Raw genomic sequence first — 62029 nt, 5'->3', positions numbered from 1 at the left:
ACACACACACACACACACACACACACACACACACACACACACACACATATATATATATATATATATATGTATATATAAAATATCCCCCTTTGCAATTCAATAAATGCAAAACGTTGACGTTGTTTTGAATATTGGATTACATAAAACATTACCAAGTATAACATAAAAATAACATCGTATACATAATAATCTTTCTATAAGAACAATATCAAATATATATTAAAAAGTAATATAATTAAAATGTATACATTTTACGTATACATTATATGCAATGTAACAAACATACAAATAATAATGCGCGATCATTATTTTTATTCGTCGCTAATAATAATAGTGCAGAAATAATATTTACTGACCACCGAAAATGCTAGTAAAAATGTTTGATGGTATTATGATGAATTGGAAAAATACATTTATGTGTAATGTTGTAAAATATTTGGTGTGGATATAATCTCTCAAGATAGGAAATAAATTATCTATTATAATATGCATATATATATATATAATATTATATTGAGAGGACATGTACGTTATGCAAAATGCAACATATATTGTGCGCAAGTTTCTTTTTGAGATTTGTTTAAAAAGAGCGAAGGTACTTACTATCGAAAAAAACCAAATAGTCTTTCACGGATACGGTATCATTGTAAAACGATATTTTACACCCACCCGCGAATCGAAACGAAAAACGTAAAGGGGCCTATTTCCTTGTTGCCCCAGGACTACTCCCGAAGTTATAACTTAACACGGCGCCGCGCGTGTATAATATCACATACGCGGTTCGTGCAATTATTTGGTGTTATGATCACTCGCATAGCCTCGTAGTAATAATGTACGTATGTACCGATCCAAGTTGTTACGAGACCGCCGAAGCGGAATTTTATTACCGTACGGCGAGAGGGAAAAAGAGTTTCACGTAATGACGATTACAACGATATAACATAACACTACCTGTTACGATATTATTTCCGTCGAGCAATTAAATCGTATAACGTCGGGTAGTACATTGTGTTGATGTTCCGTCCGCTATCGCGATTAATTCTACTGAAACAGACGAACAATAATAATAATTTTCACGCGCGGTGCGGAGGTGACCGCGAAGATGTACGGAGAGCGCAGGTACACACACACACACACACACACGTTGTTATAATATTATTATAGTCGCGTCTGTAGTAGCGGCGGCGGAACCGCGGAACGCGCGCGCCACCGCCCAGAGACCGCGCCCATCGCGGGGGGCACCGCCTACCGTTTAACCGAAGCGGACGCGCGCACGGCCCCGGCCGTGGCCGTTACCACGGTTACCGGAACACGGTTGCGGCGTGGTCGGTGGTGGGGTTACGTGCGTGTCGAGTCGTCTGGCTGGCTGGTCGGCCGGGCTCGTCATCTCCGTCTCGTTAGTCGGCCGCAAAGCCTAAACGTCGAACGTATTAACGCGTGCAACGCACTCACCGGTCGCGCGCGCGATAGACGGCAAGTTTGAAAAAGATTCGTACGGTTCTACGTCGACGTTCGCAGACACATCGCGGTGAAAAGAAAAGTAGCGCACCGAAATTTCGTCGTCCGTCATAGTGCACGTATACGCACAAACGGTCCGGACGAGTTGTGATTTCGATTTGTTTTCCGTAAACTCGGTGGATTCGCGTGTTTCCCGTTAGATTTCCCGTTCGCCGTTACTCGTTTTTCGCAGCGGTCCGCGCACCACGCGATCTCTCACCGTCTCACCGCGTAACTGCGCGCGTCCGCGCCGTGCGTCGCGTTCACACAATGCTGCAGTCGTCGCGCTGCAGCATACGCGATTGAGTCGAATGAATGCGCAACAGCTGCAGTGATGTTGATCGGCAGCGGCACCGGCAACTTCGGGACCTTCAACGTGGACCATCCGGGCAGCGGCGGCGGCGGCGTCGGGCTGCTGCAGGGATCGCCTCATCATGCGAGTACGGCCAGCCAACCCCCGCAACACTCGCCGCCCGGTTCGTCGTCCGGAGGCGCGTCCGGCGGCATAGGCAGCGGCGGTAGCGGTGCGAGCATGACGCCGCTGTTGCCGTCGTTCGGGTTCACGCAGGAGCAGGTGGCTTGCGTGTGCGAAGTGCTCCAGCAGTCCGGTAACATCGAGCGGCTGGGCCGGTTTCTGTGGTCGTTGCCCAGCTGCGACAAGCTGCACAAGCACGAAAGCGTGCTCAAGGCCAAGGCGATCGTGGCGTTCCACCGGGGCAACTTCAAGGAGCTGTACCGGCTGCTGGAGAGCAACCAATTCTCCGCGCACAACCACCCCAAGCTCCAGGCGCTCTGGCTGAAGGCGCACTACGTGGAGGCCGAGAAGCTCCGCGGCCGTCCGCTAGGCGCCGTCGGCAAGTACCGCGTGCGCCGCAAGTTCCCGCTACCCCGGACCATATGGGACGGTGAGGAGACCAGCTACTGCTTCAAGGAAAAGTCCAGAATGGTGCTGCGCGAGTGGTATGCCAGCAACCCTTACCCTAGCCCTCGGGAAAAGCGCGAGTTGGCCGAAGCCACCGGACTCACCACTACTCAGGTGTCCAACTGGTTCAAGAACCGTAGGCAAAGGGACCGGGCGGCTGAGCAAAAAGACGGGTAAGTTTTCCATTCACGTAAACATTCGAATTGTAATATTAAATCGGACAACACAAGCGACCTATGCGTGTACTAATGGATCGTTTAACATACAATTATTTACGAACACGTTATTTGTAGTTTGCCCTATGTGTATGGTACATGTGAATTCTTATAAAAAAAAATTATTGCACCGTTTTATCCATCGTTGCATCCAAATGTTCCCTCTCCCATCATCCAAATAATTATAGTATTCTTAAGTATACTATAACCCGTTGAATTCTCGTGACACCGTTTCACATGATCACACATGTTATGTGACGCGTATATTAATATATGTGTCGAGCGCACCGGAGGACGAGTGTTACTGGAAAAATAACTCGGCCCGGTAATGCTCCCTGAACGCAACCGCGAAACCATAATCATAATAATATATAATTTGTATAATATACTTCTCAATGGGTTTGACACGGAATAAAATTATTTCTCGAAAAATGACATAATAATTGTGTTAGTAAAATACACTTTCTCGTTGATATACCATATATAACACTTGTTTCTCATATAATTGTTAATATTAATTTTACTATGTTTGCTTTTTGTGATTCGGCTTTTGATGAAACTAATCTGATTATCATATAAACTAAACCTTCGTTAAATTGGATAAATTATTTGATTTTAATATTTAATGGAATCTATAAGATAATACGAAATTTAATATCAAATTAATACTAATACTAAGCGACTAATCTTAAGAAAAAAATCTGTACAATTTCTCAGTTCAAATATTATTTATTACAAATATAATTTAGCTAAAAAAAGTATAATATTATACATGCTCCTTTAATGTTCAATTACTTTTTGGTTTACCCTTTTTTAATTTGGGTATTTATCTGAAAATACATTTTAATTAAAAAATATGGATTTATTATTGTCAAATATTATCTTATTATGTAATAATATATATTTATGTATTATCGAGTTTGTATTTGTACGATTACGAATTGGTAGATATATATATATATGGTTATCATATACGCTTCGAAAACTCATGCTAAAAATTCTTCTATATTAATAATGATTTTTACTTACTACTTAATTTATAAATTTAATGGATAAAGTAAGTTAGTAAGTTGTTTATAAGCTGAAAAAAAATTTTTTTTTACATGTTTTGATTATACCTATTATCTTATGCAGTAAAATGTTTTTCGAAAAATTATTATAATACGTAACACGTGAAAATCTAATATGATATATTATTAAATTCTATTTGTTATAAAAAAAAATTAATATTATTAAAATTAATTATTAAGACCTATCTGTATCAAGAACCTGCTCTTCTAGAGAACTTGTTTCTTTGAAAACTCACGTTGATGACTGGTAAAGCATTTTATAGCTACAGAGATAAAGTGATAAGCGAATGACCCTAATCAAAATGTACTGTTTTATTAAAAAATTTTTAAAGCCCACCACAATAGAACTCACTGTGAAATTTTATAAACAGGTAGACTCAATATAAGTATATTGTTGACTGTAGACGTTAATTCACCGATAATGACAACAAAAAAATATTCCTGTTACAAAGCGATAACTTAATTTAACAAGGCGTAAGCCAAGCGGGCTACTATAACCTACAGATGATAACGAATTCATTAATACGGATGTTGAACGTTAATGTATATACAAGTGAGTAGAACGATTATGAATTACACATGGCGGGCTGTATCATTAAATCCTGGGTGAACGATACATATGAATATGCTGTTATCCTTTTAACTGCACCCCACTGAGTATAGAACTACCCAGTTTTTCTTTGGTGCAACCGATTTATAAGAATTAGTTTGATAAATCACATTTATTATGTAATAACACAAAGGGGGGTTATTTGTGGCTCGTATTATGTTATTTTTATGTTCTCCAGATGATATCGAGAATTTTAGACATTCGTTTTGCAAGTTTTATTTTTCATTAAATGTATTTATTTTTTATTATTTATATATCTGTGTAGGTTTTCTGTCCATATGCGTTTTACTCATATCATGAATTTATATTTAGTTATGATCAATAAAAACTATCAACATGATCATGGTGACAATTTTAGACTTAACAAAATACTGCAACTTTATCTCTAAGATATATAAAATCAGAATTACAATTTAATGTATATATTCGGACATTTTATTTTATATAGTCATGATAATAGAATAAAAATAGTTTAGTGTGTAGTATGTGAGAGTGTAGTTTTTATTATTTAAATTTAATGGAATATGAATATTTTATAAAATTAATATTACAGCTATTATAATAGTATACACAAGTATAACTATAAAAATAATAAATAAATTCACTTAATGAATTCAAAAATATATAAAATATGTGAAGTAAAATAAAATACAATATCAAAAAATTTAATATTAAAAAACATTTGTATAATGCTAATGAATAATATGTAGGAGTATTTAAATATTTTAAATCTAGCGAAAAGTATAATATTGCTTATCAAACTGCCATACTTTTAAAAAATATTTATTTATTTAATTACTAAATATCTTTGCCCTTTGATAATTTAACTATCAGAACTCATAAAAATATTAATATGAAATGCAATAAGTATTTATTTACATTTTATAACACATTCACTAAATTTTTGAAATATGTATTTATTATATTATGACATATTTTCAAGATGTATAAAACATTTTAAAAACTGAATTTTAGGTAGAGCCAAAAAAAATGTACTGAATTATTATTATAAAAAATACAGTTTTGAAATTTTGCCAAGTAATAAATACTGACATAAAATAATCATATTTTTTACTTCAGTACTTAAAAAAAATATGTCATCATTAAAATTAAATTGGTTCTGTACTTAAAATAATATGAAAATCTCTAATGATAAAAATTTACTAATAGTATGAATGCTTTTATTCATGTTTTGATGATTATATTTCTTAACGAATTTTTTTTTTTTTTGGTAATTTTACGTATTTATTTAATAATTTTAATTTGATTTAGTAGTACCAAATTTTAAAAATCAAGACATTTTTACTTTTCAAAAAAGCATTTGTATCTTAATTTATAATACAACCAATTTCATGTTTTTTAGGTTTGAATAATTCTTGTCTGCTTTAGAGTATATGGGCAGTATATAAATGTTTATTATTGAATTTGGTAACATACGCATACTCCAGACAATAATATAATGAATTCCCGTTGTTGTTTATACGAGTACTAACGCTCTTTGCCGAAAAATGTGTTTATTTAGGATGTCCGAAAATATAAAACAAATAAAAATTAATAATGTGAAAATTCATTTACATTATTAAGATTCATGAAGATATTTATATTAGAATATATATATAAGTACCTAAAACATTTTTATTTTAATTTGTTCAGCTGGTAGTAAATTTGTAAATCTTAATGGAAATATCTCTATATATTGCAAAAAAATCAATAAATACATATAATTACATTTTCAATTTATTTGTAGTTCAATTTTTTTTATAAAAATCCAATTTGTGATTTTATAAAAAATAAACAAAGCACATATAATTATAATATTTTTGAAGCTATTATACATTTTTTAGTCAATAATATTGTTATTTATTTTACTTTTACTATAATTTTTTGTAATTTTTCTTTAAACATATATTAGATTATAATTTTACAATTATAATTATTTTTATAAGATAACTTATAAGTAATACCTATGCCTTAAATGTGTAAATATTTTAATAATTAGAAGCGAAAAATAGTCGAACAATTATAAATTATAAAGGTTGTCCCAACAAAAACGTACATTTTAAAAATATCGTAATTTTTTTGTTTTTGGGTTAAAAGCACTGTTCCAATGTTTTTCATGTTTTATAACATTCCCCATTTTCTATTGCAAAACATTTGTATTTTTAGCATTCGTCATCATGAAGAGATTCACTATTGAACACATTGCGTATACACAATGAAAACGCACTACAAGTGCAGATAGAGTGTCGCGGAAACGTTGCATAAGCTTCGGTAGATCTTCGGACAAAACAATGTGCCTTTGCGATCGACTGTAACTCGTTCAATAGATAAATTCGAAAAAACTGGCTCAGTTGTGGACAACAAAGCTATCCTTTAGAGGAACATTCGATTTCCAGCAAACGTTGCCATAGTGTAAGATAGTGCTCTAGTGAGCCCGCATAAGTCTGTTCGCTGTCATCCATAGCAACTGGGTATGTCACGAAGTGCATCCATCAAGATCCAGTTGACACAAGAATTGAAGCCAACAGATCATGGCAAGAGAAAATTATTTGCAGAATGGATTTTAAACCAACTTGACGCAGACTTCGCCAGCAGGATAATCTTCGGTGATGAGGATCACTTCCACCTCTCTGGATATGTTAATAAGTAAAACCATTGAATTTATTTATGTAAATAACCTGCGAGTCATCCAACAATTGATGGAAGAAATCAGGCGGGTAATTGGTGGAATCGGTAGAGAGATATGTGCGAAAATGATCACCAATTTTAACGATCGTCCTATTGCATGTAGGGATCGCGGAGGCAGACATTTGCTCAACATAATTTTTTATCATTAAATAGGAGTTGTTTATGGTTGCAATAATTCTTTTTTTTTTTTTGAAATGTCTATGGTTTTTTGCTGAGCTATTGCGTTTTTAAAATATGCGCTTCTGCTGGGACACCTATATATTAGGATACCTACTAGTTACGTTTTTATTAATTGAGTTTTAAGAATGTCTGACATTTGATATTGTAACAGTTACTACAGTCGAACTTGATTAACTCGAACTTCTTGAACTCGAAATCGTTGATACCTCAAACTTTTTTTCCGGTTCCTAGAATTTCATATTTAAACAATGCGATAAAATCTTGTTTGACTCGAATATTTTCGTTCTTAAAATGAAATTCCGAGTTTTATAATATTATAAAATTATGACACTTCTCTCATGTACCCATGTATACTAGATATGTATGTACAGATTAATTTGTTTATTAGATAAAATTAACAAGCAAATTAAACAGTATAGTACATCTGTTTAATAATGATATTTTATAACAATTTTATTAGTTGCCGCATGAAGTATGTTTTTATTAATAAAATATTTAATTTAAATAAGTATATAATAAATATAATAATAATATGTAATCGAAATATATAATTTTTTATTACGTATTATGTATTGCCATATAATAAAATCAATGTTTGTTTTCGTTTATCTGTTAACACTACTTCGGCACCATTGCAATCACTGATGAATATTAATCTATAAAGAAAAATATAATAGCACATAATTATAATAATAATATTGATTTATTTTCTTGAAACGGATCTAATATCTTGGTAAATAACAATATGTGATAAGCTGATAACAATATAAGTGAACATCGTCTTCACAAATGTAATCCGATATTTTATTTTACCGTAATATAAAATATATTCCTACATAAACGTAAATGGCAAGAATTTCGTTTCCAAGAAAAATTATTATGAAAATCATTTGTAAGTGAAATACTTGGATATAATTTATACATACGTGCATATAAGTCTATAAATAATATACAAATAATATACGTCAATAAATATGTGTAACATACTTGTTGGTATACATTTTTGTTAAACTTTTTTTCTGACTAGTTTTAAAATATATATAAATAAATTCATAATGGTATTAGTTATTTGAACACCACTAAATATAATATGAGTACTAAGCACACATAAATATTTTAATAGTTACGTCACTGTTAATCGTAAAAAAAGAACAAGTTCTATGTTGCTTTGTCAATGTTTTCACGAGATATTGACATTGAAGATATTATGGTCTTGTAGGGTTATCATTGCTAAAATACCGTTAATAAAACATTTATTGAGTTACTTAATAGTTTATACCACTGTTTCCAACAATAGCGTATCGTGTATATATATAGTTTATTGTGTGTATATAGTGGTAAGAGAAGTAGACTAGAGTAAGACTCGAGAAGTACAAAAATGTTTTAACTTAAGTAGTAAAAATAAATAAATACATTTTAATGATTTTAAAGATATAATCAAAATTATTTACAATTTATAAATATACATAATAGTTTAACTAAGTTAATTAATTAGTTAACTTTAGTTTTACTAAAACATTTAACATCAATCTTTATCCGAAGCCCGTTCGTTTTACCAGTAAATTGCTTTCTTACTATGTAATTAATAATTAATGCGTATACATAGATACATTGTTTTATTATATTTCAGTATTTATTTTTTTTAATAATTTCCATAATGAAACGTATTATAATTCACCAATGAAAGTTACACGCTAAAAATGCTAAAACACGCTAAAACTTTTATTATTTTTAACGCGTAGTATGGCATGAACTTCATGTCAAGGACTACACATGTTAAACATAAACAATTATAAATGATGAAATGTGTAACAGTTTTTTTTTTTTAATTTACTTTTTCACATTTACATACACATTTATTTATACGCATATTTTTTTACTATGCTGTATAATATTATTTAAAATATTACAATTTGAGTAAAATAATATACAATAACAAATTAACTAGATATATAAGTAATATCAGCTCTTATAAAATCAATGGAAAATAAACTTTTTAATTAAGAAAATCAGTTATTCAGAAAACATTTAATTTATTTTTAATCAATGGCATTAGTGAAATGATTTTTTGGTTGAGAATATTTAAATTAAAAAATATATAACTTGCACGAAAAAAGAATAGTAACCCAATACACAATTTCAGTTATTTGAAGCACGTGCTGGTTTAATACACGTGTTTATAAAATAATAATAAAAAAAAATCTGAAATATAGTTGTTCATTGTGGATAACCATATGATTTACCCGGAACTACTCATTATTATTTCAAACAATTTATTAGACGAGAACGAATTTTATAGAATCATATAAATCCCAATGGATTTACTTGAATTATTTATTGCATTTTTAAGATGAATATTATTCAACTCTTAAAATATTAAGATTTTCACTCACGATATATTTATAATTGTTATAATATCACATTGAATATGGTGCATACATATTATATTATGATGTAGTTCATTTTACAGAGTGTACGTTTATTGTTATGTTTAATAAACAAATGCTTTTAGGCAACGGTATTCAAATTCAATCTCAATGGATTTAATGATCGAATCGATGGACAAAATTGTCTCTTCGATTTTATACTTCTGCTTTATAGGTAGTACATTTGTTCACGGGGTTCGGATGGTTCCTAAAGTGTAAATAGTGCATTATTATAACGTTTTGCAATAGCTTTGTTTGCTTTCAAAATGTAAATATTATACAAATGTCACGTTATCTGTTTTACCATTATATACATACACATACATGGTATATGTATATAAATGCACAGACCACTTTTATATATACACATTAAAACTTGTATAAACATTTACGATTTTCCCTGTATAGCGTATTTTTACAGTTTTACCTACTCTAATGGGGTAGCAAATATTGGTCGAAGTAGAGCTATTACCTCGATTCAGGTATAGGTATATAAGGTACTTACCTATAAACATCTGCGCATATTGTTGACAGAACTGTAGTAATATACATATACAATATTAAAATATTAATATATATATATATATATATATATATATGTGTGTGTGTGTGTGTGTGTGTGTGTGTGTGTGTGTGTGTGTATAAGACTGTATAGTACTGAAATTTTTTCTCTCTACTTTTTGTACGAGAAGAATAATTTATCTACTTATCGCTTACCGTAGCTCAACACAATCATTTTCTGTTCGAGGTATAAAAATTAAATAAAACAGCCATACAACTTATAGCTTTTAATTAGGTATAATATTTTTGTTAATAAGTACAATTTAAATTGTTCAAGATTAAATTATATGGGCACATTGAGATGCAAGAAATATTTTGTTTCAGGTATTCGAAATCCAAATGGTTATGGTGTAATGATAAATCGTTGAGTATAATAATAAAACAAAATAAAATTAGGTAACTGTTAGCCGAAATAAAGTAGCTCAAAAAAAAAAATAAAATATAAAACTATGAAACGAGACTAAGTAGTATAAAGGTTAGCCTTCGAATTTGACAAGTACAATCTTGTTCGGTAGTGTACATTTCTTATTTTGCAAATATACTTATTTTTTATAATTAAATATAAGAAATATTGAACGAGTATCAATGAAATAAAGCAGTTACATCAGTTAATACAATCAAGTTGTTTTTATAAGTAATCAGATTTTTACTCGTGTAATTATTGTATTGCCGGACAAAATTATCTTGAAATTATATACACGTGTTGTTTTTTTATAATGAAAGAAATAGAGAGGGGGTGAGCAAGAGAGAGAGAGAGAGAGAGAGAGAGAGAGGAATCGTCTAACTGAATTAACCAACTTACAGTTTGCGACACAAAAAAAAAAAAAAAACCAAACCGTATGCCTACATGATGTAATAATAATAACAGTGCAATATCAGAAACTATTTTCGTACGTGTTTCAATAGCAAACGGCAGCACAGCTACTGATGAGGCGTTGTATTACAGTGTCCGGCTTATCCACAAACGAAGCCATGAGCCAATGCCTACTGCAGTGTGTATGTGTAATACGTGTATGATGCTATATGCTAAACGTCTGCACGTGGCATGCAAATTAGTAATGCAGAATGTAACACGGATTCGCGAGGTCGAAAATTTGACACATTGACCTCGAATTTTTTGGTTTATATTAATGCGCACTGTTGTAGCAGCAACTCGTGTTGTGCTTTTTATCGAAAGTTCAATTCGCCGACGAGAAAGATGAAATTTTTAAAAACCTACAGTTGTAATGTTTTGCGTGTAGTATATGTGTATGTATATATATATATATATATATATATATATATATATTTATACACACACACACACACGCACGAACAATCGTATATACATTTCGAAAAAAAACCTATAGACGATTGTTTGTTTGTTGGTCGAGATTTAATTGCCTAACAGCCAGATGGATATATACGCGATAAAAGAGCTGGCCGTTATTTTGGGAACACGAGGGGTCGACGTGGGCAGTTCGCCAGTAATATGAACCCATCGTTTTGGCTCATCTTCGGCACACACACGCTAGTCCGTGGCTAGAGCGATCCCTTACCCGCTCGCCGTTTGTAGTCTCTTTCGACCCGTGGTTCCTCTTGCCGCCTCGCACACGCATAGGTCTTTTAAGACACACACACAATCGTGGACGCGCGAGGTCTGTCGTAACCCACGGCCAATTGTCCCTGAGAAAATATTATTACGATAATAATACGACATGCAATTTTATCGTCTTGACTAGAAATCGCAAACTTAAGTTTAATGTCCATGTAAATACATTGTTATTACAGTCGACTTGAACTTTGAATTTTCCATCAATTCCTCGCATTTTTCAACGTCTCGGATTAAATTACAATTCTGTACAAACGTTTATTATGTGTAGGTAATTAACAGCGTGTTCGATGAAACTCAATTATTCTAATATTTTCCGTTTCTTCTATTGAAAATATATGTTCACATTTCATCTTCAACATTACTAAAGACTTGGTGATGTGTTCATAATATAATCATCTCATTAATCGATTATAAAACTCGACAGTAATGTAGTTTTAATATATTATTACAATTAGAACAATTTTAACACGCGAGCATATGTGCACTGCAATTCTCATACCGTGGCGAGTCTTGTTCAAATGAGGTTTTCAACACGTGCCAATTTATAATACGATCTTACTTTGACGTCTCGGATGTAATTGGATATAATTTATGAGTGACATGTTCACATAATATACATAAAAAGTAAAACCTTATAACACTGTTATGATTAACAATTCTGGTAACGATAAACACTGATAAACGTTATATTACCTATAGCGTTCATTATATATATATAAACTACGGTATCATATTATTATTAATTATTATCATATTATTATATGTATCAATTAAATATATTTTTTTTTTTTTTATAAGCCAATTATAATATTTAATTTATTAAAAGTATTCGCTAACTTCATTCGTCATCATACTATGAAAAATTAGGTGGAATTGTAATCTTTATTATTAATGTGGGTTTGATGAAATAATTATGATACCATGTCTTGTTTAGAAGTAATTTTAATTTAGATTTTCGTAAGGTGATTGGAACAAATTAAAATAAAATAAAAAGACAGATTCAATTTATTAATTTTATAGGGATTAAAAAAAAATTATAAAGAATGATGGAACGTTGAACAACGATGTGAATTATATTTATAATGGTAGGTAAATTTAATTCAAGCTCTAAGCAGATGTTGGGATTCGATATTGATAGGATAAAATCGAATTCTATTTCCGTTTAAATATTTTTATTTTACAAAAAATAAACTGTACGAGTTGAATATGGTTATCCGTTAGCTTGGATATAATGAAATAATAATATTAATGTAATAGCTATAATAATACAAATTAATATAGATAGTGTAAAGTCAATAATTGGCCAAATAATCAACAAAGTAAATTAGTAAATATACTAGCATCTATAAATAAAAACGCTCAACGATAAATTATTGTATCTAATGTGAGTATAGGCATTTCATGTTTTATATATGGTAATATATTATAAGTATGCCATTTTATGCGTTTTTATTGTAATCGCATATATTGTAATAAAGTAAATGAACATTTTATTTGTTTCGTTTAACCTTTTCATTTTCTGTTCGGAAATTATAAAATATAAAATATAATCGGTTTAAGTGCACTTTTTTTTCGGTCTTGTCGAATACGACGGATATATATAATACATTTCAATGGGTCTTTATGCCTAGAATCAAACCATATGCGGTGTTTATTCGTCGTTCTCAATTTGCGTAGTGCGAGTAAAAGGACAAAATTATAACATATTTTATAATATTGAACGTTATTTTAAATACTTTAGACGACCGTACAACTTTATGTACATAATGCAAAACTTAAAAAAAAAAAAATACTTTTACGAAAATAGATTTGCCGAAATGTTGAAAAACGTAATATTTACACTATACAAGAATCAAGTAACTTATAATGTTATATATTTATAGATACAACTGTACTCTTAGTTGCAGTTTTTTGAGTTTTAGAGTATAACGCGCTAATTTTTCTATCGTTCGTTATTATTTACAAAAATCGCATCTACTTCCGAGCATTCGTACATAAATGCAGTGAGCTTCGAAAATGTAGAGGTTAGACAATATAATAATATAATACGCCAACAATATTATTATCGCAATAAATTATTATTATTAAATCTTAAATTTAATTATTATTAAATCAATTAAATCGATTTTGAATCGTTAACTGCTTGTTATCATATTATGTCCTATACAAATAAGATTCTCTCTCTTGCTCTATGTACAATATTCAGTTTTTACAGAACTAACATAATACTTTGCACTACATAATTGTGTGGTTATAATGTTTGTTATTAATCATACGATCTAATATTCCGATTGACCACGGACCATTTTAATACTTTCGGGACTTGTTATTTTTTTCCGCCAAATACCGCACACGCACATAATACGACGACGGTGCGACACACGCACTCGCACATTTGTTGGAAATGTGGTGACGACGGGGACGATCGCACATGTGTTTTCTTCTTCTCGGTGTTCGGGCTGTCGCAGTCGCCTTCACGGCCTCTGCGTAGGGTTGTTCAACATATACACAGACGACTATATTATTATTACTATTATTATTATTATTATTATTATTATATATTATTAATGTACAAGTGTGCATTTGATATAAAAACCTGCACGTCTCCCGCACAGTGGATGCTGCCGTGCACGAACGGGGCGAAAATCATCGGCACAACGCGCGCCACATGTGCGGCAGTTGCCCATCTCGTGCGCTACATACCGAAAAAGAACATATTTTCAAATTTAACGCGTGCAACGTAATAAGATTTGAACGTTGTACGTATAACATTTGCCCCGATCGACAACATTGTCATTTAAATTTTGTGCGACGTACGTTAACGTTGATGCCATAAAAACCATATGTTTCACGGTTAATCGAAATCGACGACTACCGTCATGTATTACTGTATATACTGCAACGTGAACTTCTTCTTCTTCTTCTACTTCGTTATTCTCAAAATTCTTAGTCAATATAGTCTTCCACATCCTTACCTATTTCGCAAGACCGTTATCTTTCCAATCATCCTAGGTACACCTTTAATACATCAATACACATGTATAGTACATAAAGGGTTTGAATTCTCCAAACCGTAGTGGAAATTATACGATGCGTAGCCTTTGAAATGTAAAATCCAAAACCATATAATATGCACTTTTTAGACTTCCGTTCAGTGAAGCTTAAACACGCTGAACACGTGCTAATATATATGTTTATAAACAAAACAGAAAAACGATTAAAAACTGCTAAAATTCTGTTTATATTATTTACCGACTCAACGAGTAAGAGTTATGTGTGTATTCCAGTATTCCAGTTCGTTTTCGTGTATAAACAGTATTATATTTTGATTATTGTATTTTTACGTCTTTCAACAGCGTATGTAGGTATCGATTACACATTGATATTTGTTCTCTAATAATTGTATGTAATCACAGTTTTCGTACAAATCGTTAACGAATTGACTGTCGACTCGTGTTCATAAATCTTAAAAAAAAATTTTTAATTTAACTTTTAGAATATTTTAATAGTATTTTTATCTTTGGGACGTGAAAAAAAACATCGAATTATGATTTATTTGTCCTGTAAATCGTTTATTATATTTTAATATGTATATATTAATTAAGCATATCTATACTTTTATTGCTCGAAAGTTTCACTGTTAACTTTATGTTATATTAGTTAGATACCCAATATTTAAACTTTCAGAAAACTTGACTTAATTGCTTTTTTATAAAAAAATTTACGTTTGAAGTACGGCGATATTAATTATTTTCACAAATAAAACGAAATATTTGATAATTGCCATCTTCGCAGAAACTATTTTTTAGAAAATAATTTGGTGAAAAATATAAAATATTGTAAATATTGCTGTTTAATCGAATTGTCTACATTTCATAATATATAATAAAAGTATCATATATGTAGAACTATCTTGATAATTGAATTAGAAACTAAAACACTGAAATAAAAAATATTCTACAATTTTGATTCGTATTATCTAAAGAATATCCCGATTTTGTGGTTATTAACAATATAATAAATACACGAGTGCCGTTATCATCATAAAATAATCTAAATAGCTATAATACCCTTTTTGATACTTTTATGCTACATGTATGTTAATATTTAAAATAAATTGTCAACATACTGTAAAATATTTCATATCAAATAAACCTTTATTCGCAATATACTTAGGATGCACTTTTACGTACACACGTATAAGCCGCAATCGAAGAACCTCTTTTTCGTACATGTAATTTTATTTCTATTATTATTTACATACGATAGTGGTGAGTAGTTATATACTATATATAACACACATGCACACACTTATATATCATGTAATGTAGGCATAAATAGTGAAATCTAATATCCATTAATTATGTCGGACGACTATCATGGCGCTAGGTGCGTATAAATCTTTACATACATATTGTATAACTATATCTTTATCACTATAACCCTAACGTCAACACTTCAGTCAAGAAATTGGATTACGGTTTTTAAATTATAATAATATTAATGATTAAATGTATATCTACATCTTCTACATGTAAAATTCATTCGTATTATTGACAACTACAAATATAATAATTTATAATAAGTATATATTCTATTAACCTACTATAAATTCATTTAAATTTCAAAAAGATCACCGCCACCATGGAAATACAGTAGATTAAACACCCTTCAGTCGTATTATGTATAGCATCGAGGGACGACCCGTAGGGGACCGATTTTTCATTGTTATAAAATTATAACGTTAACTACCAATCGCATATGATAATATTTTCCCATAGCGCACCATATTGTTGAAATTGTTTTTTTTTAACTAATCCCTTGGCTCATTTAAAGTTAAATAACAGTTCTTAAACCGGTGTAATATCATAGTTAATAATTTCATTATTTATTCTAACACTAATTGGTAGTTTTGTTTTTATAATTTGCTCAATCAAGTGTAATATATTTATATATTATGTGATGTATATAGATAGCTAACTACAGTAGTAGTAATAATGATTTTAATATAAGTAGGTTTAAATAAAACGAAACACAAATGCATACAATTTATATACTACATACATATATTTAATATTCCAATATTTACTTAAATATTAATGTGTACATTTAATGTTGTAAAAGTCCTATTACATTACTATTACATTACATTAAATGTAAAATTAAACTGCCCATATCAAGTAATTGTTCATGTTTCTATTTTCTATTTTTTATATATTTCTACAATTATCAGAAATAAATACTCAACATTGAATATAATGTACCCGACTAATCTAAATTTGAAAAATTAATAACATATATGTTTGTGTATTTGATTACCCTCTAGGTATCCTCATACCCTCATTTTAATATAAAAAGTCATCTAGTCGAAATGTTTTATTATCATTGCCTATGATCACTTTTACACAGTAAGCGTTATACGTTAAACCATACTAACAGCTGTTGTAAATTTAAAGGAAATAGGTTTATCGGACTTACAAGCGGTTTATCAACGTATTTAGTCTGAATCATTACGTATGGGTTAATAATGCGGACTAATAGCATAAGTAGTTTCATTAGACAGTTGAACCGACACTTATTCATGTATATTTTTACTTAGTACGTAATTCATAATTTGATAAGTTTAATTTTAATTAAATACACCAATAATAATTATTATTATTCGATAGAATACAACTTTAACATTATACTTTCACGAAATAAAACAAATTTGATAAACATATAAATTTATGAAATATCTTAATCGATCACTTAATCCTTAGTCCTCATATTGACCTTTCTCTTATTTATGCAGTTATTTTCTTTACCGATACATTTCTTCGTAAGACTTCATCGATGGTTCTATATTTTAAATGTTCGATCGTAAACTGACTAGTTTTTAAAACCAATCAAGTATATATGATTTTAAATTTGATTATGTAGTTCATTATTTTATTTACCATATAACCATTTATTTGGAAGTATCTAAAATAATATCGTAAAATTATAAAATAAATTTACTGGGGTAAAAACAGTATATACAATACATATCGTATTTTAGTAATCTTATGCATTTTATTTAACGTTTAGATATAATAATAATACATCAATAACACAATATATTTAAGTTATATTAGTAAAAATAACAATGTATAATATACTCATATATTAATATTGATCTTGTTCATTAATAATGAAAATTAAATAATATTAATGTTTTCTTTATTAGTTTTTAGTCATTCTTATACCTAATCGTCTAGAAAAAAAACTCTATCACACTTGTCCTTAATGTATTTACGGTTTAATTAAATTTGATGGTCACCCATAAAATTAAACAAACGATTATCTCAATAAATCTGTTATGTAAAACTCTAAAGTTATAACTTTAACCTTTAACCAATTTTCGCAAAAAATTATATAATATTATATAATTTATAACACGTTAACAACTTTCACCATTATTTTCTAAAGGATAATAATTTTTAAACTTAATTTTAACATAGTAATTATACTAATGGAAATCCAACATTTTTTTTGTTTACTACTTTTTAGGATAGAATAAATAATATACAAATTTTATGAGTTACAGAAAAATTTCATATTAGGTAGCTACCTTATATTATCGTGATTAATATAATAATAATAATAATAATAATAATATATGCATACATACAAACAAATATTTATGAAAATTTTAATTATGAGTATCTACTACTTTTTATTTTGATTCTTTACATAAAAAAATTATTATAAATCTAAACAATATGCTATCAAAAGTATTTTTATGTTAATCTAAATTTATAATTATTTTTCAGACTAACGAATTAATGGATTTATATTAATCAATTTTCATTCATATAAGTCATTGTTTGAGTAGAATTTTAATAATCAACTCATCATAATAAAACTATCTAATTCGAATAATTTTTGAAATGCTGAATAATTTCCGGGATAGTTAATGATATATGTTATGTAGCGTGTATTATCTTAATATACTCAATAAGTACAGCGTGTTTATACTTTCACAAACAATTTAAAAAATCACTGATATTATAAATTTATAACGTGTGTAATAACTAATAACCAATCGTCACTGTGTTATTATAAATTATCCATAGCGTATTAAATCGTTGCCTCACCTTAATTTTCTTTCACAGTCGTGCGCTTGTATGCGTAAGTCGTGTGTGCACATAAACTGATCATGTTAGTACTCTGAGTGTTAATTTTTCTTAAATTAATTTGAAAGCTACAGTTATCAAATAGTCCAAAAAAATATAACTAAATACAGGCATTGAATAATTAAAGGTTGCCGATCGAAAAATATGATTAATCAAATAATTGCGTTTTCTAGATTTTTATGTTCACTTATCATGTTTCCGTATAAATTCGAAATACCTATAACTACGTTTATTTTTGGACATGAACATTATTTGTATTTGACATTGATGTGCATAATGTTGAGATAATTAATAATATCAATGGTTATTGTAATCGATTGAATACCGTTGTTTTTGTTAGGCCGTAAAAATAAATAGATCATTGATTGATGATTCTCTTGTATAATATTAATAAACCTATCATCTTCTCGAAAATAAAGAGGCTCAATTTATTATGTTCAATAAGTAGGTATACCAATTCTTTATTTTAATTTTTAGTTGGATCGCAGTTCTTTAATAATAATACGTAAGAACGTTTTGTAATAATATTAGAAAAAATTGGTAGTTTTTCAGTAAATTTTTGGTCTGGAAATTAATAAGGTATCAAAGTTTAAAAACTCTATTAAATATTTCGTGTTTGAAATTTAAGACTATAATTGTAAATTTACTAGTACAACTACGGTAATCATTTATAAAATATCATCAGAATATAATATATAACAACGTAGTTTAAATAATTTACAGTGATTATTAAACGGTGGTGTCTATCATTGAAAATTATTAATATGTATCAATTTACAAAGTATATAAGATACACGTATGTAATACAATATAATTGTTATATAATATTCATCACTTATATAAAAATGCATTTTAATTGAGTATATAGTTTTGTCGAAGTTTATGGAAATTATTAAAATTAGATACGATATTGTTTTAAAACATTATTGTTAGATAGGTACGCAAAGAGTAGAATATATTTCAATGTCTAATATTTTAGTGGATAAGCATTTCCATTTTGCAATTAATGTTTTTTAATCGCAACACAATTTATCGTTTTTATCAACCAATATTATCATTAAATTTGCATAAACTTCCAAATCGAAGAAAGTTCGTTGTACGTCCTATGTACACAGTATCGTATCAATATACTAGTTAAAAACTAATATAGCTCGAAAAAATATTTTATTGATTAATAATAACTAAAATTGTACAAATGCTGTAAAGGAGTTTATTCTTAATACTGGAAAAATATCAAATTATCACATTGTTTTAACGTCATATATTATGGTATTCAACGTATCATAATTTTTCATTTCATTTCCTCTACCATTATATTTTTATACATTTTTTTGAGTTTATTTTTTGGTTTTGATCGTTGATAAATAAATAAGCAAAGATATCTGCTATCGCATCTCTTGAATATCAGACTAGGAAAAAGTGCGTCATCGAAACCTTATACACGATTATAATTATCTTTCGGTCAAGATTCTACGCCATACTTAGATATTTATGGATTCCCGATTGTCGAGGCTGTAGCTTGATACGTGTATTATTAGGACAAGTATTATGCGAACGTAAGTTTAGTATATAATGTTTCGAGTCGCATATGACCTTGCTGGTACAAAAATCATATTGAACACGGAAAATATAAATATATTACTATTGTATAAAAAGATACATCATTACATATTATATATTACAGATGATATAGAAGTCAGAGGTATATTTACGGAGAGCAAATGGGGCTATTCCTCAGGGGCTCCAAATTCTGAGTCCCTCAAAGGGGTGCTGACGAATATTAAGTCTCTGGTAGAAATACTCGCACATGAATCATATATATATATATATCAAGATATAGGGGTACTCATTTAACTCTAAAATATCTGAAATAGTTAAAAATTTTAATTTTAAAAAATATGTTTTGTCACTTATTAAGTATTTAATTTTAAGTACCTATTTTTAATGTTTTTAGGAAGTTTATTTCTCCGATCCGTAAATAATTAATTTAGTAATTGGTTGCAACATATTTATAATCAGTTTAAAAGCTATGTACACGACAAACAGCAGTCCATGCAATTATGGAAAGTAATAGTAATTAATATAGTAAACAATAAAGAAAAAAAAATATTGTTAAAACAGGCTAAAATTAGTGAAAAATAAAAAAATTCACATTCACGGCTGAGAGGCTAAGGCGCCGGGGACGAGAACGGCCGTATGACAATGATGAGTTCTGCCATTGGGCGTCCAGAGCGCACGCCACCGCGGGGAAAGAGTTTGTTTGCGCTTGCGGCGGCGGTAACTCGACACTGCGGCTACTATATACCGCGGTCAGCGTATACGCTTTTAACCAGAGCCCAACCCCCTTGTCGACCACTCTGCCATCGCGGCAATCTACTAGCACACGCTTTGCCCACCCTTATTCTCTCCCCTCCCACTGTTTCCCGATCGCTCTCCTCACTTGCTTTCCATGCGCGCACTCTCTTTCTCTTCCTATTTACTTGTTCCTTTCATACTGTCTGTCTCTCTCTAAAATTCGTGCGTGCGTGCATGCGTGACGGTGTGGTCAAACAAACAATCGACCACCACGTCGTCGTCGTTCCATTTAAAACTGACACGTATATATATATATATTTAATATTACGTGTGGATCGTGTTTGTGTGTGCCATTTACGCCCCTCATATGAGGACGCACGCGCGTGTGAGCGTATGTGTACAATTAACTGTAGGGGTTTACAGAACCGCAAAGTGCAAAGTAGTTTTTGAAATCCTTCACTTCCCCTATCCCCATATTGCTGGCATGTTCACGTTCCACGCATCGGGGCGTTTTTCTACGAAAATGTAGAAAAAATTGATTTTCCATCCGACCTTTACACTTTTACTATTCTACGTGTTTCTACCTCCACATTCCTCTTTCGAAACGTACAACGAATTCCGTAACTATCTTTATTCTCGTCTATGAGTTCTCTGTGGTTGATTGTTTTCCAAGGAACTCCACGCAAGTCGTTGACAGTAATATTTGACAGATATAACTCAAGAGTTTCACGATTGAGTTGTAAAATCAATAAAAAGTGTTGGGTCACTCACGACAAAAAAAAAAATCAAAAAAATACCCTAAAGAATTTGGCAAAAGTTATTGCTAATAGCAATAAGTTCAAATAATTTTCTACAATACATGTATTTTTAACACGTTGAGTGCTGCAGCCGACACGTAGTAGACAATGGTGGCTTTGCTTCATAAACTACGGTCAACGGGTAGTCAACAATTTTTATAAACACCTTTATGGCTTTATAATTCACTCCAGAGACGCCGATTTCTTTGTATAGATTTTGCAAATGCAATATCTAATTTGGGAGGGCGAATCCATGATTAACAAAAGTACACTGGCACTAGAATGTACATTTTATAGAAATTTGCTTTTTTGTTTATAAGAATGTTTCAAAATTGCAGTTATAACTCGATATTTAAAAATCCACGTTTTAATATTTTCTTTATTTTCTTGTGTGTGTATACCATACGAGGCAAACAAGTCAAATAAATGATATACGACATATACTGTATTGTACACGAAAATGTTAAAAACGATTTTCCACAGTAGAAATAATGGATTTTGTAAAGTGGGTGGAAACCACCTACCCTCGAATTTTTCCCACTTTGGATATCAATCTGCCCTGACGAATTACATTTTACGATAATATGCCTTTTTAGCTCAGGCATTTCACACACAATCCACAATTCACAGTATAAGATTAATTTTATATCAAAATTATATAATGCCACTTGATTTTATATTTAATTGTTAAAAACAAACAAAAATGACTAAAAAGGTTAACTCCATAGGGTGGTGGAATTATTTTTAAATGAATATTTGGAAATTCTGAAACTTTTTGACTAATTTAATTTTAGTTGTTATTTACGTTTTAAATACTTGTATACAAATAATTACTGTTTTAGTTTACATTACCATTCTTAAAATATGGGTCAACAAACAGCGCATGGTGTCGCTTAAACAAAATAAATGACTAAATCAAATTATTACGATAGGATAGGGATAATATATCATGTGATTAGTTAAAAAATCTTTATGAGCACATTATTGTTAAGGGTGAAAATGTGATGAAAATATATTCTGGGCCGTAATATGAAAAATTCATCCATACCTTTGACACGGTCATCACGTCTCGATATTAAATCCTCGTCGCGGTGTGTACGTGATATATTTTTAATAACGAACACGTAAATATATTTGTATACCTATTTATAAACATACATAAACCTTTGCGCGCGCATTCATATAATCAATATAATGTATACTTATGGCTATATACAATTTAAAATTTATAAGAGTAATGCTACACGCGTATATGAGCGTATTCGAATTTAAACCATTAAAGTGTGGCGGAGAAAAATCACACGACCGTGGATTTATGCCGGTCGGACTTCGCGGGCGTGCGCTCAAAGATTGCCTCGTGTCGTAAGCCGATTTATATGCACAGATTATTCGCTCTCGTCGTATGCATACATAATAAATCGGCACGCGGTCGGCCGCCGAAGACAACATCGGACGCGAAAATTATCGCAGATAAAAACGAGTTCTCACTCGGTCAACGGTGCGGTTCTTTTTCATTTTATTGTGTTCGGCCTTTATTATTTATTCACCTCTTTCTGTTATTCTGCGTGAACACCGATAGGCATTGCGTACGCGCACGCACTAAATAAATAAACATTATTCTCGTAACTCAGTGCATCATGCGAAGTTGATCACCGACGCACGGTCGGTTTAAAATATGCATACTATAACCCGTAGTGTAACGAGTTATACATGCACTTTGTTACGTATATAAGAGGCCTACATGTTCGAATCGAGTATTTATACATATAATTAATGACGGATTTATAAAAAAACTAAAACGTCGTGTACAACGTATCCGCAAGATATATACGCGTGTACAATAATTGATTTCGTCCGACTGCATGTGCAGCAGTCTTACCACGTTGTATACATTTAAAACATCGTGTGTGTGTAAATATTGAAACATAAATAATTGTCTACTGCAGTAAGGGTAACGAAGGACTTGGGGAAAATATTGGCTCGGCATAAAACTTTCTCTTTTTTTTTTTTTTACGTAGTTTGTAATTTTATTGGAGTCCTTTAAATTATTTTTACATACGGTAATAGATGAAAAACACTAAAATTATTTTCCTATCCGAAACATTATAAGAATGTCCAAGGATACACAGTGGTCTGCAAGACCGCTTAATCTTAAACATCACTGGAGTGAGAATTGTATTCAATGTCCAGCCTCCCTGTGCTTACACTATACTTCTTATACCAGGTTATTCCGACTTCAGGTACAATCAATTGGTATTCAAAGTGTTATCAAATACGTATATCTTTCGAATACTTGCAAACACAATCACACACTTATTAAAATCTATAAAAATATGAAACGGTAAAATATATTTTATTCTCAACCTTCTGAATCTTACCGTTTGCCGCAATCCAGAACCGACTATTCGTCTATACTCTTAACTCGTTTGTCACACTGACTTGTTCCTAATTTTCTGTTAAATCCATAGACGTGTCCAGACCTCCATGGCTGGGGAGGCCAGTTATAAAATTTAAATTTTTTTTTACTTACTACAGCAATCTATAATCTATATCTATATTTTGACTTATTTTTGTTGTATGGAAAGTATATTAGCAGCTAGAATTTTTTCGCCCCGCCAAATCAAAGATTTTTCTGATCTTAAAATTGGTTTCCTATGCTATTACAACTATGAACTTATAAATAAGGCCTATTAACTATTGCACTACTCAGTTATTTTTTATAAATATTTTATCAAGTATACATGAACCTTTTCTACATATCTTATTACCTACAGTTATTACACAATAACACAATAAACAGTTATTTATTAAAATATTACAAATAATAAAATTCAATAAATTTAAAATTTAAATTTACCTTCTACTTAAAATTACCTACTGTTACTGCTTCAGCCACGGATATAGATACTATACATCCGTGGTTTCACCATTATAAGCCAAGAGGCCAAGAACGTCGCTGGGGAGGCCGGTGCCCACCCTGCCTCCCCCGTAGAAACGCCTATGGTTAAATCCAAGCATTTACTTATTCGCCTGTTACTGTCGCACAACATGATGAAATACAATAAAACGACAAATATTCGGTTCTCATGTTTTCTACAGTATATAATATATGTATTATGATTTTAGAATTAAACACTTTTTAAAAAGTTGGCGGATGTTTATCTGCGAATTCTTAAACAAGTAACAGATGACCCGTCTAAAAGTTTTCTCGAACACGCTATTGTCACTCGACCCATCAGTTGCAATTACATTCATTTTTTTTTTTTTTCGCGTACCTCTTGCACAATTCTCCTCACCTTCAACTGCGCGATGTACCTTGTATTGTATTCACGTGCATTGTACTATATCAATTTGTGCGCGCGCGCGCGCGCGTGTGTGTGTGTGTGTAGGCGATGTATATATGTGTGTGTGTGCGCGCGCGCAATAAATCCACATAAAGTCTTCAACGTGTGCACGCGCGTATAACTACAAGTGCGTATGACGGGAATAAGCGGATGGCGGGCGGGTGGGGGGGGGGAACAAGGCCTCCCGGGACTTGCGATGTTGCGTATATTGTATTGGCGAGAGAATATATACACATTGTATGTATTTACTAGAGCGCGACCGGTGTTGCGCGAGAGAAGTAAAGGGAAACGCGACACCGGACGATGACGAAAAACCATACGACCAAGACGAGCTAATACCGCACACGCGTCTGCGCTAAAATAATATACACACATAAACGTATTACATTTATTGTCTCGTACATTTGTGCACGATGTGTTGATGGTCGGCTGCGGGGGAGGTGGCTAATGACGTGCACCGAAGGGAAACGTTTCCGATCGAATCATCGTCCGCGGTCGATTCTCCCCCGCCCTCCCCCCCCCTCGCCCACCAGGAAAAAACTACCACCCAGAATCGCGAAACGTCGGCAAACCCTTCTCGTGCTTGCCGTGCTCACGTCATGGTCTATGCTTCGTTCTGCGTTAACATATCGCGCACAATACACGTTATAATGATCGAATTAATTTTGTTATCACCCCGTCGTCGTTTCCGCCTCGTGAGTATTACAAGAAGTTTATACGTACCATACAAGTACAAGTTTATACGTTTACCATTAAACGCACCGTTATTATTGTATTATTATTAAGCGCACGGCCAAGCCGTTTTCGGCTCCGCGCGTTACAATAATAATACTCCACGCGCCGCGTACGTTGTTCGAGGGGCAAGGGCGTGTTTTATTAATAATAATTATTGCGCCAAACCATCGGTGAGCGGCGTCGTGTGTTGCAGGAGAGGTTTTCTCGCACTTGCCATAATATTAGGTACTATTATTCACGCGTAAACGACTCGTCGATTTTCTCCGTTTCGAATTGAGATTATAATTTTAATATAAATTCGTTTTAAAAGGATTTTATTTCAAGCGGTATACGAAGGAAATTTACAAAACTTATACGCGGTATTGGATTACTAGGGATTGAGAATCACCGTGTTAGATAAATTAGTATAATTTTTAACTTACCCTTCCTCTTGGAAGTGTATCCCGTTTAAATTTCGAACATCTCTTACGTCAAAAGTCGTCGAAATATTCGTTTGTAACTACTTAAACATATTTTAAATCCCATACTCTTATCATTATAAACACCCTCTTCCGTCACGAGATTCACATACCCGTGACCCACATTGTATTAGAAAATAACGCTTTACTTAAAATTATTTCAAATTTACTTAAAGTTTTGTTAAAAGAATACCAAAAGTTACGCGTCGATCAATCTGTTTGCAATAAAATGTTTACCCACCACTGCGCACATACGTGGGAATATCTAAAATTACACTTCGTTCTAGATGTACTCGCGCGCTGCAGTGTTATGTTACACTGTGCGGTTTAGTTTTACTCTCATCAAATCTGAAAATCGTATTTTTGCAACATAGTTTAATGTTTGTTTCAATGTAACTACACTAGACTTAAGTATAATTAGCTAAATATATGGATTATTTTAACACGACATGACGTGGTCAAATCCAAAGAAACGTTTTTCATTAATATCAGTGTTTTACACATATTTTTATACAACCGGAAAAGTGTTCCCAACAACTGTGGAATAAAAAATTTAGTGATTCATATCAAGATTCATTTAAAATTAATAATAATATATTTTATCTATACTTATAGATAAAAACCTATGTGGGTACAATTTTATAACGAATATTATCAGGTATACCTTATTGTTTATATCTACCAATAATTTTGATAAGTTCCATAAACACATCGACACCTTATACACGTTATTTTTTAAGAAAACAACATTATCTGCTGTTAAGCCTGCTAACCATAAGCCTGCTCATAATAAGTATACGCAAGTATTGCATTTAAAAAAATCGACACTAACAAAAGCATTGTAACTTTCTGTATTACATTATCTTTATCGTATACAACCGATTTCCGTATTGCGCAGTTATAAACTATATACTCGTAGCATTTTACTTTAAGGCTTAATAGTCGTCATAACCATAATGTTTGCTGTTCTTCCTAATATATAATATTAGTTTCTTGTTTTAAACTGTACACCTAAACGTTTATTTCGATTTGTTTCAGTTCTTTTATATTTCACTACATCAGTATATAACGTTATTTTTATTATCAATAACAAACGGGTATATTATAATAATATAAAAAATAATATGCGTATACTGGTTGTTTGCGGATACACGCATCACGTTATTCGCCATTAAAGAATTATGAAAATTAACAATGAATGGCTAGCTTAAACATATAAACGTTGAAATAAACTGGTTTTATTGCTAACGAAACTCACAAGTAATAATGAACATACGTTGGCGTGTAATTATACCAGCGATTCCCAAACATTTTTATCCACGGAGCCTCTTTTTAAGCAGTATTTTCTCGTGGAGCTCCAAGAAATATTTAATATTAAGTTTTATTTGTCCGTGTTCTACGAAGCATTTTTCTCATGTTATGTAAATAGACAGGCCCGGATTAACATTATCGTAGGCCCCAAGACACAGTGATTTTAGTGTTAATACGGTCTTGCAGTTTCCAGTATTTAAATGGTTAAGAAACCAGAGAAAGGAAGTGTTGAATCTGTGTTAAGCTTTTAAAAACAAAAATATTTACAATATAAAAATCAAATTTTAACATTTATATTATAACATTTATTTTTTTATATGATAACAGTTTTAACAAATTAAAAACAATTAATTTCATTATAAAATTGAATTTTCAAATACCATAAAAAACCAAAATTTTTCATACCATTTTGTATAATTCTGAAGATAATTAATTTTGCTCAATAGTTGATATACGAATTACGATAATGAAAACATTAAGAAAACTATATACGAGTAATATAATTATTTTTGCCAGTAAATTCTTATATATAATATTATACTTGTACAAACGTGTACATTCGTACTGATTAGATATATAAAACTATATTGATAATAAAAAAAAAAAACAAAATAATACAAAAAATTCATAATCATCTATTTTCGTAAGCCCAAAATATTCGTAGGTCCTGAGTGCCTATAGTGCCTATGCGTCAATACGGCCCTATATATATGAGTAAACTCAAAATGATAAAATGTATATTTAAATATACTATATTTAAGTTAAATCACTTACATTTAAATGCAATATACCTAGCCGGATAATACCTGGAATGGGAATGCGTACAATTACAACCTACAACATAACCTACAATTCAACAATTATATTTTTGTATTGGGATTTTAATATTGTATGTACAGTTCTATAGGTGAATTGTATCTGCTTTGACAGAATCTTCTTAAAATATCTGTGTTCATTGTATAACGATTAATAAAACAAATAATAAATAAAAAATAATAAAAAATTAATTGTCATGATTAATAACTTTTTTATTATTACATTTTTTATAATAAAACGAACAAAGTCCTAAGGGCTTTGTGGAAGACAGTTTGGGAACCGCTGAATTATACAGTACGTATGTATACTCGTATTAAGTGTCTCGTATAGTGACCGGTTATCGGTAATTCAACGGTATTTCCAAAAATGCAGCTCATCAGTCGATCCCACTGAAGTTTCGAAAAACTATTATTCCCATAATACATGTACCATATCGCGGTGACTGCATAGCAGCGTTAAAGCTCGAAAGTCAATATTATACGTTTCGATTAATCCTGATTTTTTCCTCTCATTACAGAATGTCTGGTAGTCGGAGCCCCACAGGTATGGGTGATGGATGCGAGAAGATGGTCGGTCCCCCGTCAAATTTGGACTCCAGTTCGTCCGAATCGATCGACGGTGACATCAAATCACACATACATCTACTGCACAAGCCCAGCGCGATATCGTTCGGGCACTCCATGATCACCAGTCAGGTAAACGATGATCAAGAAATAGTACAATATATTAATTTTAATACGATAAACATACATATACTTGTGTACAGTGAAACCCACAGTATTATACAATAAACTAGATTTTATTCTACATTCTACTTCTGTGTTCAAACGGAGCTAAAAATTGGAAATAATTTTGAATGTTAGACTGTTGACATACACCAAGATACATTTTATTGTATTGATAACAACTTTCGAACTTTACCAGTACACCACAGTCATACTGGTCGCATATATTTAAGAGACAATGGGCTTTATTCGATGTATGAACTTTCAATCTGTATCACAAGTTATTGCAATCTAGTTTTCATTATGTATCCGTAGATATAACCTGTCTAAACAGATCCTTGACAGTACTGAAACTTTTTTTAGTCCGAAATCTCATTGAGTTCCGTCACAGGCTTTGTACAGCGAATAAATATAACTATTGTATACTGTGAAAACGTATAACAAAAATTTTTAGGTTCTACGTCATTTCATCTGGGTCAATTATTATTTTTCCACGATGCAATGCGTGTATGTAAAAAAAAACCAAAAAAATTTCAATATAAATATATAATAAGAACGGCCGTCATGATCGCAATGATAATAATAGGTAAAAAAAAAAAAATGAAAATGTGACCGGAAACTATCTTCTGTTGGACGTAGTGCAGCTGTTTCCTTTTGGCAAATATCGGTTTGAACGATTGCCAATACAAATCGGCCGTGTGGCCTATAGGCAATACGATATATGTTCATGCGTGTATATGTATATTCAGTGAACAATCAAAACCCTGTGTTGGCCGCGTGTATAAAAGACATTCCCAACTCAGCCGAAGCGAATCATAAAGTTTCACGATTGCAATCTATTTACACATACACTCAAACACACGCCAGATACACGAACGCACTTGTGTGCCTGTTCAGACCGTCAACTAAAATAAAAAAAAAAAAAAATAATAATAACAATAATAATAAAAAATGCAAGAGAAATATAAACGCTTATACACGTACATATAGGAATGTTGAATATTTTTTCGTTAATTTGTCCATACAGTTTTGCGCACATTAGACTTAATTGTTGAAACAATATTTTTATTGTTCATGTACTTAGTACAAGTACTGAGTGCTAAGTAACTGGTTTAAATATTTTCTATTTTGAGGAAATGTAATTAATATATATATCTACTGGAAGTCATGCTTAAAACCAAGCCAAAATTCTAATGTATTTATCTGTCGTCTGGCGTAATCATTATTAAAGGTCAATTCGATTTCAAAAGAGTTTTGTGTTAAACATCAGTCGTTTGTATATATATACACACACACACACACACACACACTCATATATTTATATACGTTCAAGTATTGGCTTTTTTCGTTTAATGTAATGCACTTATTCAGTTATCCATGATGAAATATTTCCGATTTTTTTTTATTTCTGTTATTCAAAGCAAGCAAAGTAAAATAAGAATACAATGCGTGTAGGACACTAATTCTATAAATAACTTTAGTTCTCAAATAACACTATCGTATATTCAATGAAATATTCTTTGTGTTTTTAACCATCATAAATTAAATGTTGCATCACGCGTAGTAACACATTTTTTTAGTTTATTGCAATCTTGTCATAAAATAACCAACAGTTATTGTATATTAGAGTGACCATTATTTTTGCATGATTTTTATTTTTCGATAAATATTATTGCATTCAATTCAAAAGCTTTGGCTACTGAAATTTATTTTTCATTACACTAAAATATTTTCTTATCTCAAATATCACTAATGATAAATTATTAAGTGTGACGTCAGAACTATTGATTCAGGGGAAATTAAGAAATCGAAGGGGTTTATGTAACCTTGATCACCCAACGAATTGTGTTTTGAAATTAATTACGATTACTAACTGTTTACCATATGACTGACGTTTCACCAAGGTAATCTTAAGATATTCTTATCCACAAGAAAAATAAATAAAGTAGGGATGTTCTTCTCGTTTTGAATTCACGTAGAACCATTATTAAATCAATATTCTGAATTAATGCGACTAAAGACGGTTACATAGAAATCGGTCGTATAAACTGTTTTAGATTTTGTTCATGCAACGACTTTTATACTTAAATCGTTACTCGACTATATTTAAATGTATTAAATAGAAGAAAAAAGTGTATTGCTCCCAAAAAAGTGAATGTCGTACGTAAACTATACTTTAATTACATACGTGCAACGTAAATGGAAAATAATAATATATTAGTACACAAACTTTTGAATACTATTTGTCGCTAAACTCGTGTATCGTTGTCAGATTAACATTCTCGTATTTGCTCTTTCAGGACCATTTGTCCAACCACGAGATGATGTTCGGTGGCACAGGAGAAATCAAACCGTCCATGTCCGGCGGCGGCGGCGGCGGTGGCAGTGGCGGTGGCGGTGTGTCAATGATGGCCAATTCGGCGGCCGCGGCAGCGGCATACCATCATCAGTCCCAGCTCATCAGCAGCGGCGGCGTAGTCGGTGGATTCGGATCGCCCATCGGCAGTCGCCCCTTGATCACCACTGGCGGCATTGGCAACGGTGACCACCACCATCACTTACAACAGATCGCCTCCGGTCATCCCGCTGACCCTTCGCTGCTTCACGACTATCATTCCTTATGACAGTGGGTGTCTGGCTACAACGGTGGCCAGCAATAATAACACACGTACACACACAAATACAAGTGCAAATATACGTACACACACAAACACACATACACACGTGCATATACAAACATACTAACGTACACACACGCACATGCTCGGAAGAAAAAAAATGGCGGTTGGTTAGACATTTAAGTAATTATATACATAAAATGTACATTTTTTTCTATTTAAATCGTTTAAATCTGATAAAACAACGTTTAACCTGTAGAAAACGGTCAACAGAAATAGCTTACACTATTTTATTATATGTATTCGGTAATTACGTACCGTATTGCTCCGCAAGTGCATAATATATATAATGATCCATCTTGATATGTTGTTAAACGCAGCGATGGTGAATCTTTATGTAAGCTCATGCGTAATTTCACTGACACGTTGATTTAAATATAATTCATGATTATATTACACCTTGTAAACGAAAAAAAAAATAAAGAATAATTACTGATGATCACACTGACACGCCTTTTTCGGTAAAAATTCAAATATTTTTTTACACAGACAAGTTTCGCTACCCCTGGCATAAATCGTTTATTTGTAAAGGTTTATATTATATTATCACGAGTGATATGTTGAAATTGTACATAGTAACAAACATTAAATAAGTTAGTCGACCCAGACGTATTATTGTATTAGTCGACCTCAAGCAGTTGGCTGCACTCCGCAAGAATTGTAGTACAGTTCGTGCAGTTCGGGCACTGCAGTTGAGTGCATCATCCGTATAATGCAATAAAATAAACAACGCAGTAATATACACACAGTTTGTTTTGTAAATACCATTATTATTATGTATTATTATTATTATTATTGTTAATGTACGCTCCTTCAACAATAGTCACTTCCTTAGTCACTTACACATTAATGGTACGGTTATAATTCAAACTTTTTCAGTTTATAATATACTCATATAATTAATTAGAAAGTTGTGTTTTTATTCCTTAAAAAAAAAAAAAAAAAAAAAAAAAAAAAATTATAATTATAAATATTTAATACCATATAGAATTTTTAAGACGAACGTATATAGGCTTATACTATTATTCAGTCCTTTCAATACTTGTTTTATTGTATCAAATCAAATTATTCACGAGTAAGTGATCTAACGTTATTTTTTAAACGTCACTTTCTAATTTTCCATTTTTTTTTAAATCCTGTGTAAAATCACCACATACGTGCACATTACTCAACGTTATCGGATATTTACGTTTTTCATATCATGTATGTTTTATAGGATAATAGATGTACTTAAACTATATACTCAAAAATATATTGTACAGTATTTTTTTTCTACATCAAAGTTAGGTATTCAAAATAAGTTCAGTACAATTTAAAGAGATGTCTCATGCACGTAACGTTGTGCACATTTATTAGTAAAAATATAAATATATATTATTTTTACTGCCTTATGAAATAGTACGTAAACTATGCTAAACGCGATTATCTACGATTTAATGCTTAGTGACGTTGTCCAGGTTGCAGATGTTTTTCAGGCATAGAACTTGATCGAGGAATCGAATGGGAATAAAATATTTAAATAACGGCTTACATTATAAAATACAAGGCAAAATGTTCTTTAATCCGAGATTTATCAGTAACCGAAATGACAATATTTCAATATTAACTATATACCTAACAAATCAAGTATATTAAAAAATAATAACAATAATAATAATAACCATATTTTTGTCAACTCCTTTTGCAGTACCATGTCGTGACCGCGTTCGGTCTAGACTAGATCGAACGAAACAGGTTTTTTTCGTTTTAATTTTGTCACCGGGGCTTAAACACTTTATAATACATCCGATAATGACATTAAAACCAGTCGAAAATAAAAAAATGGTTAATAAATGGTGTATTTTTACCGCCGATTATACACTATTGTTCTTTCGCTTTCATAATTTGAGTTTTTTTCTTCGTCCGTTCCGCACAAAATCCTTGGAAACAATTAGCGCGCAGGATATTTGGTATCGTATATTACGACCAACATGTTTACAGAAACACAATTTTTCAAGGACACCCGCACGTTTTCTATATTACAGTACACCGCATTAAATTAACAATTTTAATCACTTAATGATTTGTCACTCAGCGCGTGTAACGTAACAAATTATACAAGATCAAATACTAATATAAAAGCGAAAAATATATACGTTTATACGCAAATATTAATTTAGTAGTAAAAACTTTACTAAAGCGTTAGTAAGTATTATTAGAAAGAGACTTTTTTTTCCCCCATAGCGATAAATGTAATAACAATTAACACTCTAGTCACGGTTTTGGGCTATAAGTGTGTAGACGATCGGTTCATGTTCTTATTGATCTATACTACGGTATGATCACCGTATAGTAGTGTATAAATATTAATAATTAGGGCTAAGATTTTGATAGCTTGAAAAGTAACGATAAATGCATAGAAAACATTTTAAATCTCTCAAAAATCTCAATTTTTTAACTGTTTTTCTTTGTCTAAAATAGAATTATATTACGTCTCCAATAGAATTAAAAATAATATGATGTTTATATGCATTTTTATCAATTTTTGGTTTTCAACAATTTTATTGATTTTGAATTTTTAGAACAGTACTGTTTAGTTTTTTAATTCAAAACACAAGTTTTGATAAAAGTTAACTTAAATAAAATGCTAAAATAATATTTTTCAATATATTTTCATATTTTTAGATAAATATTATGAAAATTGTGTTAAAAGTCAAAAAAGAGAAGAAAAAAAATGTATTAAATTAATCAGTATCGTTTCGAACATGTTTCCAATTTTACAGAGTAACAATTTATTATGCTGAAGAAACTTATGAAAAGGCATCAAAATCTCAGTCCGCATTTTCTAGGGAGAGGTTCAACAACCGTTTCTAGTGAGACATTACCGTATCTAATGTTAAGAACTAGCTTTTTTATTTTTCTCAATTCAATCATATCTATGTGTCAGCTATTGACTTGGGTCAAAACGGGCCGATTTTAATGTTTCATATCTTCCAAATATTCATGAAGTAATCATTTTTTTATTTTTTATTTTTTTGGTACAATTTGGAATATCGTGCTTGAGCAATGTAACAAACTTAAAATAATAGTTATACAAGTGATTGAGACAAATCTTCTCTTAGAAAAATAGATTTTCGTCATAGTGAAATCCGACCTCTTCTTTGTCTTCTTTGAACGTTCTTGCGGTGTCCGAGATCGTGGTAACGCAATTGTGGCATTCAACTTTATCTATATATAAATATATATAACTTTATATCAACTTTATCAAATTATCTTTAAACCATCCATCCCTTGTAAAGACCTCAACTGTTTGTTTGTGCAATCTTTGTTGAATTTCGGTTCGTTTTGAAAAGCAACAATCGTCGAATCCGCTATCCTATTCTTTTAAAAAAGCACGGGCGATCCGTCAGGTATCGTTTATAACACGGTTGTTATTATTGCCAACTTTAATCTAGTCGGACATATATTTTTAGCTGCAGGACAGAGTTAAAATATGTTACGTAAGATCGAAAAACATATATGAATATATATATATACACTTTATTTGTACACTACACTACATGACCTTTGAAAACGAATCTGTACTCAAACTGCAGTAGGTTTACAATTGCTTTCTATGTATATTGTACAAAAAACGTCTTGCACTTAATGTGAATACTCAACGCGCACACGAATCAACGTCAATGTTCATCTTGATACCAAATTTAATATAATATAAACTTATAATACACTCGCGATATCATATAAGTTGTCGTGTATAACCCTCGTTATATAAAACAAACGTTGAGTGGACGATATTAATATTACTACTATTATTATTATAATTTTTTTTTTTTTTTTTTACGTTTTTAATGTATACTGTATTATTGAATAATATATATTATTTCTATGTATGTCTGTGATTCTATATATTTTTTAAGTTATTAAAACGTTCGCTATCTGTATATTATAATTATTAATTATTTCTTATATATTATTATTGTACAATACTTATAATAAATTCTAGTTGCTGACTATTTGTACCACATTTTAGTAATTTTTAAATCATATAAATATACACACACATATATATATATACTTTGTACATAATGTTAGCTGAAACCAAAGTGTTATGTGGTAGAACATCACTGTTTTCTATATACATATATATATATATATATATATATATATATATTGCATACATTATATATTTGTTTAAATGTGTACAGACGTGTAAACGTATACATTATGACAGTAATATTTCTCGATTGTAAATTTATATGAAATGGTGTTTTAATATTTATTATGTTGATTTAAAAAAAAAAAAATAATAAAATAAAATAAATTAAAATAAACAAAAATACAATATGTGGTTTTTTGATTCATCTCTGCAGCAGCAAAAACAACACGGTTATTTGTGTATCGGTTCGTTGTGCTCGTTTCGAACTAATTTTCCCGCAGCAGATCGCATTCGTGCGCAACGACTAAGGCGTCGGCAGCGATAACTTTCCACGTGGGTATAATGACAATAATCCTAATAATAATTGTTATATATGCGACCGATTCGGAGGGGAGAAAAAACAAAACATGAAAATATAAACTTATCGGCGTATTATAACGCCGCGCGCGACGGCCATGAGGTCTCCTCGTAATAAAATAAATGAAACGAAAAAAATAACCGATCCGTCAACCTGACTAATCCCCGTAATGTTTCACGTGTGTCGCGTGTAAAATATGTATATTATAATATTATTATATTTGTACACGACACGACGGAGTCTTTTGTCTGCGGCCCCGTAATGCGGCGGCGGCGATTCGTTTCGAAAAATTTAATAAAGTAAAAAACAGGCGCGAAGTCTAATAAGAAGACCATTCATTACGGCGCGGAGGTGAAAAACTAGTTTTTTTCCCCTCTAAAATAGAAGCCTCTTAACTTGTTTTCGTTGTCCGCCTCGATGTAGTCGACGATAAACGAGCTTCGTGGGCGATCGTTGGCATCCCCTGTGTGTGAATACGGTAACATGAGAAGTTCCGGACGACATGATGTAATCCGTTTTATTGTATCTCACCAGAGGGTCTTTATTATTACTGTACATTATTTTATTTTTTTTTTTTTCATCACGTTAATATTATTATTATTATTATATAAATTATAGATAAAAGAAACGAACATAACACTTTAAACATGGTATAATTGGACCGCGCGAAATCATGCGAAATTACCGAACGAGACGAACTCGATCGCCGAGATGTTTTTTTTTGTTGAAATTTTAAGCATTGAATTCTCGTCGTTTGGTTTTGCGCGTGCACCAAGTCGCGGTCCAGCGTGCATCGTGACGCGCATCTACGTATATAAATATACGAGAGAGCGACTCTTGTAGTACCGATTATCGTATTCGTTCCATTACCACTCCTGCACGCGTCGAGTTGATGTAATTATTATTATTGTTGTTCGTTTTCCGTTTCGTCTTAAAAATAATCGAAAACGACGGCGCGCGCGCGCGTATTTCGGTTCACGTCGTAATCGTCCGAAAGCGGTGCAACGGTGCACCTGCAGCGTTTCCGTAACTCCGAAGGAACGGTTCGACCACGCGCACCCTTACCCGCGTTTAATTGTTCCACGCATTTCTACTTAACTGCTGTAATAATAATAATGGACCGTTTATGTTTTTTTTTTTTTAATTAACCGTAAACATATAACACGATAACTTATCATACAGTGCTGAGCGGTTGTGTGCCTGAAAAGTTAGGTCGAACCCCGAAGTGCCAGTGGAGATCAACACGATTACGCGATCCGATTGGACATCGCTATAGTCGATAACGCTCAGCTAAATATGTTTTCAGTTGATCTTCGATCGTCGCACGTGTCGTCGTGCATCATCGTATTGTGTACAATCATGCGTTTCCCGCTATGGGGACGAATTGCACTTTTCGCACTACATCCCCCACCGACGTGCAATGCGATTATGCACTAACGATGCCGTGTATTATAATTATAAACATATTACGTGGTTTACGAACATAGAGCGGTTGATCCAAACTTTTGACGTTTTAAAGTCTGTTTGAGAACAAAACATCATTTCAGTCGCCGAACTTAAATTTCCAATCGTTCTTGTTCCGATATACCACGTGTACTTACGGGTTTCCATGAACATTGTTTCGAAATGTAGAACACCTATAAATACTTATATGCAGGCGCGGATTAAGAAATGAAAATTAGAGGGGGGAGGCTAAACGAAAAAATTAACTTAAAGTACCTAAAATCGTAGGCATTAAGTTTAGTCTCTTAAACGAATAAAATAATAATTATTCATACATATTTTAAAATAATATTAAAATACTTTAATAACGAAATTACCAATTACTGCATTCATTATATAACATATGCGAGAATACAAAATTTTAGTAATTAAAAAAAAATGATGACAGCCTATTAACAAATTAATTTGACCAAACCTCTGTTTTTATCCTTTCTAAATCAGAACATGTTATAAGTATTGTATTGCTCCCGTTTGATTGCTAAATTGAAATTTAAGGTAATCTTTGAAATATCATAAGTACCTAAGGGTTACGAAGGGAGAGGAGATTCAGTCCCCATAGTCCTCCCTTGTATCAGCGCCTATCCATATGGTAATTATCAATGCAGAACGTGTAAAGAACGGTGTTAAAACTGCGATTGTGTATTGTTTTAATTTGAATCCACCTCAATATGGACTTTATCTACGTGGGCATTCTATGCATCTTGTTATTATTATAATTAGAGACTGGATTTATATGAATTTTAAATTGTAAATTATGCATGCAAACATGTACTAATAAAAGTCAAAATATGCAAAATAATTTTTGATTATACAGCTATTCATTTATTGTAAAGTTATAAAATCAAAATATAAATCATGAAAAAATAAATAAACTACAATATTATATTATATAATGATGATAAAAATAAATTAAAATGAAAAAATATACAATTTATTCGATGTTGGAAAAACAATAAGTAACAATTACGAGTATATATTCCATATTGACCTCGGTTAAATTATGACGGCGGTTTGTGAGATTATGTTTGTATGCAGAAAAACTTCTTTCCACATCTACGCTTGTTAACATAACATTTCCGGGGAAAAATGTTTTTATAGAGGAACTCTTCAAGTCGACAGTCTTGGTGTATTTTAGCAATTTCTTTTAAAATTAGCAAGCCTTTATTTTTATTAATAATTTCGGAACATTTTATTTTTATTAATACGCTATTTTCATTTCAGAAAGATTAATAATAGAATTCGTAATTAGTTCAAAAATGTATAAAACATCTACGAATAACAAATCTGAAGTTTCAAGATTTTTAATGCTTTCAATAATAATCGAAAAATTTGTTTTAATATAAGTTAAATCGTTAATTATATTTGATTTAGTTAGAATTTGTTTACAGTTTTGAATGCTTTGAACACCATCTTCTTGTAGGTTTTGAATAAAATTTTTAAAATGTTCGAAATTATCTGCATAAAATATTACCGATTCGAACCAAGCTTCCCATCGTGTTATTATAGGTTGAGGTGGTAATGGTGTATTAGGTAACATATCATAATTTAATTGAATTCTATAAGGAGCTTTCAGAAATATATTTTTTCCATTGTTAATTAAATCGTTTATTTCATGAAAAATATCGATTATCTATTTTGCGATCCGATGAATCCCATGAGTAGTATAAGTCACATGAATAAGATTGGAATAAAATAGTTTTAAATTGTTAGCAGCCTTAACCATATATGGAGCTGCATCAGATAACATTAATAAAACTTTTTCGTCATTACCTCCCTCTGGCCATAATACTCTAAGACAATCATTTACAAATTTTGCTATGGTAATATTATTTGTTTTTTCAAGAACTTTAGATGCTAAAAGATACGATTTTATTGGTGAATCAACATTTAATTTTCCAACAATAAAGTTCGCAATATATTTGCCTCGTAAATCAGTAGTTTCATCAATACAAAAATATATGAATAAACTTCCTATATTTTCTCGTATTTTTTTAAAAATGTTTGTGTAACATTTGATTATATAATTCTTCCTTATGGTACTTTCATCAGGTGTATGTAGATAAGTATATTTTTCCGAAAAATATGTGAAATTGGTATTTTGTAATTTATGTAGTGGTGTATTAAAAGCAATCAAAGCTGAACAAAGGTCTTGGAAAAATACTGATTGACTTTCACCTAATGTTGACGGTTGATTAACAAATGTTTGTTTAGAAGTGGGAATTTTCGAATATTTTTCTTGTGGAAATGACTTAACGTACTGATCAATTTGAATTTTTTTTTTTTGTACTACAGCTACTTTATTACAATATTGATAAAAAACTGAATTATTATTTAAGGTTTTGAAAACCTCACCTAATTTGTTATACGGTTCAATCCATTTTCTAAGTGATGGTAATTTTAAACTTGGACACTTTGGCATTGTAAAATAACAAACTCAAACAATGTTATATAAAATGTACACGTTTTTATAATACGTTGGTTGTTGACTATTGCCGAATGTAAGCTTCGAACTACAGTCGTCAGGCTATCACTTCGTGTTCTGTAGTATTGACGATAAGTCAATTATGTTAAACAAAATCGATAAGATAAAAATATATGATAGGAAAACCAGTATGCAATGAATTGTGAATATCTACCTAACGAAAAATTATATTTTTAAAAATATTTTCAATTTTTGTATTGTGGAAAAATGTATATAAAATATTTGTACATAAAATTATAAAATTAAATTAAATTTATACCTAGTGTATACAAACTATGCAAAAACATGCGTTTTTATATAAAATATGCACTTGTACCTAAAATATGCAAAAATATGCAAAATAAAAATTTGTAATATTATTTATTTTAGTATGATTGATGAAAACCCATTTACTGCATGTAATTGCTTATAAAAATATGAACATGCATTATATGCAAAATCCGGTCTTTAATTATAATGGTTTTTTCAATTTCAATCTTTAAACTATGATTCATTTTATATGTCCTGTTAAACAAAAAAGCAATTATTTTGAAGAACAAATTAATCTAACATAAGGTTAGTTAATTGATTAATTCGGTTGTTATATTTGTTTTGTATCAATAAATTCGATTAATTATACTATTGATTATAGAATAAACACAGATAAGCCTAATATTTTTAAAATTTGTATTTATTTTGGTAATTTATTTATTTAAATAGCACATAAGCGAACGCAGCCACTAGGCGACACTATTGTCGTTTGCATATAACTTGATAAAAATAATTTATTAACATGAACTAACCAAAAAAGTTTTTTTTTAATTCTTTTTTATCGATCAATTAGATAAGCTGATCGTTGGAAATATTGCAATTTTCTCGACCCATATAAAATTCGTAACTATAATAATAATAAAACTAATACGACTCGTACGCGCATAGATGTGCTTTCAATGCGGATTAATAATTTATACAAATAATGCACAATACATCGTAATCAAATAACAAAATATATTTGTATTCAGTTTTTAATTTTCTAATTTTTAATTATCTGTTTTTTAATTTAATTTTATATGTAATTTTAGCAAAATAAAAATGCTCCATTTGTGGCTTTTTAAAAAGTAGTATATTTATTTATATGTTTATTTATTTTTCCCTTTTTAACACTTGTATATACTTAATAATTTTGTTTTTGTTCAAAGACTGTATACGTTTGGTTTACCATCTTATTTTTCTTGATATTATTTTTCTTTTTTCTTTTTTTCTCTTAATAATATTATATATTAGCAGAATTATATAACTCTCTACTCCAACACAAGCTTCGGCTTAAAGGAGTAGATAATTTGTTTCAACAAAATAAATAAAAAAAAAAATTCCGATCGCGAATTTGATTATTTTTACTCGAGTTCTGAGCGCATTCCTATTTATTTTTCTCGTATCTCAGAGCGTCCCGAACGAGGCCGAAGTATTCTCGTCCGCGAAATCTAATCGAAACGAAATTAATCGACTCGTTCGCCGATCGCTTAAACCGTCCAAAAACGCGGTCTTTGCCTAAAAACATCACAACCGTTCGCAGTCGCATTGCGCTTGACAATTGTATCAATTGTAATTGATGACAATTGTAACTAACACACACATCCGTATTCACAATCGTTGCTTTCCTCATTAGTTTCCACTGGAACGGACGCGCGCGGCCAACGAAACGAGCCATTGCCGCTCGCCCACGCGATGTGCCGAACGTCATCCGTTCACGGTGAACGGACGCACGTCGGTACCGGTCCAGCCCTTTTACGGCCCGGAGCACGTATTGTTGGGTACGCGCATATCGCGTAACACGTCGCACCGGGGACTTAAAATGTGTGCGGTTCGTCACGAAATTTGACAGTAAAATCTTAAATTCCAACTATTCTGTGTTACTCATTGTTACGTTTGAAAGGGGAGTATCACGTAAATCCTTAGGTTTATATTTAAGCATCGCACCGCGTTCGGACATCGTCGTGACGCAGGAGCGGGTTAAAGAGGGCATAAGCCTTCCCCCCCCCCTAATTGGGACTAAGCTGACTATTTTACAAAGTATTATGATGCATTGAAATATTAATAATTATTATAAAATATCGTCAGGTGATGAATATGGTACATATTTTATATATTTTTTTATAAACGGAGCTCACTTTTGTTGTTAATTACATGCGTATATCTGTATTTTTAAAATGGTTTCAGATTAAAAATGATACCAAAAATGTAACTGTTTAAAATTTGTCACTATTGTGAAAAAAATGACATACCTATGAGGGACTCAAAAACACATTGCAATATAAAATTTTTTATAGATTTAAAAAACAACTAACTAAATTCTTGAACCGCCATCAGCCCCTCCCTCGGCCGAGTGATAAAACCCGCCCCTACCGTTACGGACGCGTGGCTCCGTTAACGTTCGACCGGAACATTCGCGACGGGGTCGCGCGGGCCAACGTTCGATTGGACGTTGTCGGAAAACCGTTTAAACAGTACCCGTCGAAAAAGGATCGCAACGGTTCTGGGACGGTATTGCGATGGCACCGGGTTCTCGCCGAACGCGTTCCGATCGGCATCGGTGTTCGGCCGTTTCGTTTGGACGCATGCTCCACGCGTAGCGGTTGTTGACGGCGGCCGCGGAACCGACACCCTTCCCGTCCCGCACGTTTATATCGATCTCGCGTTCGGTTGTGACGCGCGTGTGAGAACATCGTTCGGTAAAACGTTTGCGGAAAGAAAAAGAAAAAAAACCGACGTCGGATTCGCTCTCGACGTCGCACAAACGCGCGTACGTTTCCGTACCGTGGTTACCCCGTTTGGATATCCAAATGCGCACGTATCGGAATCATCGATCCAACAAACACACCGTGTGCTGCTACCCGTTTGCCCCCGGTGCGTCATCGCACGCATATGTAATCGTAGTACGATTATTCTTATTACGGTTTTTTTTTTTTTTTTTTTCATTTTTTTTTTTTCCAGGGGTGAACTATTATCTATTGCTCGTCCGACTCGACCCTTGTTTCGTGTTCACAATAGCTGCAGTTATTTATACACACGCGTTCGTGTACGATATGTACGTGTATTAATAATATGTATTCGGAGTCGTCGGCGACGCGTACGCAGTCGAAATGACGCCCGCGGAGAGGCTTCGCCGGCCATGTTGCGGCGCGGTGTCGGCGATGCGTGTCGCCCCCCCCCCACTCAGAAAAGCGAAAAGAAACAATAATAACAGCGGAGGGAAAGGATGTGGGCAATTCGGTCAATTTGACGTGCCCCAACGATGAGTTTACCCCTCGTACACACACATTAGGTATATATTTATGACAAGTATGTGCGCGATAGAGTGCGGTGAAAATAGGGGGCTACTACTAGGGTTTGCTACAGCGTATTATTATATTACGGCGAGCACACGGTGCGAGAGATATACATCGCGAACCCGGACGCCCTATTTTTTCATTATTTTTTTTCTTTTTTTTTTTTTTTTTCCGTTCCCCAAGCGCCGTAAATACGTCGTCGTCGTCGTCGTGTTATATTGTTATTGTACATATTTAACGTTCCTATAATATGGCGGACTCGCGGATAAACGTTCCCTCGGGTGCGATAATACGCCGCGTCGGAGAACACGTCGGCGCACCGCTCGCGAACCGTACATTATTTAATAGGCGTATATATGCACGCGACGGGTCAGCAACATCGTCGACGTCCTGTGATAAGTGTTCGATAATAATTATCGTACCGATCCCCCACCTTCTCCGACTCCACCCCTATTTTGAGGACCGTAATCGGTTTCAACCGGCGCACAATCGATGCGTGCGGGTACGATTACGCTAGGGGATGAAAATCGGATTTATTATCATTATACACATCGCTTTTGTGTTATTATTATTTAATTTTTTAATCCGCGACGTGTGTACGTATTTCTTTTTTATGACAACGAAAATCGTCTGTGTACACCCCGCTACATAGCAGCCGAGACGAAGAAAACGCGTGCAGCCGTCGGCCGCGAAAACGATAATAATAATGTTAGAAAAACGACGACAAACAGTCGCACGTCTATCAGATTTTGTTCGGTAAATAAAAAATAAACATTTTTACAAACTCGTTCTTCTAATCGATACTCGTTTCAAGTACACGAACTTTAAATTTCCATATTTCTGTTGCGGTACGCGCATAAATTCTGCTGTTTATTTGTTTTACGTTTTTATTGCATATAATATGATAATATATTGACCATCACATTCTGTAAATACATATTTTTAAAAATGCCACATCATAGATAACTTCGAAAATGTAAACAATACGACGTGTTCAACGTTTTCGTACACCAACAATTGTTACAATTCTTCTGCCAGTTATACATCGGAGACCTACAGTAGTTTTAATTTAGTTTGGAATCGATCTGAACATTTTAACCCATCAGATTATTTCGCACGTCGATATTTTACAACTGAAGTATTATAATAATATAAGATAATGATTGTTGTAACACATGCGTAGGCGTGTTGTTGGCGCAGACTAAAGTATTTTCATTGTCAAACAATTTTTGTTCAGCAAGTTTAATCGATGACTCAACGGAACACTTTCGTTTTTTTTTACAAAATTCTACAGCGAAACGACGCAATCGTGCCCAAATCGCAAGTATCCGATACTTAATTAAACACTTAGTTCCGGATCTGTAATTAACAGGCAGTGTCTTATGAAGCAACGCAGCACAGCGCACATGCTCACTAGTGATGCCCGATCAATTCCATATCGATAATATTATTGTAAATTGTACGATTGCTGATAGCGTTATTAATATTATGTAATATTCTATCCGTTCTTCCATAGAACATGTTCTATGATTCTGTGAAAATACCACGAATGAAATTCAACTAATAATCTTAACTGTGGTAATACGGTATACCAAAGTGTATCAATACACCTCGCAGTATACTCACGCGCAGCTACACGGTCAAAAACTATAGTTTTCGTCCATCGCTTTATCGGTAACCTATTGAAATTATTGCTTAACTACTATAGCAGTTAGCTACTCGTGTCTAAGACGATGTGTGTGTAACTACTTAGTCATCTTAGTCATAACTCGTAACCAGGCGTGGAACTTTTACGGACATTTTACGCTCGAGAAAAAACGTTAAATCATAGACCAAGAGTCAAATAGACTTCCCTAAAATTTTTTTCTAATAATAATCATGCTAATTGAGTTTTAAGCACGTTATCATTGAAAAAAGTTTAAAATATCAAAATAATAGTCAATCATACATTATATACTACAAAAATTACATCTTCTAAATCGTTACGTTCGGGTATGAACCCCCTAGCACTGCCTCTGATCGTAACTTAAAATTTTTAAAATAGTTTAATATTTTTTTTTTTTTTTTTGTATTTACTACATCCTAATTCGTAAGTTTCTATACGCATAACATACATATCTCATATTTTTAACATTATCCATGAATTATTTAAAATTTACTTTGTAAATAAAAAACATGTTTCGAACATAAGTTTTAAACGCTTTAAACACAATGTTTCGGATAAATTGTCTAAAACGGTTTTAAACATAGTAATAACAACTCCGGTTACAATCCCGTGACTGTAAACCGTTGATCGTGAATGCAAATTTCATTGAGTATAATATTGTATTGAAATACGATCAATGAAGTTGTGCTATTATTCAGCATATTATAATATGTCAGCGCGGCAGCAGCGTATAACGAAACGATACGAACGCACTTCCACGAACGCGTTCGGTGAGGTCAATCGTCACATGAGTGCACGACGCGTGTGCTAATGAGAAGGGAATAAAAATGATTTTTATGAATAAGGTTCCGTCGGACCGCGGCGAGAAAGAGACGAAAGACGATGGAATGAATAATAAACACGTTCATTGTACATTTACATATAACTACTCCGGGAATTATTTACAGCGGTATTACTCCTGTTATGTGCGCGCGCGCGCGCGTATACATTATCCACGTACACACGCAAACGCACAGACCGAACGTGTGTGTGCGTGCGTATGAAAGACGAGCGGAGGAGAAAAAAAAATTTGAGGAATATTTTCCAAGTTTGAAATCAAGTCTGTTGTACGGTATACGCGTGTATATATAATATACGTGTTAAGCTTGTTTGTGGGTTTTGGTAGACAAGACCAACAGACCGTGCTTACTGGTTGATTTTATTTTTATTTTTTTTTTCGGGTAACCGCCTGCCAAACATCAAACCCTATGAACGCCTGCAGCTCGTTCGAGTGGAAATCCACCCAAGGTGGACTCTTCACTTTGTTGGTCTCTTCGATTTTTTTTTTTTTTTTTTGTTTATACACTGCTTTTATTATTTTATTTTTTTTTTCTTAGATTTCGTTTTTATATAATATATAATATGTATATAAATACGCGCTGCGTACACGGACAAAACCGTGACGATAAATCGATAAGACTAAAATAACCGTTTTCGCTGTTATAACAATAGGAGGAATCGAGATATTTCGTGTACTACGTGATGTGCAGTGTACCTAAACGCACCGGCCGTCATTGTGGAGTGGATACAAAAAAAACAACGAGAAACCAACAAAAATACGCATCGCTCTCCCATCGCGTCGCATCACGTCAGCCATCATAATCGGGTACGAATCAATGCCGAATCAAAATGATAAACACTGTCCGTCGGTCTCCCGGACAAAATATATTGCATAATATATATATATTGATAATGCGCGTCGGTCCACAAACATCGGTACGATATATATTTTAGATTTTTTTTTTTTTTACGGTACACGCGGACCGAATGTCCGGCAAAACGGTTGCTGCATCGGAAACAGCGATCGGTACAAATGCAATAAGCTCCCATACAAAAGTAGACAACCTCCTACATGAACATATCAATGTTAACTCCAGTAAGATGTAGTGTTACTTCCTACGTAGACACGAGTGTGAACGCCTACACGAGGCTTATTAGAAATTAAAAATTACGCCGATTATAGCGAATTCCCAACGGTATGTAAGCGACAATTTGTACACTATCTCTGTATGATAAAAATGATCGATATCAGATTCAGTTAATAAAGTATTAAATTACCGTTTTTTTTTAAATTTTTTTTATGTATACGTATATATTTTGGATTTAAAACCGTCAAACATGTACCAACTTAAAAACAGATAAAACCAAAATACGTACTAATGGATTGAAATCAAAAAATGTACAAATAAATGCATAATTAAATGTTGATATTTTGGACAGTTGCGTTTATATGTATATGATTAGGTTTATTGAACGGTGCACGAAATGAGTACTTGATTTTTAGCAGTGTTTATGGGCACTCGAAATACTTTTTTTGAGATATCCCTTGATTAGGTTAGGTTAGGTATTTACTAATCGGGTAAAAAAGATAGTCCAAGGAATTTCATCAAATTTTCAAATCTCGTATTATTCGTACAGAAGTGTACGGTTGACCGAATAATATGCCGAAAACATTAAGCACCGACCCAAGCTAATACGTCTGTATTTAAAAACTGACGTATACGAGACGCACTTGATTCGTTTGCCCGTTGTGAAAGCCAAACGTAGGTCCAAGGAGGGAGGATGAAACTGATGAAAAAATCCACCGAAAAAGTTTTTTTCATACACCGCAAAAAAAACTATTCATTATTTTTTGTTGATCGTTTAAGAATCCTAAACTTTTTGTCTACCAATAGAATAATATGAACAATTTACATCTTACAGAATCGGTTATAATTTCTTGTACATACAAGCCACACACAAATAATCGTGTTAAGTGTTGTATTGATCGAGAATATTATACAGTGAACTGTAATAAAAATTACTGAAATCGTTCTTTGTACTGCATGAAATCGTTGACCGTCGTGCGTCACACGTCGTCTCCATCATTTTCGTGAAAAAAAAAAACAATAATTCACTATTATTGAATCCTGAATTTAAAATTATAAACTCTGCTCATAAGACATTATATTATTTAGATCTAAGTAACTATTCAATATATTCATAATTTCTAATGGTTAATGATATTTTATAACTGGTAAAACAGATTAAAGATTAAATACTTTTGATTATAAGGGGATCGTGAGGTGATTGATTTTATTTTGCACCTATTTTAAGGGTAGAAACGTTAATAAGTTTGAGAAACACTGATTTGTATGATACTATGTGAGTTCCACATAGACTTCTTAAACTGCAGATTTCAATCGTACCATCAATGATGTGATCCCAAAATATGAATTTTCGACTGTGGTTAATGTCGGTAGCGAATTATCAAGCTAAAAAGAAATGATCAACGAATGAATTCGGAACAAGTAATAATATTGTAATAAGTGTAAATCTGTTACACCAGAACGCAGTATTCAACGATTAAAAATATTCAATAATATATCGAAAAATTCGCATATATTTGCATATTTACTTGTCAGTAGAACATTATTTTATAAATGATGATTAGTTGTACTTTTGCAACACAATTATACCCGGAAAAATTAACAAAAATTGAGTGTTTACAACTTTCTTTATTCAAAATGTGAGGTTTTTTAAACAAATTGCTCTCCGAATGATTTTGAATCCATCCCACTTATATTAACTCATATTTCCAACAATCCTTTCCGACTGTCAACGTCAAGTAATGTCAAACTCCTGTATTGGAAAATATGAATTGTTTGGCAACTAAAGTTTAGATAACAAAACATAGCGACTCGATGAGTATTTGATGTTCTTTTAATCACAAATAAAAGAAAATAATTGGTTCACGTGGTAATGTAGATAAGTGACCAAAGCAGGTATCTATAGATAGTACTGTATTTTCGTTATGCGCGTAAAACATCGATGGAAGTCGAAGAAAGTTCCGTGACGATTGGACTGCAGTCTCGAACGCTTGTCCTGCATGATTTGGTTTATATTTGAAACTGTGCAAAGCGAAAAACCGTTTAAACGTGTTAACACGCGTGGGCGAATACGGAAAAAAATAAAATGGAAAAACTGGCGCAACAAAATATACCGGAAATTGTTTTTCATCGCCAGCTATCTAATATACGCATTATAATGTTACCTATTAATTTCAGTTAGTGCGTTGAGTTGCTGAAAATATAATATATATAAAAGGTTAATTTTTATACAATAAATTAATAGTAATAATAAGAACAGTATATTGTATACACAAAAAAAAAAAAAAAATGAGAAAAAAAAGAATAGCGTAATATGACCGTTGCTTAATGGGGGCGTGTATGTGGTTCTCCGCACCGGATTTCTACGCCTATTCTGTTCACAGTGTTGTTATTAATACGAGCTCAGCCGGAAGTTATTTAAAATACCATTACACGGTGTAGACTTTTTAATTTCATTTTTAAATAGGTGCATTAGAGAACACTTGTTTTCCAACCCGAACCGTCATACTACCTCACGGTGTCTTCTAATAAAGTGTGTAATACGGCGTACAGAAGATGTACGTATGTATATCAACCACACATTATAAGGTGTACAAACATAATGATAATAATACGTAGGCTCGACTATAATATATTATTATATATTATTGTAACATTCAGTGTACTGCAATTGTGTCTTTTTAACATTATAATAAATATAATTGAAGTGCCACTATAAAATCGTAATGAAAATGAAAACTACTGCAAACTTTGGCCAGTATGGTTTTATAATATATTTTGGAATTTACTCAGTAAAATTCGAATTATATGACATGGACAAAATGTTAAAATGGTAATAAACGTCGATAAATACTAGAGTTGATAAAAACGAACGATGGATAAAAATTCTGCGATTACTTATCAATGATAAGTTATCATTATTCATATAATTCGACGACGAATAATTGTTTACCCGTTGAAACAAATTACTATAACAAATTGTGTAGAATGTCAAATGTAATGTTAAAAGAACTTTAAAATGATAATGTTTAATATGATAACCTCTTTGGTATTGTATCAACACAAATATTTCTCATTTCAAATAAAATTATTATTATATTATTGTACGACAATTATTTCAACAAAAATCAGAAATTGTTTGATTTAGCCAAATCTAGTCAAGAGCCGTTAAAATTCTATACTTAAGACGGTCAGACAAAATATTTACAATTCAATCATACTAATGTTACTAGTAACATTTCTAACGTGCTCAACACCTTATAAATCGTTTCATCGATAACATATAATATTGTATCAATTATATTTCAGTTGATATTTAATCCATTATTAAATGGATTTTATAACATCCACAAGTTTGAATTCGAATCGTGTTACTATTATAATTACTATCGATACGAATCGATAACGTCCGGATGATAATTATACGCACGTGCACATATTATTCAACGATTTCAACCAAATAATGGCCCATAATTTTTCTCAGTAGTTTTGAAAATATTTAATCAATACGTAAAATTACTATAAATTCAATAATGTTTTATGTTTTTTAAGAAATAGGACTGTGGTTAGCTGTAGAGACGCATTTTTTACGCGAAATTAATTAATTAACATGTTCAATTTTTGGAACCTCGAAATCAACGACTTATTATAATATATCCTGTCTGGATTTCTTAACAAATCATATCGAATTATTTCGAAATTTGCTTTTTATTATTCTTTTGTCGCAACAATAAGCTATACCGTGTAATGTGTGCGATTGTAAATAACACAATGACGGGTAATTCCACACCGACTTTAAGCTTTTTATTAGCTTAAAATATCAGTTCACACAACTGTTTGTAGCAGACCAAGTATTTATTTTTTTTTTTTCAACGTGTTTTGTTGTACAACAGGTGAGGTTTAACATTGAGCGGAAATTGTAAAAATTATCTTCGTCGATTACCACTGTAGTACATGGATACTATTATCCAACAAAGTTAAACTTTTATGATATAGTCGCGAGACAAGAGCGCAGACTCACGACTCGAGCCGAGAATAGACGAACTTATTATACTATACAGTAAGCGGAATTATTGTCAATACATAGATATTATAATTCGAAAAAATCGATATCAAGAGCATCTTATGTTTAACCCAATATTTACCCTTTATGCGATATTTGATATTTTGCTACCTCCCCGAAAATGATTCTTAAGTACCGATACGTCACTGATCAGACTGTACCCGAAAAGGATTTTTTTTCATATAAACATTTATAATCGTGACCGTTTTGTACCACGAATGCCCTTGTTTACCACATTTGACCATTATATTAATTATTAATTCTGAATTCTAACCAAGGGAATAAGTAATGAAACTAAATCTTTTGCGTAGGACTTGCGCCGCATTCAGTATGTGAAAAACATGTATTTATTATTATCATTACTATTTATAATATTAATTTTTATAATAATTATTATTGTAAATGTTTTTTATTTTTTTTTTTTCATTATTATCGCCATCATTCTTAAAACCATTATTATTACTACGACGTAATGTTCTGCGGTCATCTTGTCGTTTTAGGTCAATAGACTACTACTGTACAGGACATTCTATGTGTTTGGTGTTGCGACGACAAATCTCTAATTTCACGTTCGTCCTTCGGCGATTGCAGATTGGATGACACGACCTGCAACAATTATAATAATAGTATTACCTTTGAATGTGTTGACCACAATAAGAACGGTATTGCATCCGAGCACGACTTCGTCGTAGCAATCATTAAATGTAAGAGAAAAGCCCACTCGACACGGAGTCGAGTGGATACTTTTTATCGTTTTTATTTTATTTTAACTTTCCTTTGTCTCGAAAACGTCAAATATATACGTACTTTACGTGTTCTATGCGTATTGGTCTACATAATTCAAAACGCTTACAGCTCATTATATTGTTTATAATATAAACCTAACCTAAATGTGTCGAATTTAGGGCTTATTTTTAAACAGCTGACCGCTTTATGGATGAGTTCAACGTCCAATAAGAGCGATATTTTTCTCTGAACGCGTTACAATAAGAAGTCCGTAAATAGATCGGTCAAAGATTACGAAAATGAAAAATAGATTCGTTTATCTCACATTAGTTAAAAATGAATCTAGTAAGTTAATAATTAAGTTATGAAAATCCAAACGTAATTAGTTAAGTTAAAAAATTAAAATTAAATTAACCTTTTAACTTAACGTTAACTTTTTAACTCGATAATGCCAAACCTTGCTAAATATCTTGGCAAATAGTCGAAGAATTACATTTTTATGCGGTTTTACTATCCATATAGACATTTAGTTAAATATTTTGTTATTTAATTAAATACTTATTTTAAATTTTTAAATATTGGTGTTCCAGAATAGAACTTGAAATAGTTTCTAACAATGGTTTAGAAGACAGCAGAGTACCCAAAGACAAATTTGTATCCACACGTGAAACTGTAGCAAACTTATTAAATTTCAACGGTCAAGGTTTTGTTTGATGTCACTGTCAAGTAGAAAAGTGGTAATGTCAAACCGGTCGGTGTTTGTGTGCAACTAGTAGTAATTAAAAACTAACAAAAAATCGTATAATATCATTTTTTATTGATTTTTTTATACTCGTACTATCGTACCTAATCAGTAATTACTTATATTCTTAGATAATTTAAACTTTCAAGTTACAGGACACGAGATTAAAATTTTTCACGTACCACATATTCTACATATAAATAAATTATACGTCATTTTTTATACAGACCAGCAATGATAAATCAAGAAGAAACTATAGTTTAAATTTTAAAATAACACGTGAACGTTTAATTTTTGTTATTTAACCGACTTAAAACAGAAATTTAGCCGAAGGTTTTGACATTTAATCGAACGACTTGGCATTCGACTAAATGTCTAGACGACTAGTGAAATAGTGTAACGACCAAACCCTTCGACCATTTGCCTGTTCAGCGATACGTCCGATTTGAATACATGCCCGTACGACGTGTTTATAAGGGGCTGTCGATTTGTCCACCGTTCCCCATAAAAACACAACCTGATACACAACAGGGTACCAGGGGCGCCATTTCAACTTTTGAAAGGGTGGGGCAACTGATTAAATTTGCCGACTTCATAATATTTAAAAAATTATAGTTACCTATGTATTTAAATATTTATGGATGATAGACTATCAATAAAATATTTTTTCGGAACAAAACATGTAAAGATTAGTAATGAATAATGATGATAAACAAAGAATATGAAACGTTTCAATTTACCCAATTAAATAATAACATTAAAGATACTAAAACATTAATTGATTTACTTATCCTATAGGCAATAAGTTACCTATCAATAGATTTAATGGAATAATAATATAAATCTATTTAAATAAATACAGTCGACTCTCGATAATTCGAAGGTGACGGGATTGTTGAAAAATTTCGAATTACCGAGAGTTCGAATTGTTGAGTAGTTCAAAAAAACGAGAGAGAAAAAAAATTGAAATTACTGAGTTAAGAGAAAAATTTTGTTTTTTATTGTACATAATTATTAATTATTTCAGCATATTAGATGGTATTAATTATTTATTGTTTTTAAAATGTAAATTTTAACTATATAATAATTATACTACATAATTAAATTGTTATTATAAAAAAATATTATTTTTTGAAGACATCTGTAATGATTTTTTGCTTCATTGAATTCAGTTTCATTTTATTAATAGTATTTTTTGAATTTGACGCACTCATCACAAGAACTTATGTTTTACTAATTTTTTCAGAACAACTGACCAAAAACGAAACTTAAATAAAACTACATTTGGCTAACGGCTATCGAAGAGATAAATAACGATTAGTGACGATTAAGAAATAAAACGATAAAGTTCTTACAATATTAATTCTGTATTTATCGAAAATAATATGCTAAATTTCTACACGATTTTATAGTCAATTATTAACAAAAAGATTATAAGAATAAAGATAAAATATATTTGCTGAATATACTTTAAATTGCCGATCGTTGAAAGGATGATACTTCGATGTGTCACGTGTTAATTGCAAGTTTTCACAAAATTTAATTTCGAATTACCGAGTGTACTTAAATGCATTGTTTTTATTTGAATTACCGCGAGATTTTCAGGGGACCGAGCATTTACTTTGAATTACCGAAGGTTTCGAATTATCGAGAGTCGACTGTACTTATAATTTTATTATTTGTATATTTAATACTTTACAGAACTTATTTATAAAAACATAAAATTGTCTCTCAAATATAATGTACCGTAGTTTGAGGTGAATAGGAATGATTTTGACGGTTTTTCATAGATTATGAACTCAATTTTTATGGTATCGATATCACGAAAACTGTTTTATAAAGATCACATATATAGAAATATATAATATACCAAAAATAAAGTTTATAAGGTTCATTTCTCAATTTTGAATGAACCGTGAACGTATATTTAAAAGAGAATATTATCTGATTTCTGAGTACAAAATAGAAAAATAAAAATTTACTATTTACCGATTTTAGCATTTGATCATCGGATAAAGAATCGTCAACTTTTTAAAATTTCTTAGAGTGGGGCATTTGCTATAGTTTGCCCCCACCAAAAAAAAAAAAAAATATGCCCCTGCCCTGCACGCACGCATGACGTGTACGGAACCGCGTGCACGTAAACACGATGTTTTCAGCGCACAGTCGAAATCGATACCCTACGTCCGAAGATACCCGTGAAGTGGCGCAGTCACGCTTGCCGTTCACCTTTGTGGATACGTACTTACGTGCGCGTACATTTTTATTTTTTTTACATCGCCGACCAGAGGTTTTGCACTGAGTATCGGTGTTTACATCACTAGCCAACAATTATAGGCGGGTAGGTGCGCACCACACGCACCGACGGAGAAACGCATATTCTTCGGAGTCGTACGCGGCTCATAAAAGTTAAACTTTTATTCGAAGTTACACGTCGCATCGCGTTTTTTTTTTTTTTTATATATATATATTTTACGATACAATGTACACCGCGAAGGTCGTCGAAGGTGCGTGCGTACACACGGGACGGTGCTCGCAAACGTTTCGCCTTATCTCATTATAATTCACGGTTTGTAAACGATAAAAACAAATAAAATAAACGGTGTAACGAGCGGTCGAATCAATAATTTCAGTGCTCGGAGGTAGGATTGTACACGAGTCGGACGAAACCAGTTCGACGCGAACAATATTATTATAACACGCGCTCCGAAACGGCATAGTTTTTGTACGCATCACGGACGTACTGCCCGACCGGTACACGCGCAGCTACTATCCGCGCGTTCGCGGTGCCAAGTAATACGTTCTCGTTTGCGCGGAAGAAAAAACTATAAAAAATTATACGCTAATTCGATGGCGATAAAAATCGATCGAGACGAATTTCCGGTGCTCGTGTCGATCAATGCGACGCGGACTGTCCGAAAATCCACGTGCGCACAACGCGCCGAATGATGTACACGCGTGGATAGTGACGTGCGTACGGATTGATCGCGCGACGCTTTTCAATTACGCGCGGCAGCTCGTCCGATCGAAGGCGTATGCAATTTCGCACCGCGTAGTGTTCGAACGTTTTTCTATCGTTTTCCCCTAGAAATATTCAAATTTGTCGAATTAATTTTTAGTCGCTCGTTGATTGGTTTTTTTTTTTTTTTATTTATGTATATTATTATTGTTAATTTGTTGTTTCAGAGAATATGGATTGCGCAGTACAGTCGCTTAATAGGAACACGAACAAATCGATGCGATAGCATTAGTGAAACAAGACGCTTCGGAACGATCAAACTGTGTTACCTCTGCCAATGTGAAACACCGGAAGTCAATCGGTTGTTTGAAACGATGAGGTAACGTCGAAGGAATGGTTCTTAATAGTAAGTGAGAAAGACCTCCGTGTTAATGGACCGGCTTTACGTCGAAAAGCAAAGGGGCCTGGGCAAAGAAATTGGGAAAAGTTGATTTCAACTTTGCGAGAAGGTTAGAATATCAGTTTCGTATGAACGCAAGCGGAGATTATTATTAAATATGAATATACCGTTTATATAATACAAATAATAGCAATTAAATCAACACGACAACCGATCGTTTCTTAGAAATAGTCGCTTAATTGGAATATTTCACATTGGTTTTAGAGGGTTCCTAAATGTAAAGCGGCTTTTACTGTACATTCGTTTTTCAGTCAAACACTTTACGTTCGTTTCGTTCAGTCGCGTATACGAGTGAACGCAAGTAAATTGATAGTTAAATATATATTTTAAAATAAAACGAATTTTTTTTCTGAAAACAAAATATAGAATTTATATTTCAAACGCGAACTTTTTTCGGACTACATGTATTATACCCGTATAGTATTATTAGTGGTAATATGAAAAAATTCAAAAATAATTCTTAAATATTATCACATGTCTTGTAGATTTTTGAAAAATAAATAATCGATATGAATTTTAATCATTTACGTACCCTGTTTATGCACATTTAACACAACAATAAGTTAGAATAAACTATTTGATAGCGGGAAAGAAATTTGTCTGCGAGTAACGTTTAAAACATATCTACCTTAGGTTTTCCATAAGTATCGGATTTCTAGTTTCGATCTCAAACCTGTGCGTAATACTTCTCTAATTTTTTGTTTTTACCGTTATAATTATTGTTCCAACACTAAGCTGCGATTTCGTGTTAAAAATTAGAGCATTTTGTTAGAAAAAAACTTTTTAAAAAATAATTTGATTTTTACCGTTTATTTAATTTTCTTAAACGATATGCATGTAGTGCACGTGACGGATATTTAACGCGTATACAAAAAAAAAAAAACAACTTTAAAAACCAATACCAATCAAATTTAATTTTTAATTTTACATCAAAATAAAATAAATATCATAATTACTCGTTCAAGTGTAATGGTTTCATACACGTTATTTGGCATTATTCTTCCGGTATAATGAGAAATATAAGTAAATATTTAACGACTCGAATTCTAGTGATTACAACATATTCTCCCCTAGGCGATATTTTTAATAATAATATCCGCATAAAATCATTCAAATGTACATATAGATTTCGGTTAGTAATTCTGATCAAATTACATGTATAAAATATTGAGAAAAAAACAAAATTAATCGCCATCGTGTTATTGGCCAGTTTGCGGTGTGCCGGAATCGAGTATATTTTTAAATATATCAGCACCAGCGGATGGGAGAGAAATAGGCGTTCAATAATTCCTACTATACGAATAATAGTGTTACGAAAATACTAATACACCTAGTCAATAGAATACATGGACAAAATTTGTACACGTTTACAGGATCATCTGAATGATCACTACGAACGTGTAACGACGGAAAGATTTTAAAAATTTGAATGCACACTGCATGCAAAATGCGTACTGTGCACTAATTTGAAGTTTATACTCATGTACGTACTCGGAGGTAGGCATAGTCACTGAAGAATGATTTTTAACGGAATCATATAGTACCTACTTTTAAACAATACGATTTCAATTATTCAAGAAGTCGCAAACGACAATAAGTGAGCACACAATAATTTTCGTTGCGGAACGCTTCATTTGTGTATTAGGTGTTTGTCACGATTATTTTTTCAGTTTGAAAAAAAAGAACGGAAGATCCGAAAGATAGGAGTATAGGATTCATCTAAATGCTTGACCCTATTCGATTGTAAACAATGCGTTTCAATGGCATTTTTTTTTTTTTTTTAGATATTAGTAAAAACTATTATTGACCAACAATTATAATAAGTAAACTAATGAGTAAAATTATAATATAATATTAATTGATCGTTAATAAATATATAATGAATAAAAAAATTAAATATATTGATTGGGAAGTAAAATATTGGTTGTAATTCTGGCATATGACACTTTTAATATTGAATTAAAGCTAGTGGTGCTGTATTGAAGAATGGGTAATGGCCGTCATTATTCAAGAAAATTGTTGATTTTGTTACATTTCAATTGGTTGCAATTAGTTACCCGTTTGATGGAAGTGAATCTATCGGTTTCCGGACAAAAACTAATTGTCATCAATCTAATCTAGCTGTCATGGTTCGTTTTCCCTCAGTTTTTCGTTGATTTTGAGCAAATTGTTGATAGAATGTAAACTCTTTACACCGTATATTGTACATTTAACATTATACTAAACATCATAATATTTATATATTAGTCTATAGACTCTTTTGACGTAGATCTCCAACCCGAAATATTAATCGGAGAAAAATCAGCTCGTCACGGTCAGAATCTATACACGGGCATGGAACGTATCGTTATTTTGGACTCCAATCCCAAACATTAACGCGATGTAAGTTGTCAGGACTACGCGCGTAATTCATTGTTATGTCTGCATTTTCCATAAAATAAAAACAATAAGGTTATTATTATTATTATCTAATATAATACCAAACACGTGTTGGATTAAACACACCTGAACATACTTTGTATCGAGCTGAATACTTAAATCTTATAAAAACGGATCGTTCTCGCTAAATTACGATATACCTAATATAATATTACATATTATATAAATTATATATAAAACTTAGTATAAACTCAGATGTAGCACGCCGTTCGAGCGTAATATTATTATTCTATCGCGGAGTTCTGTTTCGTCCGAATCCCGTTTGTTCGTCCCCCCTCTCTCCGCCGTTTCCATACGCGCACAGATCTAATCCTTTATCCTTTTGTGCTAATAAACTCGATTTATAACAAACACGTACGTGCGCCATACGAAGCGACACCAGTCAATCAAACCCGTATTTGTACACACACCCGCTGTACAACAACACACACGAGCAATCCTTTCTCACCGGTCGCGAACAATCGTCCGTCGAAATACGCGGACGTCGTCATCGGGTACGCAGAGAGACTCGCGTGCCGGTTAGACGTATAGGTGCACGCGGCCCGAATCGTCAGATCTGTATCTCACATAGTATTATCTCGGTCTCCGTGTGGTGTGCAGACGGACAGCCAGCGCGATAATATGATTTTAAAGGTGCTGCTCGGGTCGTTCTCGCGCCCACATTACAATAGGATTATGGAATACTGCAAACATCGACCTCGGAATAACGTACACGTTTACAATACTATTACAGTTAGGTGTGTGTGTGTGTGTGTGTGTTCAATGACAATTGAAAAATAAAGAGTACCGTTCACATCAGAATAAAAGGGAAAATCGTGGATATAACTGCCAAAAACTCCATTTGGACATCGGAAGAAAAAAACGACTCGCATTCAAATATCTGATTATCTATTAAAAGTATACAGTAAGTTGAGGAAACTGTACGTTTTGCGCGGCCATCTTGTACGTATTAAGATAACATTAATAATAATGGTCGTTTAGTGCGAGGGGAAAATGTACTCGAAACACTTCATAGCATCGTGTTTCCTCGTAAAATCGTGAGTTTATGATGAGTGCAATGCCGCAACTAAGATTTTGAGGCCCAGGCGCAAACTAATTTTAGAGGCCCTTATTCTTTAGTGGTGTTAAAATGTTATCATTGATGAATTGATGAGCTTAGATGAATTCCTCTACCCCGTTTATCTAAGCTCATCAATCCCTCCTAGCTCCGTTTACAGACGGTATTTCAATTTAAGGTATCCGCTAAAAGTCTGTTTCTTTTAAAAAATATACAATACTTAAATTTTAAAATGTTTGTACTCCCCCACTCCTCTTTACCAAAAGCTTTTGAAACCAATCGAATAACTTAATTTGAAGCAATGATAGGTCGTATTTTTTTTTTTGTATATTACGAAATACATTGTTATTCAAACAAACCTAGGAACACATTAATAATAAATAAATAAATAAAGGCATTTCATTCCTCTGAATTCTCTCTAATAACCATACAACTCAAATATTTGACAACTATTAATGAATTAACATTTTTCAATTAACAGTTTTAAGTATTATATATTTTATCTAATTGAGAATAATATTTGATTAAGTAATAAATATTTATACATAAATATTTTGGCTTTTGTAAAAATAATTTCTCTTTGAAGTATATTTTGTCGATGTACATATTTAGTTATGATGCGTGTTATTAAATTGGATAAATAACAAATAATAAAAGAAAAAGTTAATACAAAATAACGATAAGTAATAATTAATAACATAAATAAAAAACATGTTTGAACAGCAAAAAAATTATTTAAGAAAATTTTTTTTTCTTCCCTTATTAGCAAAATTAGCAAAATCATTTATTATCTTATTTATATCCAATTCATTTGTACGGTTTCACTCAATGTTTAAGAGACTCATATTTGTCAGGCGAACTTTAAGCATGGAGTTCCTAAAATAATTTTTAATAATTTTTAGTTTGGAAAATGAGCGTTTTGCATTTGCTACTGTGACTGGTAATGTTAAGAAAATAATACATGCACTGAAAATATCGTTGTACATCTAATCATAAGTTGCCTTAACAATATCGTTTTCACTATACTTTAGATTTTTGAACCTTTCTTTGAGTTGAAATATGGCTGTATCAATAAGTAGTAAAAATACCACAACACGAAGATTTTCTTCATTTATATCAAGTCTCCCATCTATAATATTTATAATATTGTATAATATATCATATAGCATTACGCCTCGTAGGGCAGTAAACCATAATAGAGTAATGTTATTAGTAGTATTATTAATCTATGCTATGATCACGATTTAAAATATCTTAAATCAAGACTATAACTGAAAATGTACGGAATATCTTAATTCGTGGAATGTGTTGAAATAAACATTTATAAGTATTAAAATATTGAATATTGTTAAGCATATTACCATGTATGATTGCATAATATGTTTGACAGTATTATGCAATCAGTATGTTATGAATGAAACTTCAATTCGAACTCATTGTGAGCAACTCGAAGTTGTTTTAATAAAATATTGATGGGTTGTGAATACCTTTTGCACAAATTACTTTAAACAGAATTTGTTTGTTCGTTGCCAACGATATAAATATCTATTAATTTAATATTAGCCAAGAAATTCTGTATAAAAATCGGCTAATATATAAATTATAATGCGAATATTAACATAACCAAACAAGATAAGTAGTAATACCTTGATTACTCCCCCAAAAATCAGGAAAAATATATGAAAGCATCTAAAATATACTTGCATTTAATGTGAAACACATTATCGCGCCATCGTGGTCAGATTTGAAAGGATTCACGAGGCCGATCGAGAGAATAAGTAATATAAATGTAATGAAATGTAATGGAAATGTAATGTAATGAACCTTACTGTATATTTTAATTTTTAATATATCTTCTATAAATAAGTATAACGAAAAATCAAATAAATAATGAACAACTTAATTCAGTTTTCTAGACAAAACGCACAGCGATTCAAATCTATTATCTATAGTATAGATTCTATACAATAATTATTTTAAATAGGTATCTCGTAATAACAGATAGGGTCCCTACAATAATAACTAATATTCCACAAATTATGTTGTTATCCTTTAAAATATTATTTCCTTAATTCGTACAACTTGTACGTCAATAAAGTTGAGGCCCTCAAAAAGGGACTATAGTTGATAATAGCAACATTACAG

At 32.0% G+C, this 62029-nt stretch overlaps 1 protein-coding gene across 1 annotated transcript; it reads left to right on the top strand.

Moving 5' to 3' along the window:
- Positions 1-1377: 1377 nt before the first annotated feature.
- Positions 1378-32971, top strand: LOC112687193 (homeobox protein six1-like). The gene is made up of 3 exons (XM_025559806.1): positions 1378-2592; positions 29194-29371; positions 31702-32971. The coding sequence occupies exons 1-3, from the start codon at positions 1832-1834 to the stop codon at positions 32023-32025; spliced, it is 1263 nt and encodes a 420-aa protein (XP_025415591.1). The 5' UTR covers positions 1378-1831; the 3' UTR covers positions 32026-32971.
- Positions 32972-62029: the final 29058 nt, after the last annotated feature.

This window comes from Sipha flava, unplaced genomic scaffold, assembly GCF_003268045.1.
Source record: "Sipha flava isolate LNK unplaced genomic scaffold, YSA_version1 0_pilon_pilon, whole genome shotgun sequence".
Taxonomy (NCBI): Eukaryota; Metazoa; Arthropoda; class Insecta; order Hemiptera; family Aphididae; genus Sipha; species Sipha flava.
This window is presented reverse-complemented; position numbering and strand designations above follow the sequence as displayed.

Coding starts and splice junctions, on each gene's coding strand:
- LOC112687193 (XM_025559806.1), top strand. CDS start 1,832: ATGTTGATCGGCAGCGGCACCGGCAACTTCGGGACCTTCAACGTGGAC. Junction 2,593..29,193: donor GCGGCTGAGCAAAAAGACGG/GTAAGTTTTCCA, acceptor CTCTCATTACAG/AATGTCTGGTAGTCGGAGCC. Junction 29,372..31,701: donor ACTCCATGATCACCAGTCAG/GTAAACGATGAT, acceptor TTGCTCTTTCAG/GACCATTTGTCCAACCACGA.